Genomic DNA, 72,089 nt, shown 5'->3' with positions numbered 1-72,089 from the left:
TTTGAAATAAAAAATTATTATTGGGAGACTTGTTGGAGAATAATTACAATAAATAAAATTTTTCATTATCTAATGATTATATTAATTAACAGTATACCTTATTCCTCATCTTGACCATTGTTGCCGACCGCCTACATCACACAACCGCACTGGGCTGCTACTACTGACCGACCGCTCTGCATGACGACTACAGACTGAGTACTGCTCTCAACTAGACAGAGCTACAGACTCGCAACGACTGACTGACTGCTACTTTGCATAGCGACAACTAACTCGCAAAGACCACTACTGACTGAGAACCGCTCGCAACACTCGCGCGGTCAAGCGCATACTCTCTGGTCACAGATGCTACAATGCCTCGCCATCGCTGCTGCGTTACATACGTGTTTCATAACCCTCCACTCGGGGGGCAAAAATTTGGCAGCGATGGTGAGTCATTTGGACTTGCCAAGCGCGGCAAAATTTTTCTTTAATTAACAAAATCCTACAACTTACAGAATATTTAAATGTTGTGCACACGCACTAAGTACAAAATATATCAGACAAGGACAAAATGTGAATACTAAACATAGTAGCAAATCAGAAAAAAGTATATACAAACTTTTTGACAGATAAAGTGCACAGGCACTGAAAAAATTCTTTAGCATATGCAGAACAAATAAACAGACTGGCAAGAATAATTAGATGTAGTACATAAAGTAAATGTTGTGCACACGCACTAAGTACAAAATATATCAGACAAAGACAAAATGTGGGTACAAAACATAGTAGCAAATCAGAAAAGTATATACAAATTATTTGACAGATAACAAAGTGCACAGGCACTGAAAAAATTCTTTAGCATATTCAGAACAAATAAACAGACTGGCAAAAAATATTATGTTGACAAGTGTACATGCACTGAAAAATGTCTTTAGCATTTTCACAACAAATAAACATAATGGCAAAAAAAAAATTCATGTCCAAAGTGCACATGCACTGAAAAATGTCTTTAGTATTTTCACAACAAATAAACATAATGGCAAACATCATGTCGACCAGTGACATAAGTGTACTCACACTGGAGTTTAGCGAATCGAAAAATGTATAACCTATGAACATAAATGATGTTACCAAAAAAAAATTTTTTTTTTATGTGACAAGAATCAGGATAGGAAAGGGAAGGATTGCATCATGGTTGTAGCACTTTAGATTGCACACAGCTGCTCTGAAAGTCCATATCTTTCCACAGTAGTACAACACCAAGTGACACAACTTGAAGTTCTTTTCCCATCAGAATTTATCAGTGTAGCCAAGACACTGAACTGTCGTAGTAATGTTCCATGTTTTCATTTTGGCAGTACATTAGGTACACCAAACAGTGGGACCATAATAATGTCTTCATCGCTCATGGTGGTGGACAGCATGTCGTGTCAACACCACACTCTTACAAGGCACACCAACGTAGAATTAGTGCAAAACCAAATATAGTGCTCCATGATCACTGGGATAAACAGGACAAATGGACATTGCAGTAATTCAGGGTAGTCAGCTTATGAGGTGAAGGACATCAAGTCACATAATATTGACAATTACAGTCTTCATTGATAGTTCGTGGCATTCATAGCCCAGTTATTGAACATTTCTGTACCAAGTATGTAGTATTACAGAAAAATGTTCATTAATTGTTTTACATAGAATCAGTAATCTTCTTTTCCTAGTTACAAAATATTATGAAATAATCGCATTCTTTTCAGTTACAGAGTATAATCAAGAATCATTAACCTTCTCCTAATTACAGTTAATTAATCATTTGTCTTTAATTAATCATTTGTCTAATTACAGTTAATTAATCATTTGTATAATTACAGTTGATTAATCATTTGTCGTTAATTAATCATTTGTCTAATTACAGTTAATTAATTAATCATTTGTCATTTCAATATACTAAGAATTATTAGCCTTAATTAATTACAAAGCATTATTAAACAGTACCATAGTTAATTAATTATGTGTCATTCCAATCTATTAAGAATCATTAGTCTTTTCCTAATTACAAAGCATTATTAAACAATCACATTTATTTCCAATTACAAAGTATGAACATTGAAAACAAGAGTTAATTAATGGCATAATTAATAACAATTTCGTTGATTGACATTAATTATTGGCACTCAGTGGCCATCAAGTATTGAATAGAATAAAACATAGTTCATCATTCAGTATTATTCAGATCATTACAAAGTCATTATTAAAAATCAGTTAATTACAGTCAAATCATTAGTAATCACAGGCATTACAATAAACAGTGGCAGTTATTAGCTAGTGACAAAGCATTATTTTGAATATAGTCTCATTAAGAGGTCATTACTCGAGTGACATGCTATTCAGAGTTGATCAGTATTATTCAGAATTATCATAAACTAGTGACATTATGTGGGACTGGTAATACATTTTTTTGGTAGCAATGCATTGCGTTGGGATCGATAATTAATTGCTGAGGCATAATACTTTTTGCTTTTGACCTATTGCTGCAAATGAGGATAGGTAACGTCATTCGTCATGAGTCAGCTGTAGCAAGATTATGTAACAAGGCAGTACATGTGATCACATTTATAAATGATAAACACAAATGGGTAAAAAATATAAAAATGCAAGTACTAGAACAGGTATAATAAGTAACAGGTTTAGTAAGTGTCATGAAAAACTTCTCCTGGAAAAATACAAAAACGGATTATTGACCTGAAAGAAGAAACGCACACTATGCTGAAAAGTAGTGAACTTCGAATTAACAAGTAGTGAAATGTGTATAAAATGTGTTCCATAGCTGTCCTTTCCAAAACTTTCCGTCATCCTACTATGCAATGTAACACCTGCTGTCAAAGCAAACCGCAACAAATACTTAAATAACTACGTGGCATAAAGAAAAAAAAAACTTCATTATCCATATCATCATAACTTCACCATTATCATCACCTGTAGAGAAAAACTTCATTATTCATAATACCATTTCCTTCATCATTATTCATCAGTATTCACTATCATCTGCAAAAAATCACTTCATTACTCATTACATAACTATTCCTTATCTCTAGCATATTTCATCACTAAAACTAAGATGTGTAGTTCTCTCTGACAGCCTGCATCAATCACCTTGTATTCTGAAAGAAAAAATTAGTTAAGACTGCTATTCTGTGATGAGTATAGTATAGTCTTGTTAATGCTTGTTAATCCTGATCCCTTTACTCTTCCTCATAAAGTTATTGCATCTCCTTTCGTTTATTCCGTAGGTGAAATTCCCATTTATGTTAAATTTATTTCTTAGAATCATCATTCCTTTCTGAAATTGATGAACAGAGATTAATGTCTTGCATTTAAATCCTATACCCACTAAATAATGACTGGTTTATGGTGACACAATTAACCATACAGCATAACATGACAGAAAACGTAATATGTCCAAGACATTGACAGTATTCGGATGCGAAAAAATGTATACAGAATAATACAATGCAGTAGCAAAAAAAATGTGAAACAGTCACGATGTTGAGATGTCATAAGGCAAAAAAAATGTCAAAGTCGACTGGTGTGTGTTATATCTTAACTATTTTATAGTGCATACAAACAAAACTGGAGTACAGTCATATACACAAAAAAATGGAAAATGTGCACGGTCTGATGTGTAACGACAAGAAAAGCGACCTGCTAACCTTACCTTGCCGGGCACTTGCCAAGAAAAAAAATACGATAATCATCAATAATTAGTCAGGTGAATTAATTGCATTAGTAAATGGCATCATAGTGTGTTGAATCATACAGTGGTTTCACTCAATAAACGGTTTAATGTTTGAGATATGGTGATTGCCTTTCGATTTTCTGGTTCTCAAAGTTTCGACGTGTACAACATTGGGGTGAGGGATGCTGCGAATCCGATACGGACCTGCGTATAGAAGTTCAAATTTACTGCACTTACCTTTTAATTTGCTGGATAAATAGTGTGTACGTACTAATATCTTCTGTCCAACGTGAAAGTCGCGGCGTGTACAAACCTGTTTTTGCTGTCTTCTCCGGCGCTCTGCGGCACGTTTGATGTTGTTCAGCGCAATGTCAATTATTTCGTGGTGTCGTAGGCGACGATTTTTGGGGAATTCTATTAATTCTTTAATTTTGTTCGGTGGTTCAACGTTTTTCAGTATAACCGTCGGAGATAGCATAGTGGATTCATTTGGAATGGAATTAATTACATCTTGGAATGAGAGTATGTGTGTATCCCAATCAATATGTCTTTTGTGGCAGTATATTCTGCACAGCTTACCAATTTCCTTCATTAATCTTTCACAAGGGTTCGAAGAAGCGTGGTACTTGGATATATAGATCGGAGAAATGTTTCTAGCTCGTAACATGCGTGTCCATACACTACTACGAAATTGAGATCCATTATCAGAAATTACTTTCATTACATGCCCTACATGAAATAGAAAATGTTTTACAAATGCTTTCGAAACAGTTTTAGCAGTAGCTTTGCGTAACGGAGTGAAAGTAACAAATTTTGAAGTGAGCTCAACAGCGACAAAAATGTAGCAAAAACCTCTGTTAGTTCTCGGAATCGGACCAAAAATATCTACTGCGGCCATGTGTCTTAATTTCACAGGTATAATGGGATATAAAGGAGGAATATGTGAAGTGGTGTCTGATTTAGCTTTCTGGCAAATTTTACAAGACGCTAAAACTCGTCGTATACGTTTTTCCATGTTGGTAAAATAACAGTTCTGTCTCAGTATAAGAAAACATTTTCGTGCTCCGTAATGTGCGTAACTTAAATGAGTGTACCAAATTAGTTTGTTAACCAGTTCGTCAGGAATGCATAATAACCAAATGTTGCTGTCAGGATGAGAGCGGCGAAACAGAATGTCATTGCGTACAGTGTAGTGGTTTCTAATCGTAACATTATTCTTGTCTAGCCAAAGGTGTTTAATTTCTTTCCACACATTGTCTTTATTTTGTTCTTGCGCTATGTCCTGTAATGACGATGAAATAAAGTTTTCAAATGCAACTTGCTGAATGTACATGACACTGAAATTTGCTTTGCAGAAGTTGGTTGCTACGTCTTGCTGATTGTTGCCGAGAGAACGCGATAGTGCGTCTGCTATAACATTTTGTGTGCCGGAAATGTGAACAATCGTAAAATTAAATTCTTGCAAATATAGTTTCCATCTACTTAATCTATCGTGAGTGAATTTGGCTGAAAGTAAAAATTGTATCGCTCTGTGATCTGTGTAAACTGTGGTATGTCTGCCATAAAGAAAGTGCCTAAATCTCGTAAAAGCCCATACAACACATAATGTTTCAAGTTCTGTAACAGAATAATTTCGTTCAGCGGGTGACAAAATGCGGCTTGCAAATGCGATGTTTTTAATAACTGTTGAACCATCTTCTTCAATTTCCTGAAAAATGTGTACGCCTAAAGCGGTATTGGAACTGTCGGTGGCAATGGAAAAATTTCTAGTAAGATCTGGGTGCGATAAAAGTGGAGCATTCAACAAAGCATGTTTCAGGTTCATGAATTCAGAATGAGCTTGCTTATCCCAAGACCAAATACTGTTTTTACCTGTTAAATGGCATAATCTGGGTGTGTCTAAAGCAGAGTGATGAATAAATTTACGAAAAAAGTTAATTAAGCCCAAAAAACTGCGTAATTGCATCTTCGTCGTAGGAACACTAATGTCACGTAGAGCCTGAAGTTTTTCTGGATCAGGCGCAATGCCTTCTGCTGAAATTACGTGTCCAAGAAATTTTATGGAAGTTTTGCCAAAATGCGATTTACTGAGGTTAACTGTAAGTCCTTGTGCATGAAAAGTTTGCAGCAGTTGTTCAAGAATCAGATTGTGTTCATACCAGTTAGCTTCTGCGATAAGAATGTCGTCTACATACGTCGTAATTCTGTCTTTAAGTTCTGTCGGAAGTATTGTGTTCAAACCGCGAATAAAAGCTGCAGAAGAAATAGTTAAGCCGAACGGTAGTTTGCAAAATTGATAACAGTCGCCGAAACAGAGAAAAGCTGTATATTTTCTGCAGTTCGGATGAAGTTGAATTTGCCAAAATCCCGATTTCAAATCTAGTGTAGAATAAATAGCTGTACCATGAAATTTCTGTAAAAGTTCCTCTAGTGTCTGTGGTCGATCTGTTTCATTAATAATAATGTCATTAATGTGACGTGAATCAAGTACAAGCCGAAGTGAGCCATCTTTTTTCTTAACAATATGTAGCGGGTTTATGTACGGACTAACTGCTGGTTCTATAATTCCTTGGTCGAGCATATCCTGCAATTCTTTTTTAACCTGTTCTCTGTGAATATATGGAATGGGATAATGCTTTGCTTTAAATGTGTCGTGCGGTTTGACTTGAAATTCATACATAAAGCCGGACATAGTACCAGGAAAGTTGTCGAAAACTGGAGCTTGCTGTAAAAGAATTTTGTGTAATTGCGTTCGTTCGTCGTCTGTACTTGCACTGCTCTCTTTAACCTTATCAGAAATCAATTGCATTACGTCGTAGTCAGCTTCGTCTGGAGTATTATAGTTGTGTACGTACGTATCCGTGAACAATGTGGGATTACAGTTTATGTTACGTGTTGCGGAAATGACCTCTGTGCGGTTAATTGTTTGTTCTTCCGTAGATAAAGAGTGCTGAAATTCTAAAGCAAGTTGTACATTTTCATCCTTTAACATTAAATAAGAATTCTGAAAATCAATAACTGCGTCGTGTTGTACCAGAAAATTCGTACCTAAAATAATGTCTGTTGTCAATAAAGGCACAATCCAAAAATTAGAGTGAAAAGTATGACCTCCAATACAAAATGATAAATGCGTCTGTAATTTAACGTCTACACCTTTACTCGATACTGCTCCTTTCACTTTTGTTTTGCCTAAAGGTAACGTCGGATAAGTATTCTCTTTGTTGCACTCGTTGAAAGTCTCCTCATTAATTACTGATATAGGTGATCCGGAATCAATTACTGCTGAGAATTTCGATGAACCAATTTTAATTTCGATAACAGGATGTGAAATGGTTTTCTGAATAACTGGTCTTTCCTGTAAAAGAGTGTCTCTGATGTCGTCAAAAGTAATTACATTTTCGTGAACAACATTTTGCGTGTCTAAGGTAGTGCTTGTGTTATTAGAAGATGCGTCCTGTGCAGTATTTAGTCAGATTCTATCTGACGTGTTATTATTATTAGGAGGATTCTGTGGCATTTCGACTATTTGAACTGTCCTATTACTTCTTCCAGGCGTGTTACGCTCTGGATGGTACCTACTGTCGGGTTCATTCATGAGAATATGTTCTTGCGTATGATTTTGCTGTTGGTATGACCGACTGTTGTTAGATGTTCGCTGAAAATTGTCCTCATTATTTTTACGTCTGTCGTAATAGTCATTCCTATACGGTGCATTACGATAGGAATTGAAATACTGTCTTCTTTGTACGTAGTTGTTTCCTTGCTGACGTACGTTACTATTTATTGGACCAGGGGCTATACGTCCACGCGGCGAAACATTAAAGCCTGGTTGACCTTGTGTATTCCATTGTTGGTTAGGTATGTTAACCGGCTGGTTTTGATGTTGTTGTTGTGAAACACCTCTATTGTTACTAAAGTGTTGTTCCTGTTGCTGAAAATTTTGACGGTATTGATAATTAGAATTTTGCCTGTTATTAAAGTTTTGGTAGTTGTCGTTCCTAAAGCGTCTGTTATCTTTACGATTGAAATTACGTCCCTGATCATAATTGCAGTACTGTTGTTGACCTTGGTTGTTACTCGAAAAGTTTTTGTTTACAAAAGAATAATCGGATTGCTGTACCTCCAAGAGCTGTAAAAGATCTCTGAATGCTGAAATGTTTTCTTTTTGCTGGCCCGTTAGAAGTGACACTCGTAATGACCGTGGTAATTTAGAGATGCATAGTTGTATAAGTGCGGATTCACTGTACGGTTCACTTAGGTACTGGTTTTGTTGTACCATATGCTCAAAAAATTGCGTTACACTGCGAAAATTTGAATTTTCATAGTTTGGCAAACTAATTAGTTGGTCTTTAATTCCGCGCTGTGTCGTCTTCGACCAGTACGCTGACAGAAAAGCATTCTGAAATTCCTCTACCGAGTAACACTGTCTCGCGATCGGTCTCATACGAGTTGCCGGTTCGCCTTCCAAAAAACTGCAAATAAATTCAAGTTTATGTGTTACAGGCCAAGTCGGTGGAAGAGCAAAACTAAACTGTTGAATCCAATCCAGTGGGTGAATCTGCGTTCTATCGTTTTTAAATATTTTGAACTTTCTTACTGACAGAAAATGTTTATAGTCGAAGTTATCATCTCTGCATGATGGAACAGGTTCAGGATCGTAAGAGTATCTATTAAACTGTGGTTGTTCGGAATCTAAGTCCCGTACTCTCTGCAGATTACCCAAATTATACGCGCTGCGTGAGTCTGACACATGTTCATAAAGTGGCGTCTGTTGTGTATTATTAACAGAAGTGTTTTTCATTTCTGTTACTTCTTGTTGTAAATTTGATAACTTCCTACGTAACGTGTTGTTAGATGAATCGATCTCATTAATTGTCTGCTGTAAATTTTGAAATTCAGGCGTTTGGATAAATGAAACCGGTGCAGTATCGTCTGATTTATTGTCATTAGTATTTTCGATAACATCAATACGACTGGCCAATTCATCACATTTTTCAGTCAGTATTTTAACCTGATCATCGGTTTTAGAATCAGACGCATTAATCTGTTTTTGCAACTTGCGCGTAGTTTCGCTCAGTTTTTTAACATCAGCTTTGATGACATCGCAATCCTGTGTTAGATCTAGTTGTTCGAATCTATCTGTCACTGTTTGAATATTTACTGTGTGTGTATCTGTTTTTGCTTTAAGATCAGAAATTTCATCCCGTAATTCCGCGTTCAATTGTTCTATGGTATTAATTTTGTCGGACACTGTAGTAATATTATTGTCTACATACGTCTTCGCTTTCGCGAATAATTTACGTTTGTCCTCTTGTCTTTGTGCAGTGATTGTTTCCATGACGTGTCGTTTTACTTTGTTTTGATCCTGAATAAATCTGCGGAAACGCGTATCACTGTTCTGTATGTGCTGATTAAAGCGCTCGTTAATCTGAGTGTTCTGCTGTTTGAATTTCGCGTCTATCTTTGCGTCCATAGTGCGCGAAAGTTCTACCGTCATTGCTTTAAACTCGTCCCGTAATTGTGCAGCTTTTTCAGAGCATTGTTTAGCGACTCCGCTAATTTCGTCTCTGAGTGTATCTGTTGCGGCTGTTTGCATTTCCCTTAATTCTTGTGCAACAGACTTTATTTCTTCGCTATTTTTTCGTGAACAAGCCTCAATTTCCACGCGCAACTGTTCCTTAGTGTCATGGCACTGCGCGGCAACGGCTGTAATTTGTTCACTAAGTTGTTTGAAATTTTCGTCATTATTGTCAAGTTTTTCATTTAAGTGTTTGTTATCTTCCCTAAGTTGTTTGACCTGTTCATTAAGTTTGTCTTGTTTTTCGTCATTTTTATCAAATCTTTCATTAAACTGTTTGAAATTTTGCCGCAAAAATGCCATAATTGGATCCGATTCAAAATTAGCATTTCTATTCTCTGTGCTGTGTGGTGGTATATGTGCAATTGTCCCGTTCTGTGCGACCATTTGGTCATTCTGCATTTTAGAAAAAGGTTTACCAGTCAAATGTACATTATCAGTCATTGTTTCGGAATTAAATACATCTGTCCTACTTTGTGTGATCTGTTCATTTTCATTAGACAGATTTGACTGTACATTACTTGAATTTCCAAATCAGGTGTGTTAAGCTCTACAGCGCTCATTACCATAGAGCATTCTGCGTCATCAATTGTCGTCAAGTTAACAGACGAGACAATTGAGTTCGTTTGTTCATCATTAAGGTGAAAGTCATCATTAGTGGTTGGAATGCACTGATTGTTAGTGAACGCAGGATTGTCATCATTACGTTGCGTATCACAATTACTATCGGTCACGTTGTTTAAGTCGGTAATTTCATTCACAATACTTCGCGATACACTATTCACAGTCTTTCGCGGCATTTTTACAATAGTCAAAATTTTTCACAAAACAAATAAGCACAATGCAAAAGCAACACACAAATACAACAAAGCAGCAAATTGCCGTTGACCTGTAGAAAGAAAGTCACAATATTATTAAAAGCGTTGCGCCAAATCCTAATTATCTAAGCAAATAAGAGCAGATATCTGACTGTCGCTCAAAAGACTCTCAACGAAATACGATCCTGGACTGGGTGTCGCCAAGTGTAACCTCCCCACCGCAATTTAAAAGAAAAGACAATATTCAATAGAAATGGGAGCCAAGTGTAACCTCCCCACAAAAATTTTAAAAGAAAATAACGATACTAATTAGAAATGCTGATGGACATGGCTCTATGCGTAACCTGCCCACAATCAAATGTACTGACAATGGCCACAAATGTGAAATTCGCAATCTGACTCAATTATAAATCCTTCAAAAAATTAAAGTCCATTCAGTGACAAGAAAATTCAATTAAACCGAAATATCGGTCTTTGGCCCTGTGTAAAAACAATCAGAATTAAAGTCTTACCTCAGAATAAATGGATGTCACATATCTGCTCTTGTTGTTGCGCACCACTTGGAGGAACTACATTGCAAATAATAATATTCTCCTTTTTTTTGTAATTCTAGTGAAATTTTTCTTCAAAAAGAAGTGGAATGAAATGGGAAGTGCAACGAGATCTTTAGTCCAAAAAAAATTAAACTTTTGAAAAAATGCTTTTGAAATAAAAAATTATTATTGGGAGACTTGTTGGAGAATAATTACAATAAATAAAATTTTTCATTATCTAATGATTATATTAATTAACAGTATACCTTATTCCTCATCTTGACCATTGTTGCCGACCGCCTACATCACACAACCGCACTGGGCTGCTACTACTGACCGACCGCTCTGCATGACGACTACAGACTGAGTACTGCTCTCAACTAGACAGAGCTACAGACTCGCAACGACTGACTGACTGCTACTTTGCATAGCGACAACTAACTCGCAAAGACCACTACTGACTGAGAACCGCTCGCAACACTCGCGCGGTCAAGCGCATACTCTCTGGTCACAGATGCTACAATGCCTCGCCATCGCTGCTGCGTTACATACGTGTTTCAAACTGCTGAGGTCATTAGTCCCCTAGAACTTAGAACTAGTTAAACCTAACTAACCTAAGGACATCACAAACATCCATGCCCGAGGCAGGATTCGAACCTGCGACCGTAGCGGTCTTGCGGTTCCAGACTGCAGCGCCTTTAACCGCACGGCCACTTCGGATGGAAATTTGGAAATTTGTGGCAAGTTCCTATGAGACCAAACTGTTGAAGTCATCGGTCCCTAGGCTTACACACTACTTAATCTAACTTAAACTAACTTGCGCTAAAGACAACACACACACCCATGCCCGGGGGAGGTCTCGAATCTCCGACGGGGGGTGCCGCGCGAACTGTGGCAAGGTGCCCTATACCGCGTGGCTACCCTGTGCGGCTGTGTCGAAAGGCTTGCCTGTCTACAGGCGAGTAGGACTTTGTCGCAGGTTGTCTCCGTTTGGATACAGTTTTAAAGTACTGAACAACGGCGGGTGAGTGGCACTTAGGGTGCTGTTGAACTGGAGGGAGGGGGGAGAGGGGGCTTAGAACGACCATTTGTGTTTTTACTGTCACTTCACATCCTTCTGTGATCATACTACATGAGAGCTTTAAACAGGAGGACTGAAAAAGCATAAGCACCCTTTGCTGCTTCGGATCAATTTCGTCGAATGGTTTTGAAGGATCCCTAGTGGTTCCACTGTGTACACCAGAGAAAATATTGCGGTCGCAAGTGACTCCAAATGGATGCGCTCACATTCAGTGGGGATGCCGGCCCACGATGTCCTTAGAGAAGGGTTGAATCGTACAGGGGTTGACAGCAGTGTCAAGTATTGTAAAGAATGTCGCCCTGTTCCTCGTCGCACTGCGAATTGTCGTTTTTCACTGCAGAATTGTATGGAGATCAACGCCCCAAGTGAAGGGTGGTTTCATTGACAGGCTTTCCTCCACCTAAAGGTTGATTCTGAAGGGCGGTGTGCCTGCAATGTCTTTCTCTGCGGTCCGTAAGGAAACCGGTAAGGCTCTCCACAAACAAAGCTCCGCAGGCTTCATTTGAATGGGGAGCGTCGCGTTCCTGAGCTCCATAGCAGAGGCGTCAATGGAAGGGGTGAAATGTGGATCAGAGGCGGTGTGACTACCTTCTTATCTTGTGACGCGTCCACGATGGCATTGGGAATAATTTTGGTGGTATTTGTTGCCAATATGACAACATTAACCCACCTTACAATTCACATAAACTTCTGAGCTGTGGCCTTTTTCTCCGCATGTGTCGTCTCCTTGTTCTCTGAAGTGTCACCGAGCTCGTGGGTAACGTCGCAGGGCGCTACTCTTTTGCACCATTACACAGGAGGGCTGTTGGTACCTTGTAGCGAAGTATCATATTTATCGCAAGGGGAGAGTATTACGGGGTTTCGAAGAAGTGATGCTTTAATTGTGTTGCATACTATATAGTGTGTCCTGCATTTAGTCATGGCAGAGCAGGCAATAATCGATTGCTGAATATTTGATGTTATTCAGCCAATTGTTGGATTTTAAAGCATTGCTCTTTTATATTGTAATGTAAAATCTCCGCCATGCCACGAAATAAAAGTTTTAAAATTGTTATGGCTCTTTCAAATTCTGAAGGTGGTAGGGGTAAAATACATGGAGCGAAAGGTTATTTACAATTTGTACAGAAACCAGATGGCAGTTATAAGAGTCGAGGGGCACGAAAGGGAAGCAGTGGTTGGGAAGGGAGTGAGACAGGGTTGTAGCCTCTCCCCGATGTTACTCAATCTGTATATTGAGCAAGGAGTAAAGGGAAGAAAAAGAAAAATTCGGAGTAGGTATTGAAATCCATGGAGAAGAAATAAAAACTTTGAAGTTCGCTGATGACATTGTAATTCTGTCAGAGACAGAAAAGGACTTGGGAGAGCAGTTGAAAGGAATGGACAGCGTCTTGAAAGGAGGATATAAGGATATAAGATGAAGATCAACAAAAGCAAAACGTGGATAATGGAATATAGTCGAATTAAGTCGGGTAGTGCTGAGGGAATTACATTAGGAAATGAGACACTTAAAGTAGTAAAGGAGTTTTGCTATTTGGGGAGCAAAATAACTGATGATGGTCGAAATAGAGAAGATATAAAATGTAGACTGGCAATGGCAAGGAAAGCGTTTCTGAAGAAGAGAAATTTGTTAACATCGGGCATAGATTTAAGTGTCAGGAAGTCGTTTCTGAAAGTATTTGTATGGAGTGTAGCCATGTATGGAAGTGAAACGTGGACGATAAATAGTATGGACAAGAAGAGAATAGAAGCTTTTGAAATGTGGTGCTACAGAAGAATGCTGAAGATTAGATGGGTAGATCACATAACTAATGAGGAGGTATTGCATAGGATTGGGGAGAAGAGGAGTTTGTGGCACAACTTGACTAGAGGAAGGGATCGGTTGGTAGGACATGTTCTGAGGCATCAAGGGATAACAAATTTAGCATTGGAGGGCAGCGTGGAGGGTGAAAATCGTAGAGGGAGACCAAGAGATAAATACACTAAGCAGATTCGGAAGCATGTAGGTTGCAGTAGGTACTGGGAGATGAAGAAGCTTGCACAGGATAGGGTAGCATGGAGAGCTGCATCAAACCAGTCTCAGGACTGAAGACCAGAACAACAACAACGACAACAACAACATGGCTCACCACTGAAGGCAGCATACATCGTCGAGTTACGTCACAAAATGTATGAGAATTCTGCAACGAGTAAAAAATCTGTACCTCAAGATGAGATTCTTGGGGACGCCTATGCATCACTGTGCAGTGTTTCTGTCTGTTGTTCGTATTTCTCCGTATCCTTTTCTGTGAGGCTTCTGTTTAGCCAGATTGCCAATATTTGTTTCTGTTTGTATACTGGAATTTCTTCTAAAGTTTGAGTAATTTATTTTACTTATTGTATATGCGTATTCTCTGCTACTGTCCGCCGTGCGTGTCAGTGGGCAGTGCTAATCAGCGTGTGTATCGTTGTCGCTGCCGTATAATCAGTGCTGCCTAGCGCCTCGTGAGCGGAGAACAGAGCGTGCGCTTGTGCTGGTGCAGGGTGTACGGCAACGCGGGCGCCTCCTCGGGCCTGGTGGGCTGCGTGCGCGCGCTGCGCGTGGGCGGGCTGCGGGTGGCGCTGTCTGGCGCGGCGGCGCGCAGGGCCGCCGTGGCGGTGCGCCGCTGCCCGCCCTGCCCCGCGGGGGACCCGCGCTGCCTGCGGCCGCCCGGCTGCCTCCGCAACCTCACCACAGGTCAGCCAACCCAGCTCCAAGTCACTGTTCTCAAAGTGTCAGTCTTCAGGTGGATCTGATGTATGTGTATGTGATGCTTGATCCTGAAACCACTGTCAATTAACATACAAAGGATTTAAAGTGGGCATTAAATTTAAATCAATAAGGCAAGTTGAACATTTGTGCCAGACCGGGGTTCGAACTCAAGTCTCCTAAATACTAGGCAGCAATTCGAACTCATGTCTCCTTCTTAGTTGGCAGTTGCTGTACACAGTGGTCTTTGCTGCTGTACGGATTACCATAGCAAGTCTCTGGTCAGATCCAAATTCTCAATTTATCTATGTGCTATTAACGTTGCTATTAACATTATCTTCGCCGGACGGTGTGGCCGAGAGGTTCTAGGCGCTACAGTCTGGACCGCGCGACCGCTACGGTCGCAGGTTCGAATCCTGCCTCGGACGTGGATGTGTGTGATGTCCTTAGGTTAGTTACGTTTCAATAGTTCTAAGTTCTAGGGGACTGATGACCTCAGATGTTAAGTCCCATAGTGCTCAGAGCCATTAACATTACCTTCATTACTCATGGCATTTCGCCGATTTCCCTAAAAGTTCCAGCATGGTGTGCATGTCACATGTCTGAAGGAACAGTCACCACATATATAATTCAGAAGACAAGAGCCAGCGATCCCTTCAGTGCATAGTATTCAGTGACCTTGAGACGTGCATGCGTCTCTAAAGGACAGTGCATAGGACACCGAAAAACGCAGGCAATCCAAACAGAAAACGTTAAGCAAAGACATCAGCCTGCTGTGCAGAGCTGTTCACTGGGTTCCTTATCTACAGGTGTGAAGTAATTCGATGAAGCTAAATGGAGCGGATGATTCGTCTACATGTTCTGAAAGGGTTACCCCTACTTATCTCCTTTATAACTGTACCGCAGCGCGTATTCTGAATAGAAACTGAGAGATATTGTATCGACTGATATGTGTCATTATTTTGTATGTATTGTAGTTTTCGTAAATAAGTCTTTTGAAGCCCTGGTGGTATTTACGAATAAGCAGGGCTACTTTAAGGCCGAAGAGAGACAAGTCGATGCTTGGAGCGCCAAGCTAACAGGGGAGCCAAAGGAGCCATTACTGTAACATTTCTATACAGGACTTGTCACAATTAGTAGTGGCCACTGGGGCGTCAAGCAGAAAGGAGGTTCAAAATGGTTCAAATGGCTCTGACCACTATGGGACTTAACATCTATGGTCATCAGTCCCCTAGAACTTAGAACTACTTAAACCTAACTAACCTAAGGACATCACACAACACCCAGTCATCACGAGGCACAGAAAACCCCTGACCCCGCCGCGAATCGAACCCGGGAACCCGGGGAGTTTCCAAGTGTAAGATTTGTGTACAGTGTGTATTACAATTAGTAACAAGAACTGGCACAGGTGAAACTATACCATGGGACAAGAAGGAAGGGAAAAAGATAGAAAAGTGTTCCATAACCGGCCCTGGGAATAACTCTTTGTACTGTATTTCGTGAGATAAAATATTCTAGTGATCTTAGAGAAGTGCACATTCCAGACAGGAGTGTACAGTGTGGTGTAGCGTGCAGAAAGCCTCAGAGGTGGTTGCGGGTGCCCGCAGGTGGTTCCTGCTCGTCCAGCCGGTTCGACCCGTGCGCCTCTAGCCCCTGCGTGGGCGGCTCGACTTGTGAGCCGCTGGGTGGGGGTGGCTTCTTCTGCAACTGCAGCCGCGGAGCCGCCTGCGACACGGGTATGTACCGTGTGTGTGTGTGTGTGTGTGTGTGTGTGTGCGTGCGTGCGTGCCTTCTACAAAAGGCTGCCTGTCTGGCCAGTGGGGGCCTGAGGACTGACGCGTCCTTCCGTTCGTAGAGGGCAGCACGTTCGTGGCAGCGCTCGACGGCAGTTCTTCGCTGGAGCTGGCGTGGCCCGAGGGCGCTGGAGCGGCGCTGTCGCTGGATCTGTGGTTCCTGGCAGAGCAGCCGGACGGCGTGCTTCTGTCTGCTGGAGGGGGAGGACGAGCTGGAGGCGGAGACTTCCTGTGGTTGGCGCTGGTCGGCGGCCGCCTTCAGCTGCGCTTCAACCTGGGCAGCGGCGCCGCCACTGTCACGTGCGTTTCGCGCTATCTTTCAGTTTCTCTCAGTTTAACAGGAAAATCTGTAACAAGTTGATTTCTAGTTTGCTCCCCGCGTTCAAACTTGGTTATACGGTTTCTTTTCCTCAGTTCTAAATAAAATACGAAATTTGTCCAATGAAAATGAGATTATTTTTCGTAAGTACCGCAAAAGTGATCGATCTACCGTCGACTCCCTAATAACGTTACCGCTGCCAAGAGCAAAGCTTTCGTGATATCAGCCATTCCCCTTCAGCAGAAGTCTGAAAATAGCTTCAGACGATTCCGATAATTACGACGGTAAAAAAGGGAGAGTAACGCCGTGGAAACAAGCTTTGCACACTATTGAAGTAGAATACTTAATAAAATGTAATTTTCGTTGAGGGGAGTCTATGACGCACTGTGTCGGAGGTTTCCATTCATATAAAGACTTTAAACATGAAAGAGAGAAAGAATAATTTCCATTCCTGGGCCACTAGTACTTCCTAGTTCGATTTATCACGCTATTCTCAGTGCTGTACACACCATACACTATCGTGGTACAACCTTAGTGGCCTTCCTGATGCATCGCTTAGAAAAACACTGTGGTAGTTGCTCTGAAAAAGACAAAGACAGAATCCTTCCCCTCCCGAATCCGAGGTTGTTCTTCGTCCCTAATAACCTCATCATCTTTCTTGTATTAGTCAAGCAGATCCAGAACTCTCTGACCTTCTCTTACCTATACCCCGAGACCATTCCCACACGTTATCCGTTGATGAGCGTTCCATTTCCACATTTCTTCTAAAAGCACCGCAGCACCTAAGCCAAGCCGTCAACCTCCTCACTGTAGACGGAGGAAGTCCGACAGCCGATCGGTTACATCATTCCACCAGGAAGGAGTTACACAGCTAGTGTCGTCTGTAGTTCAACCATGCCTAGACGGACAATATCGCGGTTCGATCGCGTCCGCATTGTTGCTTCGTGCCAGGAAGGGCTCTCAACAATGGAAGTGTCAAGGCGTCTCGGAGTGAACCAAACCGATGTTGTTCGGATATGGGGGAGATACAGAGAGACAAGAACTGTCGATGACATGCCTCGGCCGGCTTCTGTGGCCATGCGGTTCTAGGCGCTTCAGTCTGGAAACGAGCTGCTGCTGCGGTCGCAGGTTCGAATCCTGCCTCGGGCATCGCTGTGTGTGATGTTCTTAGGTTAGTTAGGTTTAAGTAGTTCTAGGTCTAGGGGACTGATGACCTCAGATGTTAAGTGCCATAGTGCATAGAGCCATTTTTGACATGCCTCGCTCAGCCCGCCCAAGGGCTACTGCTGCAGTGGATGATCGCTACCTATGGATTATGGCTCGGAGGAACCCTGACAGCAACGCCACCATGTTGAATATTGCTTTTCGTGCAGCCACAGGACGTCATGTTGTGACTCAAATTGTGCGCAATAGGCTGCATGATGCGTAACTTCAGTTCCGACATCCATGGCGAGGTTCATCTTTGGAACCACGACACCATGGAACACGGTACAGATGGGCCCAACAACATGCCGGATGGATCGCTCGGGATTGGCATTACGTTCTCTTCACCGATGCACTGTCGCATATGTCTTCAATCAGACAATCATCGGAGACATGTTTGGAGACAACCCAGTCAGGCTGAACGCCTTAGACACACTGTACAGTGAATGTAGCAAGGTGGAGGTTCCCTGCTCTTTTGGGGTGGCATTATGTGTGGCCGACGTACGCCGCCCGCTGGTGGTCATGGAAGGCGCCGTAACGGCTGTATGATACGTGAATGCCATCCTCCGACCGATAGTGCAACCATATCGGCAACATATTGGCGAGGTATTCGTTTTCATGGACGACAATACGCGTCCCCATCGTGCACATTTTGTGAATGACTTCCTTCAGGATAACGACATCGCTCGACTAGAGCGGCCAACATATTCTCCAGACATGAACCCTAGCGACATGCCTGGGATAGATTGAAAAGGGCTGTTTATGGACGACGTGACCCACTAACAACTCTGAGGGATCTACACCGAATCGACGTTGAGGAGTGGGACAATCTGGACCAATAGTGCCTTGATGAACTCGTGGATAGTATGCCACGATGAATACATGCATACATCGATGCAAGAGGACGTGCTACTGGTTATTAGAGATACCGGTGTGTACAGTTATCTGGACCCCCACCTCCGAAGGTCGCGCAATATGTTGGCACAATATGCAGTGTGTGGTTTTCATGAGCAATAAAAAGGGCGGAAATAATGTTTATGTTGATCTCTATTCCAACTGTCTGTACTTTGTGCCAGGAAGGGTTCTCAACAAAGGAGCTCTGGGGACCGAGGTGACGCAAAACTTTTTTTATGTGTACATACATCAACTGTAATAAAATTTTGAATATAAAACTTTTACAAAATACTCGTAGTCTGCTGGTTTGCAAGCGGTTCGCACCAGGTGGTAGAGGTCGTGACACCCTAGAAGAACACGGCCAAGTAACACAAATTACCTGGTTCTAAAACATACACAAGACTTATTACAAACATAGAGGGTTGCCCAGAAAGTAATGCACTGTTTTTTTTTCTTCAACAATTATTTATTGAAAGTATGAGAATTACGCATACAGAAGACTGGTGTTTTATTTACACACACTATTTTTCCGCGTAATCTCCATCCTGTTCTATGGCCTTCCTGCAGTGCGAATGCCCTGTCGGTACCAATCCCTATCCTGGTGGCGGAGCCAGTGCTTCACTGTGTGAATCACCTCCTCATCGTCATCAGAATGTCTTCCACCAGTGGCTTCCTTTAATGGAAAAAACAAGTGGAAGTCGGAGGGAGTTAGGTCAAGTGGGTGAGGTGTGACGGGCGTGGATGGTCTCCCCGACCGCTGCAAATAGTGGAGCTCCTCCGAATCGCCTTCTGATGACCTCACCCTCCGTGCCCAGCGAGTAATTGTGCTTCTGCCGACAGCAGATGCTCCATAGACTTTGCACAAGGGTTTGTGAATCTTCCCCACAGTTTCTTTTTCTGCAGTGAGAAATTCAATGATGGCACGTTGCTTGTAACGTACATAACCTACAAACGCCATTTTGAAACTGTCCTGCAGCTACGCTTACTGTCGGAAGTAACGGAAACTTGGCACGGTTACTTAGGAGACTTCCAATAATACATACGTAATGTTTCACATTTGTAGCATTGTTTTTGGCTGAGAAAAAAAATGAGGTGCATTACTTTCTGGGCAACCCTCGTAACAAATTTAACACACGCAGTATAGCGTGAGAACAAATAGCTAAATATTATAATCTAAGAATTAGATTTACGTATTAGCTACTCGCCTTCCTACAGTACCACTCAGTTTTCAACGATATAAGAAGGGACAAGTAAAAATTCCTGGCACCTCGTAAAAGAACAGAGACCTACAATACGTTAACACAATATTGCTGCATTTGCAAGAAGTAGAAAATTTTTGGGCTTATAGCCAGCACTACCGAGTTCAATACACTGAAGAGCCAAAGAAACTGATACACCCGCCTAATATCGTGTAGGGCCCCCGCGAACACGCAGAAGTGTCGCAACAATAAGTGGCATGGGTTCGACTAATGTGTGAAGTAGTGCTGGAGGGAACTGAAATCATGAATCCTGCAGGACTGTCCATAAATCCGTAAGAGTACATGGGGGTGGAGATCTCTTCTGAACAGCACGTTGCAAGGCATCCCAGATGCGCTCTGAAATGTTCGTGTCTGGGGAGTTTGATGACCAGTGGAAGTGCTTAAAATCAGAAGTGTGCTCCTGGAGCCACTCTGTAGCAATTCTGGATGTATGGGGTGTCGCGTTGTACTGCTGGAATTGCCCAAGTCCGTCGTAATGCACAATGGACATGAATGCTTACGTACGTGTCAACTGTCAGAGTCATAGCTAGACGTATCAGAAGACCCATATCACTCCAGTTGCACACGCCCCACACCATTACAGAGCATCCACCAGCTTGAACCGTCCCTTGCTGACATGCAGGCTCCATGGATTTATGACGTTGTCTCCACGCCTGTACACGTCCATGCGCTCGATACAAATTGAAACAAGACTCGTTCGACCAGGCAACATGTTTCCAGTCATCAACAGTCCAATGTCGGTGTTGACGGGCCCAGGCGAGCCGTACGCGAGTGGGCCTTTGCTTCTGCAAGCCCATATCGATGACGTTCGCACGCTGGCACTTGTTGATAGCACAGCATTGAAATCTGCAACAATTTGCGGAAGGGTTGCACATTGAACGATTCTCTTCAGTCGTCGTTGGTCCCGTTTTCGCAGGATCTTCTACTGGCATTAGCGACTTCGGATATTTGATGTTTCACCGGAATCCCGTTATTCACGGTACATTCGTGAAATGGTCGTACAGGAAAATCCCCACTTCATCGCTACCTCAGAGATACTGTGTCTCACCACTTATGTGCCGACTATAGCACCACGTTCAAACTCACTTAAATCTTCATAACTTGTCGTTGTAGCAGCAGTAACAGATCTAACAACTGCGCCAGTCTTACATAGGCGTTGCCGACGGCAGGGCCATATCGCCTGATTACATATCTCTGTATCTGAAAATACTTGCCTATACCAGTTTCTTTGGCGCCTCAGTGTGAAGGTATCCCATTAATGGGTTAGGGAGTCCAGGCTGGGTCAACTCGATACGGGGCATCCCTCAGGTTGCAGGTGGAGTGTCAAAAGTCACACGAAAACTTTACACTGTCCACAACGGCAAAATTTACCGAATATGAGGAATGAAGGAAGGAAGGAAGGAAGATTGGGTTTAAAGTCTCATCGACGTCGAAGTCGTTAGAAACGGAGCACAAGTTCGGACTGTGGCGCGTGTGTGGAAGCAAATCGCCGTGTTCTTTCAAAGGAACCATCCCAGCGTTTGGGTAGAGTGATTTAAAGAAATCACGGATAATCTGAATCTGGATGCCCGAACGCGGGTTTGGACCGTCGTCCTCCCGAATGCGAGTTCAGTATACAAACCACTGGGCCATCTCGCTCGGTACTGAATATAAGGTCGTTATGTCCTTATTCACTTGTCACACCCAGGGACCAACACAGTAAACAGAATGCTTGTAATTAGGAGGAAGGTTTACCACTGGCAGCCGAATGTTGTCAGACAGATTAAGTTATTTAAACTGCTTGATGATAATAGCGGGTATAGAATTCTCTCAGCGGTCCGCCCATTTAACTAGCATTGCTGAAGTTATAACGAGTCGTAATTGCAGTTACAACAGTGCTGCTACATATAGGCAACCACTTTTAAAACTTCTCACCAGGTATTAATGGAGAGATGTAAAAATGCAGCTCGCGGTCTCATGGCCGCACGTAGAGTAGGTATGTGGCGCAGACGACGCGCTTGTGAAAGCCTAGAGCAATAGGTCGATTCGCGATACGGCTCAGCGACATTCACCTTTTTATCTGGTACTGTGAACGGTGAGGATTGCATGTGATAAACTGAGTTGGAATAGCCTAGGAAAGACTATATTTCAAACGATAAGAATTTGGAAGTTATTGGAAACAGGTTGAATGCATCGGGGCCAAACGATAAAGTGAAGAAAACGGCTAGAAGATAGCCTTGCTATCCTGTGTTAACAGTATCTTGGGAATAGAGAGTATTGGAGTGATACATATTTCCTGAACCCCTGCCGACTATCTTCAAAATACACCTTTTGAGCTGCAAAAAACTTAAAGCCGGGCTTCGTGAGACTGAAGTGTGTTGCGTTAGCTTTGGAAAAGATAGATCTTACATCGGACACTAGAAGCATCGAGTTTGCCAGGTGTCGTGGGGCGTATGTATTCACACAGAAAGCAATATGTGCACTATAGAGCATAGTTTAACGTAGATACGCGATATCGACTTTAAAGAACCGTCCGTTCCCTCTTCTGCTGCGGGACGGTATAATTGAAGAAGTGAGTTATGTATAATTTTGATGTCTTTAGGCGGGTCAAGAGGTTTCTCCCCAGCACAACTTAGAAAGTCTCTCGGGAAGCTAGCAGGTCGCGCGCTGCGTCAGACGCATCAGTTGTAGCTGTAGCGGCCCTGGACAGCCACCCACGCAAGCGGGGCACTGCCGCTGGCTGGGAACGCTGTCTGACGGACCCACCGTCGCATCGCAGGTGCTTACATAACGCAGCATGGTAAAAACGCCTCGGCCAGGCACAGAGATGACACTGGTAACAAAGAAATTTGGCTTTCGTTAAGTTTGTAAGCGTTGAAAAATGACTTAAATTAAGCGTCAGCTTGATCTAAAGAACGATTTTTATTTGTATAACTTATTAATGCAACCGTGTTGCGCGGGTTTCATTCAGATTGATGAATCAGAGCACCGTATTACAAAGTTCTTTGCTTTGCTGAGATTATCACCAACGGAAATTCGTACAGAGTAGCTGAACATTAGTGAGACAGCTTCTTTATTTTGAAAACTTTAGGAGTCGACCGTACTTCTCTTGAAGTAAATTCACATCGAGTACGTCGGAAACTGCAACCACAGAATAAAAGAGGTGAAATGTTCTTACTATAGTATTGGCTAATCGGTGATTATGGACACAGGAAATAACTGACTCCACAAGTATACGAGGGGAAAGCGTGCTGCGTGGAGTGGCCGCATGGCTAGAGGCGCCATGTCACGGACTGAGCGGCCCCTCCCGCCGGAGGTTCGAGTCCTCCCTCGGGCATCGGTGTGTGTGTTGTTCTTAGCATTAAGTTAGTTTACGTAATGTGTAAGTCGAGGGAACAATGACCTCAGCAGTTTGGTCCCTTAGAAATTCATGCACATTTGAACATTTTGGAAAGCGTGCGGTTCAATTTACATAAATAATTAATTATGCCAAATCTGTGTGCATAATGAGTACCATGTTTCTTGTATGTTGGCTGAATGCAAACGCGGAAATGAATTTCGATCTAGTGTTTGGTCAATTTTTAATAACAATGCAACAATTTTTATGCTTCAACCTGCTACCGTGTATCGCCATCAGAAAGCCAAGCAGTAGGTGTAAACCTGTGGTTCTGCTCTGAAAGAAAAAGTGAGTCTTCACATTAATTGCTTTGGCAATAACTGGCGAGTACTCCACCAGCCTTCTGAACGCTTGGAAGAAAGCTGCGTCAATTGCAAAGCCAAAATGAAGTAACCTTTTACGAGGAACTGCACATGTTCTGATACACCTTGTCATTGTTAGTAACTAAGAGAGACGACAAATGACTTGCTGGCAGATTTATCCTAAACATCAGATTTTGTGGCAACTTACGTGCAGTTATTCCCATATCTGAGCCTATCTCCAAAGTCGGACTTCGTAGCATCCTAGTGCAATTATTCCCACATATAAAACCATCTCCAACGAAGTTGTAAATACAATCTACTTCCTAGGAAAATGTCAAACCAAGTTCATTAAATTAAATGGAAAAATTGGTCTGGTTTAGCTAAAAACATAATCCTTTCCTATGAAGTCCTATAATTTCCTCTGCGTGCCGGAAGTGGATGCATCGGCATTTTAACAGAATAGTAGAAGGAAATTTCTTGACGAAACATCGCTACCCTCTTTCACGTGCTTATAAACCGAAAAAAAGGTTTTCTATCAGCCTTTTTTTTTTGTAATGTAGAGGAGATACTAGAGCGATCAGAGGCGATAAGCTTCTCTGTTAACAGTATTATGCGTACTTGAGCAGTTTACAATATTATTTCATACAATACTCTTTCATAGTTCTAGGTGTTAGCAAAGCGTTGTTGGACCCAGATGCAAACTCCTCAACAACCAGAAATATACTTATAAAGGGAAACGTGTGTAATCCATCTTACATGCGCCCTCAATGGCGTTGTTGGTTTCCATCTGCGACGGACGAGCTACAATTGGCTCTTCGTGATATAGGCGTGTGAGTATTCGTGTGTGGTGTTTGCAGGTCCCCGCAGAGGGCAGAGCTCGGCCGCTGGCAGCGCGCTCTGGTGAGCCGCGCAGGGCGCAAGGCGTGGCTGAGGATTGGCGAGGAGGAGGGGCTGCTGGCCGCGGGGGAGGCTCCGCCCCCACTCGCCAGGCTCGACCTGCGCAGCCCGCTGCTGCTGGGGTGAGTCCAGTACTCTGTTCCTCATCTCTTGTACCTACACCATATACAGGATGTTAGGCATATAGGTGGAGATATTGTAATCACTGTTATCTTAATATGTAGACACTTAGTTGTTGTTTTTCCACTGCAGACACTAAAGTTGCTTCTCAAAGTCATCTTGCGTAACATACTGTATATGGACCAGCTGGCCTGCTCATAACTGAAGACACTTTTCAATGCCGTTAGGCATACTGCTTACCAAATGGTCCAGATAACACTGTGGGACATCGTTTCGTTTCTCCACAAAGGTCTCTATTTGGTCTCTGGTGGGACAGGATGACTGTCAACTGTTCGTTTTAGCATGGCCCAAGCATTTTCAATGCAGCTGCGGTCTAAAGAATATGGGGGCCATTTCATCCGAGTGTTTGACGTTCCACTACGAAAGTGTTTACAAGATTGTGACGGTGAGGGCAGGTATTATCATCCATCAGCGTGAATCCCGCTCCAATATTTTCACCAAACGGAGTCACAATGCGTGCAAGTATGTCGTCCCGATACTGCACACTAGCTAGCTTCATATGTATTGCCATAAGCCGTGTCCTGTGCTCATATACGATTCCACTTAGAAACATGACTGAACCACCTTGATATGAGTGGCGATCCACGATACAGTTGGTCAGTTGAGGTGGTAACGTTGTCTTCGTTGCATCTACACACGAATTCGAGCATCGTCAGAGTGGAGACTGATACAGGTCTCATCAGAAAAGAGCGTTGTGTCCCACTGCTGCCTATTCCGCAAAGCCTGGTTTCATGTCCATGCGAGACGAGGCCCTCTCCGAACCTGATTTACAGGAGGAACCTTGAGAAGTCTTCTGGCATGTAATCCCTGCTCATGGTGCCTATTTCGTATCATTTGCGTTGACACCTGCACTCCCGTAGCAGTTTGGAACTGCTGCCGTAGACATACTCTTATACGCAGATATCGGTTCCGCACACCGCGGCCTGTACTGTGACGGTCCAAATTCTAGAGACCTTACTTTGATTCACAGCGACATTCACTGCGACATCCACCAGTCCCATTGGCTGCCCCATTGGAGTGACTATAAGGAGCCTCTGATCGTATGTTACTGTTGTCCAAACCATGGTTCAAATGGCTCTGAGCACTATGGGACTCAACTGCTGTGGTCATAAGTCCCCTAGAACTTAGAACTACTTAAACCTAACTAACCTAAGGACAGCACACAACACCCAGCCATCACGAGGAAGAGAAAATCCCTGACCCCGCCGGGAATCGAACCCGGGAACCCGGGCGTGGGAAGCGAGAACGCTACCGCACGACCACGAGATGCGGGCTGTCCAAACCATCCTGAAACGACACAACTCTCGTGATGACACACAGCAAAAGTACTGCAATGTTTACAGGAGACATGGTTACCATAGACTGCACATACTGCCCCCTCGTGGTAGAAACATGGACTGTTTCCTCTAGAATGATATTACAAACAAACCAATGTACTTATATCATAAAGTGTTTCTAGGCCACAATGCCGAAATTTAAAGTTTCGGCAATATGAAACATTTATTTTGACCACTGTATATGCAGTGATGCTGTAGCTATGCTTCAGTGCGGATGCAAAATAATGTCCGACCTCTCGCGGCAATACAGTAGGGCTGGAGCAAAGACTAATGATGGACAGGGAACACTGCAGAGTGCGGCATATGGAGATCTGGGTTGGAAGGGAGACGTGCTCGGATAGTTGAATTGACACAGTCTGCTCTTGCCACACGTTCTAAATATAGCGCACTCCTTCAGACAGGGCATGATCAAAATCACTCTTGTACAGGATCACGCCCGACCACGTGCATATGAGGTGGAACGATTCCTAAGAGACGATCTACGTCTGGATCTCTTGCACATTATGGACATCCATTTCTCGATTACAGTCAAGATGATAAATGCCAAGATGTGCCCGACTGGGGTGAACAAATTCGTGAACTTACTTAAATCCAAACACCCCGATGGTCCCATCGAGGTCGTTACAGTGGATCCCAGAGCCTGGACTTGCACGCCCTTACTGTCTTGGAATTCCGGTTTGAGGTACATGCTGATGTCGTAACTGCGGGCTTCCGACCGTATGGAAACGTGGTCTGAGAAATCGCGGACATTTGAGACCTATAACGTGTACAGTGGTGTCCGGCAAATAAAGATCGAACTCATAAAACACGTAACGTCCTACATGGTCATCGGCGGTTGCTGTGCGATAGTGATGTACGATAGCCAACCACGCACGTGTTCTGGTTGTGGTCAGGAAGGGCACGCCAGGTCAGGGTGTATTCAACGCCGACTGACACAGACACCTATCAGATCGGCCCCATCGGCGGCGGCGACTATCATTACCCTCACTTACGTGAAAACGACGAAGTGATGAAGAAATAACCGATCAAATACGGGTGCTGATGTCCTGCGAATCCAATAAGGACACGACCAAGGTCTCACGCCACCCCAGGCGACGACAACCCTGGAACATCCCAAACCGCTGTGACCAGGGGACCCTCAAGAAAAGATGGACTTTGATAACCGACATCAGCCTTCCTTACTGAGGGAGCGATGGCGAACGATCACCACGCACACTCTGACACGGAAACTCGTGTCTACAAGTAATGATTTCCTCGTAAACATAAACAGCGTCGGCGCGCATCTTCAGACGATTGCCTCCTCCGCACGACGTAACAGGACAGCGACGGCGTTGCAGAGGGCTAATGGACGTGTCGCTACTTGGGCAGGCCGACCTGATCTTCCACACTCTAGATATGGTCTCGTCTCTTTCCGACCTGCTGGCTAGAACGCCAGGGGAAGATGACCCTGCATCAGTTGCCCGTTGGGAAGAGGTACGTGATCTGACCTTTGGAAATTCTACCACAACAGCAGCCAGCAACTTACGGCTCGCGGGCAGACGAAGTTCGTGACGCTCTGACAGAAGAGGGAGGGAGGGAGAGAGAGAGAGAGAGAGAGAGAGAGAGAGAGGGAGAGAGAGAGCGAGGAAAGTAAGGGCGATATCCAATGTACTCTTACCGCTCCGGTGACCAAGTAAGTGGCAGTGAGTCAGCGGCGTTTAGTCGACGATATACCATTCCTTCGTCGTCCTTGACGACACCGCCTGAGATGGAGACAAAATAACAAACTTTTCGGCTGTCAACAATCAGACTTAACACTATCAGAACCATCCATAAATTTTCAATGCTGCAAGACATGCTTAATGCTGAGGATATCAACATCGCTCTCCTGCAAGAGGTATGCGTAGCCAGCTTTCCCGGCGTTTTCGATTACACAGCTGAAGTCTGCCACGCTTCACCCACCGGCAGCGGCATCGCCCTCCTACTTAGAGAGGGCTTGGTAGAAGGTGACGTTCAGTATCTCCCCAATGCACGGGGCATGGCCGTCACAGTGAATGGAATCTGACTCATCAATGTTTATGCCCCTTCCGGTACAGCTCGACAGTGGGAACGCCTCAGCATTTTTGCAGCGGACATTGCGCTGCTCTGCCAGGGTCGTTTAGAAGGTCTGGTGATTGGTGTGGACTAACTGTACACAAGCGCCTCCGGACCATCTCCCATGCCATTCTACGTACGCTGAGATTGACATACTCAGCCCTAGGATGATGAACTGACTGCACAAAACCGGCTCTCAGGCGAACCTTCATTAAGTATGGTAGAGAAAGTGCTGCATGGTGCAGACACACAATGGACTTTCATTTTACTACCTTCAGAGAATGTTCGCTTTGGACTTTTCTCGGGCCTTCAATCAGCTGTTGTTGCCGTGTTTGACAGAGATATACCAAGAACTGGTGTCTCCAGTCGTACTAATCCCTGCAACCTTTTCAGAAGGACTGATAGTCGCTATTCATAAACCGAATGGTGGGTCCCGTATCCATGATTACCGTCCCTTGACGCTGCTGAATAGTGACACAAAAATTTTCACCAGATTGATGGCTACCCTTTTCAGGAGTACAATACAGTATCAAATTTCGCTGCACCAAGCATCTGTGGGGGATCCCCACAACATACATGCAGCACTATGCCAATGTAGGGACTTGATAATACTGGCGAAAGTTTGGAACATACAAGGTGCGCTGACATCCATCGACTTTAGTCAAGCATTTGACCAAGTTGACTGCAGTTCGCTGGAGCACGTGATATCTGGACAGCTTTATCAAAGGGAAGTGGTGATGCACCTACTTTGCGATGTGTCGTTTGGGTGTTCGTTAACGGTCGTTTGACGACAGCCGTCCAAATACGCCATTCTGTGCGCCAAGGCTGCCCGTTATCAACGATATTATACGAATTGGCCTTAGTACCCTTGTTAGGTCGTTACGCCGTAGACTGACTGGAATGATGCTCAGTACTGCCATCTTCCGATGCACCACCTACGCAGACGACTTGATGCTGGTCCTCCGTGGCGGTGATGATATGAGAATTGCCATGGAATGGATCAATATCTATGGGGCAGCGGCCGGTAGCTGCATTAACGTCGAAAAGTCAGTCTCCATGCATACAGGGATGGGACTGCTACCTAACAGTGTCACCCCAATTGGGAACCGCGCGACCGCTACGGTCGGAGGTTCGAATCGTGTCTCGGGCATGGATGTGTGTGATGTCCTTAGGTTAGTTAGGTTTAAGTAGTTCTAAGTTCCAGGGGACTGATGACATCAGAATTTAAGTCCCATAGTGCTCAGAGCCATTTTTGAACCCCACTTGGGTCAGCGACCAGACGCGATGCATGGGTTTACACTGCGTGAACGATATATGCTGCAAGACGACGTGTATTAACAGGAACCTCTTGCACAAAATAAGGGATAGCAGATCGGCGCCTGCACACTTTGAAGATTCTCCATAGGACACACTATGTCAATGTCGCGCATCCAACACGTCGCATAGGTTCTTACAATAACGAATTCAATGGCCTGCAGCATTATGGCGACTCTCGGTTACTTCGTAAGCACAGGAATGTTGTTCAAAGTTGATATGAATCCCTAATCCTGCCCAGGGTCACCGAGGACCAGGACTAGTAAATGTTTACGATAGAGTGGTGGCCTTGATTGTTAGTCAACGTTTACGTTTATGGCATCGTCGCCCCACGAGAGTTGCCTCACGAGCTTGCTTCTGAAAGCACTAGCGCCAGTCTGCCCCGAGCCCGGGTGTCGTTGCAAAACATCCTGGCACCATTCTTCTACCCTGAGGCATTTCTGTTTGTAACTCAGTTATAAATGCGACGCTCTCCAGGCTCCACCGTTGGCGACGGCGAAGGAGATCTACAGCGCCATGCAACAGAGACGACAACTGAGTGTAGTGAAAAAAAAAAAAGAAAAAGAAAAGAAACTCCAGCACACAACGTCGTGCCGTGTGGTGAACAGTTCACATAGCCATGCTCATGTGTCTAGTGCACCTGGTATGTGACAGTCAATGTAAAACACATCATACAGGAATGTCTACACAAATTCTGCATGGCTGGATTCCCCAACTACGTGCAATGTAATGTGACTGACACAGACTAACATGGCCTTAGCTGCAGAGAGGCCACAGCGGTATGACACTTCGACAAACAAATGTTAACTTTTCTACTGCTGGTAACACAAACACACATCACCACTCGAACTCTTCTTCTTCCGGACGAGAGGTACTATCCAAGCACCAAGACCAACGATTTCACGTGGATGCGTGGCCATGTGGTCCATTATTTATTCAGCGAAGGCCAAAAGGATGTAGGCCTACTTTATTTTTGGAACTACATGCAGGAACGGCCTTATGCAACGCTTAAGAACCCCAAATACAGACAATTTTTTTCCAACTTACTTCTGTATTGTACTACACAACCCGCCACGCAGCTGGATCGTATCCATGGCGAGAGATGATGAACATATTATAACGCAGATGACTTTAGAACGACCCACGGTGATCCAACAAAAGATACGAGCAGATACGCTAGGACGGTCTGGCAACTAGTAATGCAGTAAATGTTTGTTTTGTTTCTGTCAGAGGACGATCCTCCCTTTTCTTTTCTTTCTTCTTGGCACGACGTGATGACGTATATATAGATTGAAAAAAATTAATAAAAAAATTTGCTTCTGGATAGCGTTTAGTTTGTTCTTTTATCCTGTTCCCCTTGCGCTTTCTTTCTCCCTTAACGAAGGGGACGCCATGGCCAGGACTCGAGAGACTTTAACCGCCCACTCTGTCCCCCCCCCCCCACACCCCCACACCCTCCTCCAACCGCCGACACCATCCCCCCCCTTTTGTTTTAAAAAAAGGTTGGTATCGTGGTAAAAAAAAATCGGTTGAAGCGACCGCTCGCGTAAAGCAGTAAATCCGGGTTCGAATTGCAAGCCGGAACAAATTTTCATCTGTCACCACTGATTTATTTCAATGCCTCAAAGCAGCGAAAAGTCGTAAGTATCTTTCAAGTATCTTTGACTTGCTTGAACCATGCATAGTTGGAGGTATTAACCAACCTAAAACATACTACTGGTAATGGCTTCAATTATTAGCCTGCAAATTGAGTAAAATACTGTTGTAATGCTGTTCAGTAGACTGTCCTCAGTCGTCGATAAATATATCTGCAATTGTACCCGTGACACAGCCTATATTAATTATGAGAGAACATGTGGAACATCTATGTAGAAGACGCATTTCTGGTTGATATAGAGGAAACTGTGAAACAAATGACAGAATAAACTCGTCATCATTCGATTAAATAGGAAAACAGTTCCGATGCATACTGTTCTCTATACCTTCGCCTGTACTTTGACAGACAGCCTCTTAAGATGGTTCAAATGGCTCTGAGCACTATGAGACTTAACATCAAAGGTCATCAGTTTCCTAGAACTTAGAACTACTTAAACCTAACTAACCTAAAGACATCACAAACATCCATGCCCGAAGCAGGATTCGAACCTGCGACCGTAGCGGTAGCCTCTTAAGACATAATGATAAACTGTTCATTTCACATGACCGTGGCGGAAGGAAGATCAGAAACCACTGTTACTTATATGTTGTCACATTTGGTCCAGGCCACCTTTTGACCATAGTTCGGGATGGGACCTAGATCTTATTTCTGTGAGTGTAAAGCAGCAGTCACTAAAGTACTTATCCCATCTTGGCTGAACTTTTTGGATGCCTACGAGTGGCCAGCTATTGCTCTCTTGCTGTGTGAGGAACAGGAGGACACGTCTGTTTGAGTTTGACCAGCCTTTCATCTGCCAGTGGCCCTTCATTGCATTTTGTCCCCTATTGACACTTCGCCAACTTTTGATCGCACTCTCTTTCCTTCTTTCTTTACTAGCGTTTAACCCCTCTTAAGGGCTCAGCTGTTTTCGAGACCTGGCAAATGTCTTTTTTCTTTTTGTTTAAACTGTGGCGCAGGCTCTTGCTCTTTGCACAGTCATCACTATGTTACTGAAGTCATGTGCGTCATCTGTAGGTGGATCATATAAAGTTTGTTCTGTGTGTTATCCCATTTTGTATATCGTATTTTTTGAGGGAGATATTGTGAAACAATAAAGTACGTGGGTCATGAGAGTCGAAAACTGCTCAAAAGCCTCTGGATGGTACACCAGACCAACGGTCGTAAATCGGTCATGTGGGTTCGATATGGGTCTCTCTTGCAAATTAACGACCTACGCGTTTAGCTACAAGAGCAGGTCCGTTCTCTCAGTTCGCATTCATGTAATAATCCCAGAGACCCACAGCAAGAAATTCCGTCGTACCATCAAATACTGAGTTTGTCTGAAATGTGCATCTGGCGCAAGCGTTTCTGTGCCGCTGGTATCTATGTGACTGTTTCTTTTAGGTTCTAGCGTGTTAACAAATAACTTGTCAGTTATTTATTCGCCCAGGATTATTTAAGTTTTTGTGATTGTCCATTAACTTATGGGACGCTGTGTATATTTATACACTCTCTGATCGAAAGTACTTGGACACCCCTGTGTAACACGTAGGTAACCACTACACGCCACGACAGATGGGTCTAACAGAATAAATGAAGTGGCGAGTGTTGTCAGTAGCGAAGCAGTAATGGCAGAACGAGGTGCTGAAGGGAGTTCAGTGACTTTGTATGTGGGCAAGTCATTAGATGTCACCTCAATGACAGATCCGTCAGGGACGTTTCAACCATTATAAAGCTACTCAAGTTTCCTGTTAGTCCATCTGATACGTATGAAAACTGTCGTGATATGAACCATCAACACTTACACAATTCACAAAGGTGTGTGTTACCTCAACAGTGTGTGAATTCCTAAGGATCAAACTGCTGAAGTCGTCGGTTCATTGACTTACACACTACTTAAACTAACTTAAACTAACTTATGCTAAGAACAACACACACATCCATGACCGAGAGAGGAATCGAACCTCCGGCGGGAGGGGCTGCGCAATCCGACAATCAGACAGCGCGGCCACGCTACACGGCTTGTGTGTTGCTTCACTTCAATTACGTCCACTCACATAAAGCATCACTGATGAGGCAGCATCAGTAATGGGGTTAGGCAGTTTCTGGCAAAACTTGCATTGTTGCCACATTTATCCAAGATGGCTGATTCGAGATGGCAGCCATAGATGTGGCATTTCGCACTGACATCATGATAGGAAATTCAGATTTTGGCAACAAATGAGGTACATTAACTAACCTAACTCCTCCCACCCCTCCCACCACTCCTACGACGTACCCACACCCCACCACCACCCGACCCCTGGAAATGGCGGGAAACAGTCAGTCTCTGTCCAGCTGCTGGAGAGAAAGTTTAGGTTAATGTACTTCATTTTTTTGTGGGAAACTGAAATAAAAATAACTTCTCATTACACATCTATATACATAGTGTTACACAATGAGTGCCTAAAATCGCAATACGGCTCAAAATTGACGATATCACACAACTGCTGTTAACCTGGCTGGAAAAAAATTCACAGTACCAGTCGAAACTAGTAGCAGCCGGACCCAAAATAAATAGTAACTCTACATAGGATGCTCCCTTCACCTACAATCGAAATGATCTCTATGCTCCACTTGTAAATTGGTGCCAAAAGACTCAGTCCAAAGTGATAACTGAAACAGCCCCTAAACTGGTACACACATAGAAATTATGCAATGTTAAAAAGCGATAACTGCGATGATATTGAATAATCGGACTAACATACCTGCTACTGATAATAACACCATGCTAAAAACTAACTGCACAAAGAGTAACACCACATCGTCTGTAGATTAAAGCCGTATACTGCAAGATATAAAAACAATACCACAAAGCTTCGTAAATTACCAGGTGTACAGAGGAGTTTAAAAACTACTACACACGGCGGCCGTAATTACGTATCTAATGCGCAGCATGGCACAGCATGGGATCCTCGGCTGCCTGTGGGACTATAGTTTTAGCTCACTCAGTGGTCTGCCGACGACTGCGGCTTGTAGAGGAGCCGCCGCATGCGCCATCGAATTAGCAGTAACCGACCTAACAACTGCGCCAGACACTTGTTGTTTTACATAGGTACTGCCAACCGCTGCGCCATATTATGCCTGTTTACATACTTCTGTATTTGAATACGCTTGCCTACACTAGTTTCTTTGGCGCTTCAGTGTGTGTAATAAATCACAAACAGTGGTAAAGTGCATAGTGGACACGTCACATACTACTTAGGGCTGTTTTCCAGCCACAAATGTTTATGCGGCAGCCAGTTTACAAACCCGAGGATCATACATATTGCTGATCAAGACCTCTCATCGTCTGAAATATTCCTTTTTGGCTATTGGTTCGCCATTGTAAGGCACTTATTTTAGGATCATTTACCGTCTGTCGCAGACCGGTAGTGTCAAAATGGTACTGGCGGTAGAGGATTCTAAAATTATTTAGAAATAATGAACTAAAGGTCTCATTGCTTCGAAGTCAATAACGAGAGATCTGTAGCCGCCCATCTACTTTCAGAAAAATATGAGATCCAGTCACGAAATTAGAATACGCACACTGCTAACAATTCATACACTACTCTCCAAACTAGGACCAGAGAGTTCCACTGTTAATGTCTACAACAAACAAATAGGAATACTGCGGGAAGTAAATGGGTAAAAAATCACATAAAACGCACCACATTCAAATTTGCACGGGAACAAATGTAATTTATTGCCTTCGATGAAATATCGCCATAAAATCCCCTTCGTTCAGTGAAACGCCACGTGCAGTTAGTTAATGGCTCCACACTTTAATATAAGATCTGTTTTTCTAACGATCATTTGCACGCTCACTAAAAGCAAGACTCACACAGAAAACCAGAAAAGGACTAATTAGAATTCCTCATCCGAGAAGGGAATGCACTTTCGAATTTTGCAGTCTTTCTCGATATGAAAAGTAATTCTGTTCCTCGCCAAGGATCACTAATTCCCGACGTCAGTATAACACTTTACAACGCCATCCCCACCCTATAGGTCCTCACGATCGCTACAGGCAAACACACACAATTTCGCAAGCTCCAAACCGCTCCACGAAATTATTTTAAAAATCAAGCCTTTCAGTCACTGAGTCTCCAGAGCAAAACGTAGGAAGGAGGTTCTGGCGGAAGTAAATCTGAGAGGAAGGGTCGTGGATCGTGCTTGTATAGCGCAGTCGCTACAGTACTTGCCTATGGAAAAGATTCCAGTTTCGATTCCCAGTCCGGCATACAGTTTTAATGTTCAGGGATGTTTCAAGCCAGCGCACTGTCCGCTGCTGAGCGATAGCGGCGGCAAGAATTGTCCAGTTAAAGTACCTACAATCTACAATGAATATTCATTGTAAAATGTAGATACTTACGGACAATTATGAAGATGATGAAGTCCCAAGCTCCTTGACAGAGCATAGGGGGCGATGCGGGAGACCCGCACCGCTGTACTAGGAAAGGTCCTAGCGGAGGTGGTTTGCCATTGCCTTCCTCCGACCGTAATGGGGATGAACGATGATGATGAAGACGACACAACACCCAGTTATCTCGAGGCAGGTGGAAAACCCTGACCTCGCCGGGAATCGAACCCGGGACCCCGTGCTCGGCAAGCGAGAACGTTACCACGAGATCACGAGCTGCGGACCTATGGACAATTATGGCCGCCGTAATTAGAAACTCCTTATAAGGCAATGCGTCCTGCCAAGACCTTCAGAAGTTTATTTCCACAAAATGCTGATCATTATGAGAAAATTATCAACTTTTGAAATCAGCCACATAAGCCCAGTACACTACCCATTCAGGAGGATTAGAAAAAAAGCAGCCATCCTCCCCAGGCCGAACAAAGTCTCTGTGCCCACGCACCGGAAACTGGTTCTTATGTTTACAATAGCGAACAGGACAGCAATCACGCGCAGCAGGAAACGATACGTTACAACTTGCTGCTGGTCTGTGTACAGCGCTAAAAGGGTTGGACACGACAATTGGAATACGCTGAGGCCCCGTTGGGTAGTGGTGGCTCATCTGGTTTCTTGCACGTAACGTTAAGGCGGTATTACACGACGCGCATAACGCGTCCAAGTTACATGCAGACGACCTGCTACCTATCATCGGAACGGATGAAGCTGCGATTTTAGCACACGGTTTATCCAGCGGGAAGAAATAGGATCCGTTCTATTCAGTCGTAGATTCACGCATGCGCAGTAGGTGTATTGGCGCATGCGCAGAACGCGTTTTCAGCGGGCTTTCTGTTTGTACACACGTGAGCTCTTGAAGCCGCGTAGGCCTATTGCTTAACATATTGTAGACATTTTCTCAATGAGTAATTTTTTTTTAAATGGAGTAATAAAACAAATGAAAATTCTTTCTTTTTGTATTTCCTTTGTGAAAAGTTGTACATCTCGTGATAGCTTCTTAGTGTAGAAATGGAATGAAACAAAGACAGTATAAGTGTGCTTATTGAGGCAAACAGCAACGGAAGGTGTCTCTATGATCCTCTAGATACGCTGTACAATAAAAAGGTACGACTAAAAATGTTTTCTTTTGAGTTTGTAAGTTTTATGTAAATGTGATATATTGATTTTAGTTTCGATACGTAAATGTGGTATATTAATTTAACTTTCGACGTGTATCTATCATCTTAATTGGTGAAAGTACCGCACGTGTTTGACTCGGTTGCATGTTTTATATTATTTCAGCATTCCAGCAAGTATAGTGTTAGAATAGTCTCAAGAGTCAGAGCAGTTGTGCCAACCACGACCAGTGACGACAGTAAAAGTCGTTTTGCAGCTTTGCGGTTACACGATTGTGAAATAGCTTCCCTCAGTCGGACACTGTCACTGCATATACTGAAGGAATAATTGTGTCCTCCACGTTTAAAATTCCGTGAAACGTTAACACCGATAATCATTTGCTTATATATGCATGACATAAAAAGAACACTTTAGTCTATAATTCCACATAAACATAACGGATTTTCATTCTAGCTGCACAAAATAACGATAACTGCTTAATAAATACGAACTTCGACCTCTCAGAAGTTTCAATATGAGTAAATTAGAGCTTTACAAGACTATCAACTTCCACATTCAACGACGTGAAGAAGCCCGCAGTTCTCCACATGCACGCTTGGGGCGCTAGTGCAGATTTACACGTTAGGTGCATCGTGTAGTAGGGCTAACGAAAAAGTTGGCAGTTCCAGACTCGTACGCTTGGAACGCTGTTGAAGACTTGTATTCAATAAGGCACCAATTTATGGGCCGACCGACAAACGGACCAATTTCGTGGTAGCCCACACACGTCCCAAGCGACTGCATTCAGCGAATGCAATGCCGTTCTGTTGTGATTTGTCACTGTGTTTATGCTCTACGACGTCCCGCTTGGTTTTACACGGAAACCAAAACGGGGATTTGCCTTGGCTGTTTTAAAGATAACAAGGCCAAAAAAAACCAGAGAGAAAGCTGTGGTAAGAGAAGTCGTTAAAGTACGGAAAGAAATTCGCCAGTGGCCGAGTGGTTCTTGGCGCTTCAGTCCGGAACCGCGGTGCTGCTACGGTAGCAGGGCCGAATCCTGCCTTGGGCATGGATGCGTGTGATGTCATAGGCTAGTTAGGTTTAAGTAGTTCTAAGTCTAGGGGACTGATGACCTCCGATGTTAAGTCCATAGTGCTTAGAGCCATTTGAACCATTTTTTTGAATTTCACCAAAGCTCTGTTACTTAAGCAGCTAGGATCCAACGATTTTCGCAGTTATCTAAGAATAGATGAATCATGCACTTCGGAGCGGCTGAACATCATCAAACCACCGTGAAAGAAAGAGAGTACAGCCATGAGAGAGGCTGTAAGATGCGAGGAGATGTTGTTAGTTGTTAGCTACATTACGATTTCTAACCACTGGCAGACGTTAAGAGGACCTAAAATTAAGTGCTGTTGTATCCTCACACTTATTAAATAAAATGATTCCTGACACCTGCAACGTGCTGACTGAAGTAATACGTCATGGTAGAGAAAAATAAATAAACAAAAGAAGTCTGTATAAACGTTATTAATTTATCTACATAGCACAAAAATTGACCGGGAAATTTAAGAAACTAATTTCAGATTCGAGGGTCGTGGCGCAGATCATCAAATAAATACACCACCACACTTTCCCCTTGGTTAGATGTAGGCTGGCCTTTGTTTTAACACTTATAACGCTGAAGCAAGTATATTTTATGAATTAACGTCCATTGAAGGTCGATATTTCGATTTTTAGATTAAAAAAAATATGGTTCAAATGACTCTGAGCACTATGGGACCTGACATCGGAGGTCACCAGTCCCCTAGAACTTAGAACTACTTAAACCTAAGTAACCTAAGGACATCACACACATCCATGCCAAAGGCAGGATTCGAACCTGCGACCGTAGCAGCAGCGCGGTTCTGGACTGAAGCGCCTAGAACCGCTCGGCCACCACGGCCGGCTATAGATTTCATTTCCCATGAAATCCTAAAAAGAGTAATACAAAGGACGACTGTCTTTTATTCTCTCTATGTGCCACACGAAACAATTATGGATTCCTTAAAAAGAAGTGCTTTATTTCTTGCATCTGTATTGCTATACCCCTCCAACGACGTGTCCCACGAACATCTGCAGTCTTTAAATTCCTCCAAAAACTCTATCTTTAAGGCTTAGTTCGCCTCGTACCCTGTCACGCATGTTCGAACAGCATTTAACCCGGCGCTCAGTGTTTTTTTCCTTTATTTTGATTTCATTCCCCTGCCCCATATGGGCAGGGGAGGGCTGTCAGCAGCACAATCCGCCGCTCTTCAGCCGAGTGACATGACAACTAAAACAAGAATAAAATGTTACATACATAAGGAGATAAAAAAAGGGGAACATAAAACAGAGTAAGGGGAGAAAATGGAGGTAAAAATACATTGACATGGAGACATTCATGGGGGACAGTTAAAAAAGTCACCAGAAAGTTAAAACACACAGTTGGCGATTCTTAAAATACAGAGAAGGCACTGGATGCACATGCACTGGTTAAAAGTTGGCCACAGTATTTAGAACACTCCAGAGCAACACACTTAAAACCCACTTGGAGCACACATGACGAAGAATAAAACTGCCAGGTGGGACCTGCCGAGGGAAAGGTCAGAGAGGATGGAAAAGGAGGGGAGAGCAAGGGGCAACAGGGGAAGCGGCGGGATGAAGAGAGTAGGAGCGTCAGCGGGTACACTAAGAGGCAGGAGACACAGGGGGCAGGAGATGAAGAGGGAAGACAAGGCAGGATGGAGTGCAGAGACACTGAAAGGGGACACAAGAGAGGGAGGGGGAGTAGGAGGGGGAAGCCGCTCAGGAGGAGGGAGGGGGAGGAGAGGGAGCCCTGAGGAGGAGGCAGAAAGATGGGGTTAGAGTTGGTAGGAAGGGTAGATATCAGGGCGAAGCTGATCATTCGGGAGGGTAGATGGGGGGAGTTGCATTGGGAAGCGAGATGGAAGGTGTGGAGATGGAGAGAGGGTGGGACACAAAAGGCGCGGCAACTGGTTGGGGGTGGAGAGGAAGGGAGACAGCAGGGGTGAGGCGGATCAAGGCGGCGGACAATATATAGTTTGAGGATGTGTTCAAGGAAAAGGAGAAGTTGGGGGAAGGGGAGGAGGTCGTAGAGGATGCACGTGGGGGACAGAAGGTGGATGGGGAAGGTGAGGCAGAGCTCATGGCGCTCGAGGATTTGGAGGGCTTTATAGAACCAGGGAGAGGCGGAAATCCAAGCTACGCTGGCATAATGGAGGATGGGGTGGATCAAGGATTTGTAGGTGTGAAGGATGATGGAAGGATGCAGACCCCACATCCAGCCGGACAGGAGTTTCAGGAGGCAGAAGCAGTTGTGGGTTTTGTTTTGGATGGTAAGGAGGAGTCCAGGTGAGGCCAAAGTATTTGAGGGTAGGAGTGAAGTGGATAGGATGGCCATAAATGGTAAGGTAGAAATCATGGAGGCGGAAGGAGCAGGTGGTGTGGCCTATGATGATCGCCTGGGTCTTGGAGAGATTGATACGGAGGAACCACTTGTTGCACCAAGTGATGAAATGGTCAAGGTGGGTTTGGACGGTACGTTGGGACCATGTAAGGGTAGGATAAAGGGCTAGGAAGGTGGTGTCATCAGCAAACTGGACAAGATGAACACGTTGGGGAGGTTTGGCCATATCAGCAGTGTATAGGAGATAGAGGAGAGGGTAAAGGACAGAACCTTAGGGTATACTGGCAGAGGGATAGAAAGTACGGGAGTTCGAATTGTGGATAGTCACATAGGAGGGACGATAGGAGAGGAAGGAAGCAGTGAGACAGACGAAGTTGACGGGGAGAGCATAGGTCTGGAGTTTGAAGAGGAGCCTGGGATGCCAGACACGGTCATAGGCGTTCTGGAGATCAAGGGAAACAAAGATAGCGGAGTGACAGGAGTTAAGTTGGAGGGAAAGAAGATTGGTAAGGTTGAGGAGCTGGTCGTAGGTGGAGAAGGAAGGCCGGAAGCCACATTGGGTAAGGGGAAGGAGGTGGTGCTGGTTAAGGTGGCGGTGAATACGGTGAGAGAGGATGGCCTCGAAGACCTTACTGAACACGGAGGTGAGGCAGATGGGACGATAGTAAGAGGTATCAGAGGGGGGTTTGCTAGGTTTAGGGAACAGCAGGACACGGGAAGTCTTCCACAGGTTGGGGTAAAATCCAGTGGAGAGGAGGACATTGTACAGGGTAGCAAGGACAGACAGGAAGGATGGGGGGGATTCCTTGAGGTGGCGGTAGGTGACGCCATCATGACAAGGGGCGCTGTTGCGTTTGGCGCGCTCAATGACGAAAGGCGAACTTTTGTCTGGCGGTTGGCACGACAGCGCTACACAGTGCACATATTGGGTGGTGTGGTCGCCTGTCGGTTGGTCCTACCAGCCTGACATCCCGACGAGGAAAGTTGGTCGATCGGTCAAGTGGCCTGCACACGTCCGATGTGTCGGTCTGTCGATCGGTCGGTTGGTGCGTGTGTAGAGGCCTGTAGGTGTGTCGTGTAGTGCCGGCTTGAGTTGCAGCCAGCGCGTGCTTGCAGAGCCCCCCGCGGCGAGGGCGTCCCGGCGGCGGCGGGCCTGCGCGGCGCCGTGCAGCGGCTGTCCGTCAACGGCCGCCTGCTGGAGCTGGGGACGGCCGCGGCGCAGGCGTCGCCCTCCGTGCCGCCATGGCGAGGGCCGCTCTGCGCGCACCCACACTGCCTGCCGCGCTGTCAGCTCGGCGGCCGCTGCAGCCAAGGTGAGGCCGGCACGCGCTCGCTGCAGACATGCTGAGGCCACAGCTCTTAATTTCGGAAAATGGCTGGCGTAACATCTCTTAATCGCTATGCACGCGACAGCATGCGTACCTATTACAGTAATGGCAATCAGTATAAAGGCATGGTTATTTGAAGGAAAATGAACGTTGCCGGCGGAATAGTTGTGCACAGTATGTACGCAGTAGTAAGAGATCCAGTATAGTGACAAATGCAGTCAGATCGTATCGAATTGGATGTCGGTAGTACATAATACAAGGGGCGTTTGGAAAGTCCGTGCAAAAATAAAAGCTACTTACGTGTTTGGGGTAAACCTTTCTTATTTTTCAACGTAGTCTCCTTTTAGACTTGTACACTTCGTCCAACGCTGTTCTAATTTGTTGATCCCTTCCGAATAATGGGAATTGTCCAAGTCTGCAAAATAGCTATAAGTTGCTGCAGTCAGCTCCTCGTTTGAATGAAATCTTTGTACCGTCAGCCATTTCTTCAGATTAGGGAACAAATATTAGTCTGAGGGAGCCAAGTCTGGAGAATAGGGGGGATGCGAAACGTGTTGGAATCCCATTTCCATTAATTTTGCGACCACAACTGCTGAGGTGTGTGCTGGTGCATTGTCGTGATGGAAAAGGACTTTTTTGCGGTCCAATCGCCGGCGTTTTTCTTGCAGCTCGGTTTTCAAACGGTCCATTAACTATGAATAATATGCACCTGTAATAATTTTACCCTTTTCCAGACAGTCGATGAGGATTATCTCTTGCGAATCCCAAAAGATTGTCGCCATAACCTTTCCTGCCGAAGGAATGGTCTTCTCCTTTTTTGGTGCAGATTCCGTCTTGGTAACTCATTGTTTAGATTCATGTTTGATCTCAGGTGTATAGTAATGTATCCATGTTTCATCCACAGTGACGAAACGACGCTTAAAAGTCCTGCGGATTCTTCCCGAACAGCTGCAAACAATCCTTGCAACACTTCACACGATTACATTTTTGGTCAAGCGTGAGCAATCGCGGAACCCATCTTGCGGATAGCTTTCTCATGTCCAAATATTTATGCAAAATATTATGTACCCGTTCATTCGAGATGCCCACAGCACTAGTAATTCACGCACCTTAACTCTTCTGTCATCCATCACCATATCATGGATTTTATAAGTGATTTATGGAGTCGTAACCTCCACAGGGCGTCCAGAACGTTCAGCATCACTTGTGCCCATATGGCCACTCCGAAAATTTTGAAACCAATTACAAGGGAACGTCCCCATCGCACCCCCCTCAGATTTAGTTATAAGTTGGCACAGTGGATAGGCCTTGATAAACTGAACACAGATCAATTGAGAAAACAGGAAGAAGTTGTGTGGAACTGTGAAAAAATAAGCAAAATATACAAACTGAGTAGTCCATGGGCGACATAAGCAACATAATGGACAATGCGAGCTTAGGAGCGCTGTGGTCCCGTGGTAGCGTTAGCAGCTGCAGAAGGAGAGGTCCTAGGTTCAAGTCTTCCTACGACTGAAAATTTTACTTTCTTTATTTTTGCGTAGTTATTATCTGTCCGTTCGTTCATTGACATCTCTGTTCACTGTAATAAGTTTAGTGTCTGTGTTTTGCGACCGCATCGCAAAACCGTGCGATTAGTAGACGAAAGGACGTGCCTCTCCAATGGGAACAGAAAACATTTGATCGCAAGGTCATAGGCCAACCGATTCCTCCACAGGAAAACACATCTGATATATTCTATACGACACTGGTGACGGCATGTGCGTCACATGACAGGAATATGTTGTCGATCCACCTAACTTGTACACTTGGCGAATGGGTAAAAAGATTCTTCTACCTTGCCCGATTTAGGTTTTCTTGTGGATGTGATAATCACTCCCAAAAAAGTGATGAAAACATAAGAGTTTGTCACATAAACTGAAAATAAAAAATTAAACTTTTCACTCGATGGAAGATTTGAACCAAGGACCTTTGGTTCCGCAGCTGCTCACGTTACCACGAGACCACGGCGCTCCTGCGTTCCCATTGTCCTTAATGTTGCCTATCTTCCCTTGAACTACTCAGTTTGTATATTTTGCTTATTTTTTCACAGTTCCACACAACTTCTTCCTGTTTTCTCAATTGATCTGTGTTCAGTTTTTCAAGGCCTATCCACTGTGCCAACTTATAACTAAATCTGAGGGGGGTGCGATGGGGGAGGTTCCCTTGTTAGAAACTATTCTATTTGAAGGTGCAGACTCACCGTAATGTTTATTAAGCTTCTCTTTAGTCTCATGAGGCGTTTTGCCTTTCATAAAGCAATGTTTAATCACCCCACGAAATTCTTTTTCCTCCATTTTTTGATAATCACTCGACTTCCTTGATTCACACGAATGGCAAACACAAAGAAATAGACCAATATGGTTGAAAGTTGGTATGAGTTCTTTTCAAAGAGGCTACTAACTAAACATCACCTCCATACGCGACGGTGGTGCCATCTCTTGGGCTCTGCACGGACTTTTCAAACGTCCCTCGTATAACAAAACATCCATGATTGAAGTGGTGCAGGGTGGAACTCAATACAAAAGTAATCGGCTCTTTCTGGTGTTTGTGTGTGCCTTTGGTGCAGACACTAGACAGACACCATTAGTGACGATGCATGTTGTATACGTAAACCACGAATGTAAGAATGCCACGCGGAAAACAGTTATCGTGAGATGACAATCAGAAACCGATGAGTACAAGGAAATGCGACTCTCTAATCGTCAAATTGCCAAGATGTTGAACTGTGCAAGTACAGAGATTGATAGTTTCATTAGACTGGGCGCACAGTAGGGACAGAACGGAAATATATGAAGGTGACCGTGCAGCTTCTCGAACCCGAGATCTCCTCCTCACATGGCACACGCTCTATCCAACAATTTTTTTTTTTTTAATCTCATTTTGTTCGCTTTTGTCCGTTGCATCTGCTCGGGGCGGACGTCGTAAGACTTCCATTTTAAGTTCGTTGTTGATCGATTAACTCAGTTTTTTTATTACAGAGGGCAGCTAACCCTATGACCAAACACGCTGAGCTACCGTGCCGGCATCCATCTGAGCCACCGAGGGCACAGAGGATCCCTTGCACGCTCCCCGTGAGTCCCACATTCCCAACATGTCCACACCACTACATTCACAGTGCGCCTAATAGATGTTTGCCCATCACACACATTACTCGTGGCAGATTAATCTACCAAGTCCCGTACAAGTTGGGGCATAGCGTGTACGTTCGCACAAGAAGGTCAATGGCCGGCTAGCCATATTTTAACTATATATGAAGGTAGTATCTGTTCACGAAAGAACAGATGCCATTGAAGACCGTGCAGCTTCTCTAGAATGAAATGATAATAAAATCGACACCCTAGCAGCAGATACTACCTACATATATAGTTACAATATGGCTACCCGGCCATTGACCTTCTTGTGCGAACGCACACGCTATACCCTAACTTGTACGGGACTTGGTAGATTAATCTGCCACGATTAATGAGTGTGATGCGCAAAGATCTATTAGGGGCACTACGAATGTAGTGGTGTAGATATGTTGGGAATATGGGACCCACGGGGAGCGTGCAAGGGACAACTCCCAGCAGGCGCACTATCCTCTGTGCCCTCGGTGGCTCAGAGGGCTGCTCGCCCTCCGTAATAAAAACTGAGTTAAGGAATCAACGATCAGCTTGAACGGATGTCTTGTGACGTCCGCCCAGACCAAACGCAACGAACAATGCCGAAAAAAAAAGATGAATAGAGCGTTTGCCATGTAAGTAGGAGATACCGGGTTCGAGTCCCAGTCGGGGCACACGGTTTCAACATGTCCCCAATGATGCAGATCAACGGCTCTTTGCAGCTAGTATGTCGATTTAATTATCATTTCACATAACGGGAACTATGGGCTAAGTAGAAAATCATTTGACACATCGAAACAGTTCCTTTTCCGCAAAGCAAGGGACGTAAACCGTTATTCTCAATTTGATGCTGATTTACAGTTGTCAGTAACTGCCAAACATGCACGACAAATTTTGACAAATGATAGACATCTTGCATTCAAGAAACGACTGCACAAACCTGCTCTAACACCCAAACTTAAACAGTCTAGATTGGAGTTTGCTCAAAAACATATGTGGTGGACTTTAGAATGAGCTAAAGTGATCTTGAGTAAGAAGAAGAAATTTAATTTAGATAGGTTGGATGGATTTCAATGTTTTTGGCGTTATCTGACAACAGTGCAGCGGGGAAAAAATGAACAGAAATTTTGGTGGTGGAAGTGTGATTTGTGCAGAGTTCTGCGCTAAATGTAAATAACGCATTGCTTGGCTGAACACTGGAATCAACTCTAACATGTCCACTGAGAAGCTAGGGACAGAGCTCATTATAATGTAGGTGGACCTAAGGAACGAAAGTCTAATGTTTCAACAGGACAACACATCTCTACATGTTTCTGTTGCAGCCAAAAAGTGCTTTTAAGATAAAGATACTGATGTCTTGCCCTGGTTTGCACGTAGCCCGGATATAAACCGCTCGAAAAAACTTCGGGAAATACTTGGAAGGCGTATTTATCGCAATGAAAGGCAATATGAGGCCGTATCTGAGCTGAAAACTGCGTAAGGGGAAGAGTATGTGGCAATTTCACTGCAAGAACCACAAACCCTAACAAAATCAATGCCAAAGAGAAGTTTTTAGATAATTAGGAATAAAGAAGATTGGACAAACAACTAACAGTTGTAAGGAGGCTCTTTAAGTTTCTTATGTTGGTAACGCCACGTAGCGCTCTGTATGAAAATCGCTGCCTGCGCTGTGTGCAGTCTGTGGCTGGTTGGACTCACTGTTGGAATATTCGCTTGTGTAGTGTTGGGCAGTTGGATGTGAACAGCCAGCAGTGGTGGATGTGGGGAGAGAGATGCCAGAGTTTTGAGACGTTGCTATAAGCGGACGATCTGGACACACGTCCAGATCGTCCGCTTATAGCAACGTCTCAAAACTCTGGCATCAACTTTTGAACACTATTAATGTAAATACATTGTTTGTTCTCTATCAGAATCTTTCATTTGCTAACTATGCCCATCCTTCTGTTCAGTGAACATTTCGAGCAGCGTTTCTCGAACTGTTGTGCTAATTGAGTGACTTCTTTATTTCAAAGCAGAACTGTTTCAACGATGGCTAGCCTTTATCAACTCACGGTAGCAATTTTTTCGGATGCCAGTGGCGCGTCGAACACTGCAGTTACCTTCACGGTTATTCAGTCTGATACTGTGAGTCCACACACACTATAGCCTTTCACCATAGTAACACACAAACAATTCACCAACTACGTCGATACTATCTTTTGGCACAAAAGCCGAATATAATCAGTTGTTGCATCTTGGATAAATAGTTTCTTTCGTCGGTGACTAACCTGTCATCAACGGTGCTTGGCCTGGCACATTGACGACCAAGGGTTTAGACCGTTTCCCACACTCGTCTACACGAACTACCATCACATTTTCATCTTAACCTCATAAATACGATACACAGAATATAAGGACATACATAGCAGTGTTGTGCACTATTCGCAGACTGATTAATTGCCTTAGATTTAAATCCCAGTAAAAGTCCATGCGCGGAACCGAAAAAAATTATGTTCCTGTTTAGAATTAAAGCCTGAATAAATTTTGCTTTCTTTTGTAATATTGAGTTTGTAAACGTAATTTTTAAATGGTCATTTAAATTAGATTGTAACGAAACTTGTTATTGGTTTTGATTTATTCCAATAATTTAGTTTAAGAGCATCGTCAGTGAAATTGTGTGCCAGAAGGTTTCACGTTATGAGGGAGATTAATGAAGTTTCGGTTATACGGTAACATATGCCACAATTACCATTGTTGGTTTAAAGTTCAGTTGTCATTGGCGTGAGTGTCGTAACTTTCAGTTTTGTTTTCCAGGTGATCGTAACGACTCAATCAGTGAAAGACCAGTCAAATTTACGGGATCTTCATTTTTCCGCCTTCCAAATAAAGTAATAAAAAGGTAAGTATTCTCAAGCGCTGTGGTCTTTAAAGAAGAGTAAACAAAACTAAAATACTTGTAATCTGTTTCTTTTTTTCAAAACAAATATTTTTCGTCTATGCCTAGGACAGAAGTCGCACTCCCTCCTCACAGTTTTTTTTACGATAAAGGAAATCAGTTGATTTTCTTACATTTATTGCAGACTACCAAATTAATGACGCCATACACGACGATATTATGTAGTACAATATGACACTGAAGTAACAAAAAATTTTCAAGTGAAACCCCCATCCAGTCGGTCTTATTCCAACCATTGTTTACAAACCAGCAAAAAAGTTATTGGCAAAAGGTGGGGCAGCCTCTAAAACAATGTTGGGCGAAGTGACTCATTGCTGCACTACGTAGACGTAAATTGCACACCATAATGGTTAATCTACATCTACATCTACATTGATACTCCGCAAGCCACCCAACGGTGTGTGGCGGAGGGCACTTTACGTGCCACTGTCATTACCTCCCTTTCCTGTTCCAGTCGCGTATGGTTCGCGGGAAGAACGACTGTCTGAAAGCCTCCGTGCGCGCTCTAATCTCTCTAATTTTACATTCGTGATCTCCTCGGGAGGCATAAGTAGGGGGAAGCAATATATTCGATACCTCATCCAGAAACGCACCCTCTCGAAACCTGGCGAGCAAGCTGCACCGCGATGCAGAGCGCCTCTCTTGCAGAGTCTGCCACTTGAGTTTATTAAACATCTCCGTAACGCTATCACGGTTACCAAATAACCCTGTGACGAAACGCGCCGCTCTTCTTTGGATCTTCTCTATCTCCTCTGTCAGACCGATCTGGTACGGATCCCACACTGATGAGCAATACTCAAGTATAGGTCGAACGAGTGTTTTGTAAGCCACCTCCTTTGTTGATGGACTACATTTTCTAAGCACTCTCCCAATGAATCTCAACCTGGTACCCGCCTTACCAACAATTAATTTTATATGATCATTCCACTTCAAATCGTTCCGCACGCATACTCCCAGATATTTTACAGAAGTAACTGCTTTTATAGAATGGGGAAACTTGGCTTGTCTTTGTTCATATGTTGAGAATGTGCTGAACGAGTGGAAGAGGTAACACAACACAATATAATTTCAGCATCATTTTCTTATGTTTTTTGGCTACGTAATTAAAACAATGCAGACAGCCTGCACCGTAAGACAATACTCGACTGCTGACTGACCAGAATTCTTATCAAAATATCCTGGCAGTCACTCATCTTGTGTTATATTTTCTGTAGTGTTGGCAGAAGAGCCAACACCGTGTTACGAGAGGAGGCCGAAACGCACGCGTTTCAGCTCACGCAGGCTGGCGTGAGGAGGGAAGAACTATACTGACGTGAGGTCTGGAACATGGCAAAGAATTAGAATTCAGAAAGCGGACGTAGCTACTAGTTTGATACTTAACTTTAATCCATTAATGATCAACGTCGCTCTTGACGGCAGACGATTCACAATATTATCTGTTCAGAATAGTAACTGAATATGGCGCCTTGCTAGGTCGTAGCAAATGACGTAGCTGAAGGCTATGCTAACTATCGTCTCGGCAATTGAGAGCGTATTTGTCAGTGAACCTTTCCTAGCAAAGTCGGCTGTACAACTGGGGCGAGTGCCAGGACGTCTCTCTAGACCTGCCGTGTGGTGGCGCTCGGTCTGCAATCACTGACAGTGGCGACACGCGGGTCCGACGTATACTAACGGACCGCGGCCGATTTAAGGGCTACCACCTAGCAAGTGTGGTGTCTGGCGGTGACACCACATTTTTTTCTAACAACAATATAAGTGGATCATCCGGCAAACTAGACGAAATGATATTTACTGTCAGAGTGTCTAAAAACGCAGGAATGTGGAATACGTGTTTACATAAATGAATACTACCCAGTCACAATTGCGGCTAAAAATTCTCTTTCATCGACGACGAACACATGAGAGAATTTTACACTACATTTATGTTGTTATCTTAAACAGCTGTTACCGTGAGCCTATGATTTTAAAATAGTTCTGTGGGACATCCCTTAGTCTCCTTTATGACTGATTTATGTTATATGGTCACATCTGAAAAATGACAAACAGAAAATCGATTATTATTGTTCGACTGTAAGAAACGTTTTTCAAATTTTTGAAACACATTTCGTAATTTTTTATATTTTCTGAAGATTGAAAACTATGACAGACAGTCTCACGTAAAGGTTGTAGATATTTTATTATGTGTTTCATTCCCATGAAATTCACGGCAGTGATGATCGAGATACACTTAATTATTCATAAATTGAAAGTAAGTATGTTTGTCTGCAAGGTTTTACTATTAAAACGAAGAAAAAACCTGCCAAGTCTTAAGAATCAGAGTGAATTCATGTTGAAGTTAAAGCTGTATTTTTTGTGCCCGTGTTTGGTTATTAGCAAATATCTTGCTCATAAATCTGTACTGTAGACTGATACATGAACGACAATGTGTGCTGTTAATGTATAGAGTTTGTTAAATGTTATGAATGTGAATCTAGTGACTACAACCCCAAAATTACATTTATCATCAGGCAACTTTTTACCTGTCATTCGGCATGAAAATAAAGGGAGCCCAATGTAGTTGGTGAAACTTCACTGAAACATATATGGGTACTAAAAGAAGAAAACTGTTTGTTTGCTCAAGGCAGTATCCTTTTCCAAAACGTACACCGTCGGAACAAAAAATCACAACGTCAAGAAGAAGTTGTGCGACAAAACGAAAGTTGGTAAGCGTGTTTATATACTGTGCGATCAAAAGTATCCGGACACACTCCCAAAACATGCGTTTTTCATATTACGTGCATTGTGCTGCCAGGTACTCTCTATGAGCGACCTCAGCAGTCATTAGACATCGTGAGAGAGCAGAATGAGGCGTTCCGCGGAATTCACAGACTTTGAAAGTGGTGAGGTGATTGGGAGCCACTTGTGTTACACGTCTAAACGCGAGATTTCCACACTCCTAAACATCCCTAGGTCCACTGTTTCCGATGTGATAGTGAAGTGGAAACGTGAAGGGACACGTACAGCATAAAAGCGTACAGGCGAACCTCGTCTGTTGACTGACAGAGAGCGCCGACAGTTGAAGAGGGTCGTAATGTGTAATAGGCAGACATCTATCCAGACCATCACACAGGAACTGCAAACTGCATCAGCATCCACTGCAAGTACTTTGACAGATAGGCGAGAAGTGAGAAAACTTGGATTTCATGGTCGAACGGCTGCTCATAAGCCACACATCACGCCGGTAAATGCCAAACGACGCCTCGCTTGGTGTAAGGAGCGTAAACATTGGACGATTGAACAGTGGAAAAACGTTGTGTGCAGTGACGAATCACGGTACACAATATGGTGAATGCCCGGTGAACGTCATTTGCCAGCGTGTGTAGTGCCAACAGTAAAATTCGGAGGCGGTGGTGTTATAATGTGGTCGTGTTTTTCATGGAGGGGGCCTACACCCCTTGTTGTTTCGCGTGGCACTATTACAGCACAGGCCTACATTGATGTTTTAAGCTCCTTCTTCCTTCCCACTCTTGAAGAGCAGTCGGGGATGGCGACTGCATCTTTCAACGCGATCGAGCATCTATTCATAATGCACGGCCTGTAGCGGAGTGGTAACACGACAATAACATCGCTGTAATGGACTGGCCTGCCCAGAGTCTTGACTTGAGTCCTATAAAACACCTTTGGGATGTTTTGGAACGCTGACTTCATGCCAGGCCTGACCGACCGACATCGATAACTCTCCTCAGTGTAGCACTCCGTGAAGAATGGGCTGGCATTCCCCAAGAAACCTTCCACCGCCTGACTGAACGTGTGCCTCCGAGAGTCGAAGCTGTCATCAAGGCTAAGGGTGGGCCAACACCATACTGAATTCCAGCATTACCGGTGGAGGGCGCCACGAACTTGTAAGTCATTTTCAGCCAGGTGTCCGGATACTTTTGATTGCATAGTGTAAATCTGAAAGGTGATGTCTTCTCAGATTTCACACCACTCGCGCAACTATGAGGATGCAATTCATGTTTGTTTTAAATACAGGCCGTAACGGCCGTCAGCGTTAGTTACCTTCGAGACTGGGCGTGGTGAGCTAATGTTTGTCAAGACTGCCTTTAGGGCGAGAAAGATGCCATTATCAACACTTCACTGAGTTTGAACGAGATCGTGTAAGAGGACTACGTGTAGCTGTGTGTTCCTTCTGCAGTATCGCATAAGGACTTGGCAGTAATGTAGCCACTGTACGTGATTGCTGGCAGCGGTGGTTACGAGAATGTACGGTGGCAAGAAGACCGGGCCCCGAACGGCCACGTGGCACTACCAAAAGTGAAGACCATCTTGTTCGGCGTATGGCTCTCGCCCATCGTACTGCAATTTCAACAGAAATTGGCATCAGAGTGACACAACGAACTATTACATATCGGTTACTTTGAGGACAGCTCCGAGCCAGACTCCCTGTAGCGTGCATTCCACTGATTCTAAAAAATGGTTCAAATGGCTCTGAGCGCTATGGGACTTAACAGCTGAGGTCATCAGTCCCCTAGAACTTAGAACTACTTAAACCTAACTAACCTGAGGATATCACACACATCCATGCCCGAGGCAGGATTCGAACCTGCGACCGTAGTGGTCGCGCAGGTCCAGACTGAAGCGCCTAGAACCGCTCGGCCACTCCGGCCGGCTGATTCTAAACCACCTACATTTGCGAATTCAGTGGTGTCAAGCAAGAGCTCATCGGAGGACAGGTTGGAGGTCAGCTGAGTTTTCTGATGCAAGCTGGTTCATACTCGGTGCCAGTGATGGCCATGTGTTGATTAGGAGGTAGCCAATTGAGAGGGCCTGCAACCAACGTATCTGTGTGTTAGAAACCGTGGACCTACACCTTTGTTTTGGTCTGAGATGTGATTTCGTGTGACAGCAGGAGGAGTCTCGTGGTTATTCCACGCACGCTGACAGCTAATTTGTACGTCAGTCTGGTGATTCGAACTGTTGTGCTTCCGTTCACGAACAGCATTGCAGGGTGTTTTTTTCCAGCTCGATAACGGTTACCCACATACCTGTTGTAACTCAACATGCTCTACAGAGTGTCGACATGTCGACTTGGTCTGCTTGATCAGCATATATGTCTCCAATCGTGGGCATATGTGAAGTGACCTCCAGTGTCTTAGATAAAGAGCGTCAACCGTCCCTTTATTGACCTGTACTACACAATGCACGCACGTTTACATACTTTCCTCCAATATTCTGGTGGTTAGGCCGGTTATTAACGCACCAGCATTTCATAATTGGGCCAACGGCCTTGCCGCAGTGGTAACACCGGTTCCCGTCAGATCACCGACGTTAAGCGCTGTCGACTTGGATGGGTGACCATCTGCCGAGCGCTGTTGGCTAGCGGGGTGCACTCAGCCCTTGTGAGGCAAACTGAGGAGCTACTTGATTGAGAAGTAGCGGCTCCGGTCTCGGAAAGTTACGGCCAGGAGAGCGGTGTGTTGACCACATGCCCCTCCGTATCCCCATCCAATAACGCCTGTTGTGGGCTGAGGATGACACGGCGGCCATTCGGTTCGGTTGGGAGTTCATGGCCTGTGCGGGAGGAGTTAAGTTTAAGTTTTTTAGAATTGGAATGGCGTGATCTTGAAATATTAATGACTTAAATATGTTACCTAATCACATGTATCCCGAAATTTTATTACCCTGTATTAATTATTTTCTTTGTTGCGACTTTTTCCGTCGTTGTGTTTATGTGACTTAAAATACAGTCGGGTCCAGGCAGATTTAAACCTGCGGTAGCTAACCATTTACCACTTTTATCGCTGGAACCGTGGTATTGCACGGAGACATTGACAGCTCCATATGTTAGACAGAATTCAGTACGTTAGTGCATTTTTGAGAAACAAATAATTGTCCATTTCAGGAAGAAGACGGAGCAAGCCAACCGGTACGAGATCGTATTCAGGACGATGGAGTTAAACGGGCTGTTGCTGTGGCTGAGTAAAGGCAGAACGGCTACGAACCACTTCTCTCTGGCGGTCGTCAATGGACAAGTGGAGATGAGCTTCGGCCTGGGACGGAGGCACAAGCCGCTCCTCATCAGGTCGCAGGTAAGCTGCGAGGTAGTGGGGTTGCGTGTAGCGTGTAGCGTGTAGCGTAGCGGCAGGGCTTACCACAGCGTGTGTGTGTGTGTGCGTGGGCAGGTGTGGGTGAGCGACGGCGCGTGGCACCGCGTGGTGGCGCTGCGGCACCGCTGGAGGGCGGCGCTCAGGGTCGACACCGGGGCTCCGGGGCGAGGGGCGGCGGCCGGCGGCGCCGCGGCCACGCTGCGCTCCAACGGCTGGCTCTGCATAGGTAGGCCATAGGCCACCTGGCCCTGCACAGCTGCGGCGTTACTGTTATCACCAGAAGCGTCAGATTATAAGGGGGGGGGGGGGCGAGTGCCAGTAGGAGTCACGCTCTCAGGGTTTCGTACAAACTTAATTATGTGGTTCAAATGGCTCTGAGCACTATGGGACTTAACATCTGTGGTCATCAGTCCCCTAGAACTTAGAACTACTTAAACCTAACTAACCTAAGGACATCACACACACCCAGTCATCACGAGGCAGAGAAAATCCCTGACCCCGCCGGGAATCGAACCCGGGAACCCGGGAACCCGGGCGTGGGAAGCGAGAACGCTACCGCACGACCACGAGCTGCGGACCTTAATTATGTATACAGGGTGTTACAAAAAGGTACGGCCAAACTTTCAGGAAACATTCCTCACACACAAATAAAGAAAAGATGTTATGTGGACATGTGTCCGGAAACGCTTACTTTCCATGTTAGAGCTCGTTTTAGTTTCGTCAGTATGTACTGTACTTCCTCGATTCACCGCCATGATTTCATACGGGATACTCTACCTGTGCTGCTAGAACGTGTGCCTTTACAAGTACGGCACAACATGTGGTTCATGCGCGATGGAGCTCCTGCACATTTCAGTCGAAGTGTTCGTACGCTTCTCAACAACAGATTCGGTGGCCGTGAATTGGTAGAGGCGGACCAATTCCACGCTCTCCTGACCTCAACCCTCTTGTCTTTTATTTATGGGGGCATTTGAAAGCTCTTGTCTACGCAACCCCGGTACCAAATGTCGTGCTCGTATTGTGGACGGCTGTCATACAATACGCAATTCTGCAGGGCTGCATCAGCGCATCAGGGATTCCATGCGACGAAGGGTGGATGTATGTATCCTCGCTAACGGAGGACTAACAAAATGTTTGAAGTCACGCTGGTACATTCTGTTGCTGTGTATTTCCATTCCATGATTAATGTGATTTGAAGAGAGGTAATAAAATGAGCTCTAACATGGAAAGTAAGCGTTTCCGGACACATGTCCACATAACATATTTTCTTTCTTTGTGTGTGAGGAATGTTTCCTGAAAGTTTGGCCGTACGTTTTTGTAACACCCTGTATAAATACTCGTTGAAATGCCTGGGCTAGCAGGACAGAGCGGACTAGGTTGTGGAAAGGGGCCAAAGTAAATTGCTGTCAGTTGCACTCAACATACAAACTTTATTTATCAACACACAACGTTACAACAAGGATGCAAAACGCTCAAAACTTTAATCGACCTCCTTTGATTAACTTTAGACCGGCTAAAGGCCACACTCAAAATCCAGGGCATAACACCTAAGCAAGAAATTGAAATACAAGGTTCTTCTGGAGGTTTCACCCAAGAATATTTTCTAAATCATGAATCTAAACAGGCTGAAGGCCTTAGCAATTTAATTTTAATGGAACTTGGCTGGAGGCCGTATATTAAGCAATAACAAGAGTTTCAGTCAAAAGGCAGATGACGTTATCTTAAAGCATTTCATGCAAAATTCGGCTGAAGGACCCATACAAAAGCATAATAATCTTATGCCTTAGGGGCAAGACCACAACATTAATGTAAGAGATATTAATGCTCGGCTGAAGACCACATATCAACAAAATATGTTTAACGGCTTAAGGCCTAGAAAACAGTTTCAATTTAAAAGGCAGAAGGCCTTATCTTAAAACATCTCATGTAAAATTCAGCTCAAGGCCCCATAAAAAAGAATAACAATCTCATGCTTTAAGAGCAAGATTGCTTCAAAATGGTTCAAATGGCTGTGAGCACTATGGGACTTAACTTCTGAGGTCATCAGTCCCCTAGAACGTAGAACTACTTAAACCTAACTAACCTGAGGACATCACACACATCCATGCCCGACGCATGATGCGAACCTGCGACCGTAGCGGTCGCGCGGTTCCAGACTGTAGCGCCTAGAACCGCTCGGCCACTCTGGCCGGCTAAGAGCAAGACAAGAACATTAATTTAACAGATATTGATACTCATCTGAAGGCCATACATCAACCAAATAACTAAAACCTAAACAGGGAAATTACTATGTAACACACAAGGAACGGCGCTCAGAAGTTTCCAAGGGTCGGCCTCGGATTATAACACTAGCGCCTGTGTAGGTGAGAAGGGCAGCCTGTCCAACGACTTCTTAATCTGAAGCCAACCCAATCGACAGACAGCCGACCGACCAATCAACAAAATCAGTTCCGCTCCATGCAACTAGCAAAGCAACCACAAGATTTCAATACAATGACACAACGACCAACAACACATCAGCTGCCGCACTGCACGCCACGCTGGACAGCAACAACACGACGAGGAAAATACATTGGTTAAAATTACGTCAGCGACCAGGGCAGGTAATCGGAATGTCAACGGCCACAAGGCAGAAGATACTTCTGGTCAGCTTCAATAATAGGGAATAAATTAAGTTAAACTCCGCAGGAAGACGACTGGAATCTTAGCCCACTTGAATACACACACGTTGTTGTTCGCGGGAATGTCTCAAAAGCGACAACGAGGATCAAACGAAGAAATGTAAACACTTGAGGCTCGAAGGTAGGTTAATTGAGGACTCAACTTTCATGTCCAAGATCGGTGGGCGACGAACTTCGTAGCACTCGCAAGCAGCACCTCACACTCCAACCGCGCGTGCACACCGCCAGCGTCCTCGGTCAGAGTACGCGAGATTGAGACTTCCTTGCTGCTCCAAGCCAACCGACCGACTCCCCAGGCCCGGAAACGGCGAAAGGACCAAATATACGTCGGCCGATGAGACGACCAACCGAACGAGCAACCAACGGTCGTCCCGCTCCAATCTCACTCCGTCGGACAGTTGATGTGTGTCGCCAGCGGTCGGCGAGCACTGGCTGTCGGCGCCTCACCGGCGCTCCGTCCCCGACATCACTGCTGCTGCGTCCCGACTGCACTACTGGTCTATCTCCAACTGACTGCCAGACACACGACTCCCCAGAAATACTGCCGGTCGCTCCAGAGATGGTACGACAGTGCACTTATCGATACGCGCTGCTGCTGCCGCTCATGGGCGAGTAAGGCAGGAAGTTAGTGGCGCCAGTAAATGGAATAAGAAAATGAGGCGGCAGTACCGTAATAGAAGACGACAAACAGTAAATGGCATGATCACGAGCAGTGCACGGCTCACTCGTAGTTCACCTACAGGTTTTGATGAGTGTCAGGTTTGTTTGAGTAGCCATCATCCGCAGCAAGCACAGAAATTTTCGTTTTGCAAGTAAAAATCTCCTTTACTTGCTGCAGTGTATTTTATTTCTTCCACACACGTTTCGCCTTCTACTTTAAGACATCTTCAGTGAATTAATTATTCGCCTTTTTGGGTGGCAGTTGTTTTTCCTCTCATCAGCTCACGTGCAGGAGGTCGCACTTTATCTTCACTTACGAAACATAAGCATGATTTCATGTTACGAAATCTTTTTCTCACAATTTTCATATTGTTTGCGTTAATTGTTGTGGAGCACTATTAGCCGTCTGTCACTAGTTGTAGATATTTCCTCCGAAAACTGTGTTCATTTTGTCTCTTCCTACTTGGTTTGTAAAAAAAAAAAAAAAAAAAAAAAAAAAAAAAAAAAAAAAAAAAAAAAAAAAAAAATGCAAATTCTGAAGAAACGAGTTCGTAACGTGAAAACGTGCTCATGTATAGTATGTGAACCTATATCTCGGCCTCCAGCATGTGACCTGACGAGGTAAAACGCAAATGCCAATCAAAAGGCGAATAACTATTCCACTGAAGATGTCTGAAAGTAAAAGGCGAACCACGTGTGGAAGAAATAAAATATTCTGCAGCAACAAAAGGCGGTTTTTATTTACAACTTGTATACAAACCACGTGGTAGGAAGAAAACTTTGGATTTTACTTCTCGTCGACTACCGGAGGGCATTTCGTGTTACGGAGCGGCGGGGAAAGAAACTGGCCGTGTGCTTTCCAAAGGAACTATCGAGGCATTTGTATCAAGAAAGCTAGCCAATTTACGGAATGGCTGCACAGGGATTTGAACCACTGCTGTCCCGAATTGTATTTGGGAGTCTCACCAATGCGCCACTTCTCTCGGTCAAACCACATAGACAGCGACTGTTCACGTCGATAAACAAACCTTTTTTGATTCCACGTCACAACGTTTACAGATTCCGAGGATTCATTATGTCAAGAGGTACTTAACGTGCTACAATCTGAGTCAGAGGTCACGTTACATTTCTGTAACCCTAATCATTTGGCCGAGCGGTTCTAGACGCTACATTCTGGAACCGCGCGACCGCTACGGTCGCAGGCTCGAATTCTGCCTCGGGCATGGATGTGTGTGATGTCCTTAGGTTCGTTAGGTTAAAGTAGTTCTAAGTTCTAGGGGACTAATGACCTCAGACGTTAAGTCCTATAGTGCTCAGAGCCATTTTGAACCCTAATCATTTGTGATTTGCCGTATTATACGTAATCTGAGGCATATGCTCATTCCAATCGTATGCATCCTTCGTGGTGTTGCAATTTTCATAGACGTTAAGAGTATTTCCAGAAGTGGCAATGAGAGGGTGAGACGGCATCTCAAAACCGATGCTGCAGCTTGATGACAGTGAGGGCTCGACTTACAAGAGACTAAATACCGTGGCGACGCAGCTGCTTCGATACCGCTCTCTTTTTAAAATCCCGGTACGGAAATTCCTATAGTGGTTCAGGTTGATTCCAGGATGATTTTTTGACCGGGATACGACGCGACAGTCTGCAGTTTCGATGGTACCAGACTGTTAGTTATGTGTTCTCCTAGTCCGCTGTGATAGACTGGAGAGGAGTCGATGCTAGGTGGCGACAGAGAGTCACTGCCGCAGCTGCTTCGTTTCAAGCGGTAAACATACCGAACAAGAAAATTTGAGGTATGGCCGACAATAGTGACAGGTGGCCGTTGTGTTTCGTTACCACTTGTGGTACGTCCGTGGAGCACAGGCAAATATTCGTCGGGAGGCACAGGTACAAACAACGGTTTCCAGGCCTAGTCTTGAATATCTATTGGAGCATGAGCTGCGGTATAACGCGGTGGGACAATGGGTTGTGGAATCAGCCAGTAAAGGGATCACGAGTCCCAGTCGAGGGCATCTTTCACGGGAGGAAAGGGTATTAATATACGAGAAGAAGCCGCAGTCTAATGACCACGATTGCAATGGACCTCCGATTCCGCGATGGCTTTCTGAAATAAATCTAGTCATCCCGCCCAAACTCGGGACGCAAGGCTAATAAACAAGCAGAACACGGAATGTTCGTGATATCTGTAGCTAAAATTACAAACTTTCGGCGAGTGCCTGCCTGCATCATCGTCGTCACGGTCTGTCTGACTGTCGTGAAACTGTCGAAGTTCTCGCTTTTATGGCCAGAGGACGGCATCTGATCGGCAAAATTGTGTCATGGACATGAGGTATGCTGAGGTGGTGTGCTTGCACAGATTACTTATGCGTCTGCTGTCCAATGTCGCTTGCAGCTCCACCACTTATATCAGGCAGTAAAATGAGAAGTTTTCCTCTGCGGGTGGAAAATTAAAGAAATTCTTCAAACTGTACTGGTTCGAGAGGGATTTATAATATTTCAAGGAAGTGTAATGGCGGTTACGTGGAGCAGTCTATACGGACTACCGGCGATCTCTGTGTTGAGCATCAGCACCACATCAAACACAGTAATTCTGAAAACACTGCGGCGGACAAATACAGACTGTTAAATAAACGCAAGACTATGTTTGAACAAACAAGAATTCTGCCTCTGGCATCGAACCATTCAGATTGGTGATCCATGGTGATTAGACTATGTGGTAACAACTTAACGGAGTTACCGGGCAGTGCTCCTCACAATGCGTGGAAGCATGTCCTTGATGAAGAAAGAGCACAGAGAAAGACTTACCAAATGGCTCTGAGCTGTGGTCATCAGTCCCCTGGAACTTAGAAATACTTAAACCTAACTAACCTAAGGACATCACACACATCCATGCCCGAGGCAGGATTCGAACCTGCGACCGTAGCGGTCACGCGGTTCCAGACTGAAGCGCCTAGAACCGCACGGCCACCCCGGCCGGCAAAGACTTATCACAGTTTTCCGTTTGGTGTACGTGGTTGCATGGCAAGCGACTGTGGACAGAGAGCGCGAACGTAACATGTGAACGTACAGGGCGCCACCTCTGCAAGCGCGATCTCTGCGACGTAATTCATCCAATCAGATGCCGTCCTTTGGGCAAGGCAGTTGTCCAACGCTGGGGAATGTATTCGAGTTTGACGCGGCAAGTTAATCGACAACCTTGTATGCAAATTTGTTACCATACCGCTAAAGACGATCGAAAAATGCATTACATTTCCACTACATAAAGAATGGAGAAACTTTTCTCCTGTAATGACGCCCATTTCTTTAAGTACACACCTGATTTATTCAAAATTTATTCAACATAGCTATTCACTGTGTGTTGTTTTGTAGCCAGAAGACGGATGCAGTCAGTTACTCACCCTGCTTGCACTAGTCAACTTTTATGATTGATGCAATGTGTCGCAAATATTATAATTAAAGTATTCCACTCATTGGTGCAAGTAGCAATGTCTGTTTGTTGCTTACTGGACAGATTATAATATCCACATCTCGACTGGTGAGAAGGATAAAATAGACGGCAGGCCGTTGGAACCCACCTGTAAAAGAGCTCGTGGCTGGACACATCGACAGCTGAGCCGCACCGCACGAGAATCTCTGACATCGAGTTGGGATTCCCAGACGCAGCGCAGCTCTGTACAACTGGGATTGCCTTGGCATTTCAAGACTTTGCGAACTGGCGCAACACAAGTAGTTGCGCCTACGTATACCCTGCGATGTGTACCTGGGAAGAATCTATATCAATGCAGTCCAGTGGATTGAACGACGCTTGTTTCTGGGCTAAAACTGTATAGTGTTTGAAATTGTGGTCATTTATTACTCCGCCCCTCGTGGTCTCGCGGTAGCGTTCTCGATTCCCGGGGAGTTGAGGGATTTTTCCTGCCTCGAGATGACTGGGTGTTGTTGTGTCGTCTTCATCATCATCATTCATCCCCATTACGCTCGGAGGAAGGCAACGGCAAACCACCTCCTTTAGGACCTTGCCTAGTAAGGCGGTGCGGGTCTCCCGCATCGTTCCCCCACGCTCTGTAAAGAAGCATGGGACTTCATTTCCATTTTCCATTACTTTTTAGCAAATATATATTATAATGAATGCGATGCTTCTGATTCGAAAAATAATAGTAATAAGTATGTCATATTGTAATGATGTTTCAAGTAATGACAAAGGTTCTTCAGTTTCCGTCTACAGTAAGTCTGTACTACACCTTAGTTACAATAGTATAATTAGTTGTCTATATCTTTATCTGATTCAGAACAGAGGAATAATTTGTCAACTCAGTGCAACATAAAATTTATGACTTTCTTTGGGTTCGTACAGCAGTGAATGTATGCGTAGTCTTTGCTTAGAGGCCGTAATGAACACGTCCAACTGTTGTGACAGAGCCACTTTTTCGGTTGCAGGCGGGTCCCGCTCCTTGCCGCCTGGTTTGCCAATGTCCTACTACGTCGGGTTCAAAGGCTGCATCAAGGAACTTCTGGTGTCCAGAAAACAACTCAGCGTCCTGGAGAGAGTTGATGAACACAAAAACTTCATTGAATACTGCCACGAAAACGAAGTGTGATTGACCATCGTGCAAACGGACATTTGTTATACAGTTCCTGCGTATCGTGAATTCAGATGGTTTTCAATAATACTCTAACCGCGTGCAGTTTTTATATGTGGTGCGCTTTCATTCTGATTTTTGAATGAAAAGGATGCTTTAACAAGGAGAAACTTGTTACCTGCAGAAGACTACTGACTTTTATTTAAATAGCCGAAATAACCATTACGTAAATACTCAAAACATTTCTTCTATTTCAACGTTTCTTTTCTTCGTTTCCTGTTTACTTTACGTGCATTAACATTGCGGCGGTCAGTGTAAGGAGTGGCAGATAGTAATGTGAAATGTGATAACATTCTAGTCCATATAACGTGACTGTATGATTTTGTGTCAAATTGTGTGACGTATAGTGTATGCGGAGCAGTAACTCTGGCCGAATGCCTTCTTGGAACACTAAAGACATCTGACAGCTGCGTAATTTTTACGTTGTAAAAAAATTGTAAAAACAGCTGTTCTCGTCCCAACTACCGTTAAGTCCGGTAGTTGGGCGTTTGCAGTAGCCTCATTGTTGAACTGGATTAGAACAGTAGTACCTGGTTGTGTCTACGGACTTCTAAGCTTTAAGATATGTGCTCCGAATTTCTTTTTTTAAGTATTTGTCTCATACTAGTAACTCCTTTAGTTTCATGTGTACAAAATGTAAGTTGGTTCGAGACATGTGTAAACAAAATATTTTTGTATATCGAGAAATAGCAATAATTAATAACGTAATTTTAAAATCAGTGACAATAAGGTACAAATAATACGTGAGCTGCCAGTGGGTTGTGGATTGCTTCTAATGATAGAAAAACTGCCACTGATCACTTTTCCATTTTTAAGACTTGTGTTCAAATTTTAAGACCTAGTACATACATAACAGTATGAATAAAATTCGATTATCTATTCTTAAATTAAAGTATTATGCATCCAACATTTTACAGCTCCCTCAGAAATTAACACCCTACCATCTACTGATCTTCATTTGCCATAAAATAGTAACCCATTTTCAGGCTCTCCTGCAGTCAGGAAAAGCAGCTCACCAGGAGGAAACATTCTAACTACAGCTAAAGCGAGAGACTTTTCACAGGCTTTATGCAGTAATACACGATCTGAGTGACTAGAGCAAGTCATTATACCTGCATTGGCAATGGCAAGGCGCTGTATTCAAATTCACACCAATATCATCTAGCTTTGGTCTTTCATTGGTTTGAGTAAGTCATATAAAACGAATGCTTGAATCGTTCCTTCACCTATACCATTGACGAGTCCTCTCACTTTTTCTCTCCTACACACCTTATTTTCTCTGCGTAATTCACATTCCCAATACCGACGGAGCGAATGAATAGCTTTAGTGATTCAGAATTGACTCCTACCCGGAAGACGCAGTGTTCTAATCGCTAATAGTTCACAGTGTTTAGGATTTGCGCTGCTACTTCCTCTGATGGACAGTGGGGCAGTTGCTTAAACATGCCATGCTCCTTTCCTCCCTCAATACGTTGCCAAGTACGCTAGGTTTCCTCTTCAAGTGACATCGCCGTAGATGAGAATTAAAATGTAAACTCCTTTATTTTCCTTATTTTTCTTACGTTTACACGTAACGAAAAATGTCGAAGATTTGGATATCGTACAAGAAATTTCCAGCGCTGAGATGAAAGTTGCGCAAAGGTGACGAATATGCCGGTCGTCTTCTCTTTTACGACTACTCGGCGCAATCGCAAAGCATGTCCGTGCTGAGGTCCACAAACTCCAAGGAGACTGTTGGCCTTTAAAATTGCAGCACCGTGAAGACAGCATGCAAAAACTGTCAAATTGGCGTGAAGAATACTACTGGATGCTTATAATTAAAGTGCAGCTGCTCACGGATGTGCAGTGTGAACTGCAATTATCTATGACAGCGAAACGTGCTAGATATGCTAATGCATTAATGCGGAACCGATTTACGCTTAAAAATATAGTTCTAATTTTGGCCATCAGGCGCAAATCTGGCGCAGTGAATACAAGAAATACCCACGGATATGTTTCCGTAATTAATGGATTAGGAACGGAACGTGGGCAGAAGAGGTCAAACAAATGTGAAAGGCATAATCTTGACTTTATTTTCAACTACCGCTTACGCAATTTGTTCAATGTTAGCACCTGAAAGTCTACGAGGCTCTGCATCCGTAAAACGAAGTGATCAGTAGTCTTTCACCATCCTCTTGAATTAAAGCCACGTCACCATATCGGAAGTCGATACATCTAGGAGACGTGTCCCTAACTTCACGAAAGAGACGTGTCCCTAGCTTCACGAAAGCTCCTGCTAGCTTCTGACGCAAATTTGAACTCTTTCATCTGACCGTGTGTGACAGTAGGTTCGCGACAGTGGGCACATTCAGTAGCCCTTTAACGGCCAGAATGTGGGCCGGTGTCAGAAGTTCTACGTCACCTCCAGGAGAGAAAGGCCCAGGTGGTGTAGATTTGTTTTGCATTTAATTTTGATCGTCCCATTACTTTCCGTAAGAATCACTTGACGGTGCCCACCATCCTCTCCCGCCGTTCTCCCCACCAAGACCTCTGTGGGACAATGAACTTACAAGTGAGTCTGTTTCTGGCAAGAAAGCAATGGGTCCCTGAATTGATCAGTGAATTACATAGTTCAGAAAATTCTGCGTTGGCGGCGCAGAAGGCCTTTGCGTTGTCGGTGTAGGTGGTGTCCGGCAATCCACGTTTACTAGCAAATCTCTGTAGGGCCATCCAGAATGTGTCGATGTTCATATTGCAGCAGAGTTCTAAATGCAATGCGCGTGTTGCTGCTCATGCGAAGACTGTTATATAGGCTTTTTCCAAAGTCATGTCTATCTTGATGTAAAGACGACCTGCAAAGCCTGTGCAGTTGTCGAATTGCTATCTTCTTCGACTCTTCATGATCTCGCATGCTAAACATGCATCAAGGACCTTTTCAATGATTTGACGACCTTTAAGTATACAAAATTCTTTCCGAAGTTCGGATGACACTACTCGGGCACAAGATGATGAAGATCAATATGTGTTTGAAAGATGAGGAGTCTCACACAGTTATGTGACCCATCAGAGAACGCTGGATATCGTTGTTCACCGCTGAGGTCTGAAAACTGCGACTACCTAACAGAACAAGGGGTTGTCTTCAATCAACGGATGAAAGTGACCAATTTTAGAGTCTGTGGGATCGGTTTGCCGTTCTGAAGTGATTGGATTTCCCGCGTGAAACATTGTTGTTTGACTATTGTGACCCAGTGACTACATGGGCTTGAGAGCTCGTCTGGTGCCAATTCTCCAGCAAGTTTATTTTGTGACGAATATTATGTGCGAAGCGAAGGATCCAGTCGGTTGTACGAATCGCTCTCCAATAGCAAGTGGATTTGGAAGTTTCTGTGAGAATGGGATGTATAGTAACTGCCGTCACATGCATTATTCTACTTTTCTCTTCTGGGAGGTCATGACTCAGTTTATATTAGTGGATTGTCAGTATCCTTCTGGGCGTGCGAGCCAAGGCAGGCCTTTCCACCAAACATGCACAGATTGTATTTGATTGTCAAGAAGTCTCCATGTTAGGTTGTCCACTGGGTTATCATATCCAAGACAATGTCTCCATTCGCTAGGAAACGTATATGCATGGACTTCTGTCATTCTGTTTATCTAGTCTGAGACCACTGTAGCGTTAGTCCACAACACTGCATGAATAATGTTTAACTCTGTAGCTGCGCAGAAGTATCTTAATAATTGTGCTCCCATCACTGCACCTAGAAGATCGAGAGGTGCAGGTCTACTCTTGGTACAGTCTGTGGATCATTGTGTTGCAGTGTAAATCACTGCGGATGTATAGAGCTGACCCATACGCTCGTTCCGAAGCACCACAAAATACACGAAAATGGGCATCGTGAATTTTAGTATATCCATCGCGGGATAAGAAAGCAAGACAATGAAGATAAAATGGACACTCAGGTATTTCGTCGTGTTGACTGATCATTGGGTAGCAGTTCTTTCCAATCATTCCCCTACTCACCATTTCTTGGCATAATGGTTTATTCGGTACTGACATAGGAGAAAATAGTTCTAGTGAGTCATAAAGTTTATCTAGGGACTGTAACAGTTTCTTTTTGGTAGCAGGTACATTAGGTAATTCTTCTTTAACATCAACTGCGTTGAAGTAGAAGCTGCCCATTGCTTTATTCCAATATATGCCAAAAACTTGAGACTTTGCATTAATATCTCGCCGTTCGACCCTCTATATACGTCGCAACTGGTCTGAAGTAGAGACCCATTTCGCTAATCGAAAGTTCAATAATTTCTTAAGGGCTATTACTTCATAATACATAACAATAGCTTCATTGTCATTATCTGCGCCAAACGCGAAGTCACCTATGAAAACATTATTGGCCAGTATATGTCGGGTGATGGTAAATGCGGTCTCATGCCTAGAAGCGCGTCTCTCCAAAGTTGCCGAAAGCAAGAATGATCTGCTGGAGGGGCCAAAGTCTAATGAAACGGGTAAGTTTCTCTGACTATTTTGGTAAAATTTGTGCCGTAGAAATCTTATCAAATCCACGTCGTCTTCGTGCATGCCGAGTTGCAGAAATGCTTGCGCAGTATCGCTAATAATCACCACGGGATATAATCGGAAACATTACAGAACAGCAAATGTTTCTGGCAGAAGATTTAGTTCCGCCTCTAACACGTTGTTGAAAGCACAGGCTTTGGTTTCGAGAGAAAACGAGTTTCTCCTTCTTAGGTGCTTGATGCGGAAGGAAAAACATTGTGTTACTTGGGTCTTCAGGAGGGACTTCTACAGGGTGTTTCAAAAATGACCGGTATATTTGAAACGCCAATAAAAACTAAACGAGCAGCGATAGAAATACACCGTTTGTTGCAATATGCTTGGGACAACAGTACATTTTCAGGCAGACACACTTTCGAAATTACAGTAGTTACAATTTTCAACAACAGATGGCGCTGCGGTCTGGGAAACTCTATAGTACGATATTTTCCACACATCCACCATGCGTAGCAATAATATGGCGTAGTATCTGAATGAAATTGCCCGAAACCTTTGACAACGTGTCTGGCGGAATGGCTTCACATGCAGATGAGATGTACTGCTTCAGCTGTTCAATTGTTTCTGGATTCTGGCGGTACACCTGGTCTTTCAAGTGTCCCCACAGAAAGAAGTCACAGGGTTTCATGTCTGGCGAACAGGGAGGCCAATCCACGCCGCCTCCTGTATGTTTCGGATAGACCAAAGCAATCACACGATCATCGAAATATTCATTCAGGAAATTAAAGACGTCGGCCGTGCGATGTGGCCGGGCACCATCTTGCATAAACCACGAGGTGTTCGCAGTGTCGTTCAAATGGCTCTGAGCACTATGGGACTTAACATCTTAGGTCATCAGTCCCCTAGAACTTAGATCTACTTAAACCTAACTAACCTAAGGACATCACACAACACCCAGCCATCACGAGGCAGAGAAAATCCCTGACCCCGCCGGGAATCGAACCCGGGAACCCGGGCGTGGGAGCGAGAACGCTACCGCACGACCACGAGATGCGGGCGCAGTGTCGTCTAAGGCAGTTTGTACCGACACAAATTCACGACGAATGTCCAGATAGCGTGATGCAGTAATCGTTTCGGATCTGAAAAATGGGCCAATGATTCCTTTGGAAGAAATGGCGGCCCAGACCAGTACTTTTTGAGGATGCAGGGACGATGAGACTGCAACATGGGGCTTTTCTGTTCCCCATATGCGCCAGTTCTGTTTATTGACGAAGCCGTCCAGGTAAAAATAAGCTTTGTCAGTAAACCAAATGCTGCCCACATGCATATCGCCGTCATCAATCCTGTGCACTATATCGTTAGCGAATGTCTCTCGTGCAGCAATGGTAGCGGCGCTGATGGGTTGCCGCGTTTGAATTTTGTATGGATAGTGGTGTAAACTCTGGCGCATGAGACGATACGTGGACGTTGGCGTCATTTGGACCGCAGCTGCAACACGGCGAACGGAAACCCGAGGCCGCTGTTGGATCACCTGCTGCACTAGCTGCGCGTTGCCCTCTGTGGTTGCCATACGCGGTCGCCCTACCATTCCAGCACGTTCATCCGTCACGTTCCCAGTCCGTTGAAATTTTTCAAACAGATCCTTTATTGTATCGCTTTTCGGTCCTTTGGTTACATTAAACCTCCGTTGAAAACTTCGTCTTGTTGCAACAACACTGTGTTCTAGGCGGTGGAATTCCAACACCAGAAAAATCCTCTGTTCTAAGGAATAAACCATGTTGTCTACAGCACACTTGCACGTTGTGAACAGCACACGCTGTAAGTAGGCTGTTTATGTTTTCTTATTGGCAACGTTACATAGCGCTCTGTGTGAGAATCACTGGCTGTGCTGTGTGCAGTCTGTGGCTGGTTTGCATTGTTGTCTGCCATTGTAGTGTTGGGCAGCGGCAGCCGGATGTGAACAGCGCGTAGCGTTGCGCAGTTGGAGGTGAGCCGCCAGCAGTGGTGGATGTGGGGAGAGAGATGGCAGAGTTTTGTAATTTGTCATGAACTGCTATATATATTATGACTATTAAGGTAAATACATTGTTTGTTCTCTATTAAAATCTTTCATTTGCTAACTATGCCTATCAGTAGTTAGTGCCTTCCGTAGTTTGAATCTTTTATTTAGCTGGCAGTAGTGGCGCTCGCTGTATTGCAGTAGTTCGAGTAACCAAGATTTTTGTGAGGTAAGCGATTTGTGAAATGCATAGGTTAATGTCAGTCAGGGCCATTCTTTTGTAGGGATTTCTGAAAGTCAGATTGCGTTGCGCTAAAAATATTGTGTGTCAGTTAAAGCACAGTCCTGTATAATTCTTCAAAAAGGGGACGTTTCATAACGCTTACAGCAGAAAGACGACGTACAGAATGGCGCACCCACAGACTGCGTTGTCTTCTGTATCTTTCACATCACTTGCAGCGCCATCTGTTGTTGAAAATTGTAACTACTGTAATTTCGAAAGTTTGTCCGCCTGAAAATGTACTGTTGTCCCAAGCGTATTGCAACAAACGGTGTATTTCTATCGCTGCTCGTTTAGTTTTTATTGCCGTTTCAAATATACCGGTCATTTTTGAAACACCCTGTACATGGTTCTTTGTAACACAGTGTAACAAGAGACGTTGGCAAACGTTCTTTAAGGAGCAGTTCCTAACAAGTCATTTATGTTAATTACGGAATCTACTTTCCGCGTCAGTCGGTGAGTAGAATGTGGAACAATATTTTGTTGCTTAGGAAGACGAACGACTGTTCTATGATTATACACCAGACAGGGCGCCTGAAATTTTTGGATTATAATGAGCAGTTAACCCAACTGTCTCTAGATTCCAAAATAGCCTCAATTCGTCGTCTGTGGGCATTTGAGTGTGGAATATAAGGAGCGATACAAATGTTCCCTTCCAGGGCACTGCTGCAGAGTATATGCGATCCAGAGGGACTCCTACGCGGGCGTATAAGCACCGACACGCAGGCAAGGCGTTAGCGTTGCATTCTAACCGAAACTTTTTGATCACCCTTTATACAAAGTTAACAACAGCTAAATTCGCACAAATGGCAGGCTGGCTCCTACTGGCGATCCAACTGAATATTGTGGGAAACATCTACCAATAATGGTCACTGCCAATTAGAAGCACGATGGGCATGTCTTCTTTCGAATCTGTCCGCTGATCAGCTAACCGCAGTGTGCGTGCATTTGCTATATTGTTAATATCTTGTGAGACTCTAGTATGAGGCCTGGGGAAGTGGTCACTTTCATAGGTGTTGATGGAAGTGGAAGAACTGCCCCACACCCCTCTAATATCAAAACTAACAAGGCTGAGACATCGATAGGAGCGAGTATAGGATTAGAACGTGCAAACACTAAGTTGCCGGCGATCGGAGGGAGGCAGTTTCAAAATCTATGTTAATGACTTTCCTACGATGGATGCTTGACTTCCGTTGTCTAGCACACATCGTGTTAACTTATTTAGTCCTCTTGGTCCTACGATGATCACCTGAGGTGTTTGCCAGAGTATGAAACTTATGCTCTAGCCTTCTTCCCCCGATTTGAAATTCTATGTTTTTTGTGTAGGCGTAGGAAACATCGATTAGTACTTCACATTTTCTATTTTCTTTTAGTGCCATCAGTAATTTTATTACATTCTTGGACCCAAAAGCCACATTATTTGCAAAAGATTCAAAATGGACCGTAATTTTTATTACCTTTGGGTAATTTTTTTTCTGCATAGCGCTGACATGAGAACCTTCTGCTGTAGAAGTTTAAGTCGACGTTTTGTTGTCACAACGGATCTTCTGCGAAGTAAGTGCTGCATCTATTCCTTCCCCTGTTAATTCGATCAATGGTAGTGCGAACCCTTTACAATACGCCGGCGTCGGCAGATACCGTCAGGAAAAGTTATGTGAACACGACCACAAGAATTTATGTACTCACCGAGCGCGCTCAATGCTTGGATGCAGCGATCACAATCGACAAATATAGAATTAAGTGAGTCTGGATTGGGGAAGAATGTGAGATTAAATATTCCAAGTAATCCAGGAGAACTAGTATAATTCTATATTTATCGGCATAGCGTGCGGTGAGAGTTCTCATGCTTTCTTCATATGTGTCAGAGACCACAGCGATTCCGTCAGCTTCGGTTTCTCTTCTAAGCAGTCACACAAAAAATATGTGGGATCCTGAATAACCGACTACTGGAACTGTTCCCAAAAACGAGCCCAGATCAGAGTACCTCCTCAAGTTTTATTGTCACGCCTCTGATCCTAGCCAGTGGAATAACAGAAGTAACGGTCGTAGCAGGTTGTTTATCGTAAATGGTAGTGTGAACCACGGAGTTCATCAGCGTACATGGTTGCGTCAATATTTTCGTCACATTAGGACGCGTCAGCTGTGTAATCAGTGTCATCGAGGAGATTGCGCATTTTCTCATCAGTGTCAGTTGAAGTACGTATTAATTACTTTAGTTGAAAGTCTGACATTGCGGTTGCTAATGGAAGCAAGACTAATGAAAAATCAAGACTCGTTCTTAGGATTTCTCGACCTGGAAAAAGCGTTCGACAATGACAAATGGTGCAACATGTTCGAAATTCTGAGGAAATTGGGGGTAAACTATAGAGAGAGACACAGGTAATATACAACATGTACAAGAACCAAGGGGGAATGATAAGACTGGTAGACCAAGAAGGAAGTGCTCGGATTAAAAAGAGCTTAAGCCAGGGATGTATTTTGTCGCATCTACTGTTCAATCTATAAATCGAAGAAGGAATGATGTAAATAAAAGACAGTTCAAAAGAAGAATTAAAATTCAGGTGAAAGGATAGCAATGATAAGATTCGCTGATGGCATTGCTATCCTGAGTGAAAGTGAAGGAGAATTACATGGTCTGCTGAATCGAATGAACAGTGTAATGAGTACAGAATATGAATTTGAGAGTAAATCGAAGAAATACAAAAGTATTGATGAGTAGCAGAAATAATAACAACGAGAAACTTAACATCAAAATTGACGGTCACGAAGTAGATGAAGTTCAGGAATACTCCTACCTAGGCAGAAAAATAACCAATGACGAACGGGGAAAAGCCGGCCGGGGTGGCTGAGCGGTTCTAGGCGCTACAGTCTGGAACCGCGCGACCGCTACGGTCGCAGGTTTGAATCCTCCCTCGGGCATGAATGTGTGTGATGTCCTTAGGTTAGTTAGTTTTAAGTAGTTCTAAGTTCTAGGGGACTGATGACCTCAGAAGTTAAGTCCCATAATGCTCAGAGCCATTTGAACCATTTTTGAACGGGGAAAAGGCATCAAAAGCAGTCCAGCACTGGCAAGAAGGGCGTTTCAGGCCAAGAGAAGTCTACTAGTATCAATTAATTTGAGAACCAAATTTCTAAGAGCACATCATTGTATGGTAGTGAAACATGGACTGTGGGAAAACCGGAACAAAAGAGAATCGAAGCATTTGAGATGTGATACTACAGACGAATGTTGAAGATTAAATGGATTGATAAGGTAAGGAATGAGGAGGTTCTGCGCAGAATCGGTGAGGACATCTGTTAAGACATCGGGGAATAACTTCCATGGTACTAGAAGGGGCTGCAGAGGGTAAAAACTATAGAGGAAGAAAGAGATTGGAATACTTCAGCAAATAGTTGAGGACATAGGTTACAAGTGCTACTCTGAGATGAAGAGGTTTACACAGGAGAGGAATTCGTGGTGAGCCGCATCAAAACAGCCAGAAGACTGATGACTGAGAAAAAAAAAAAAGTTGAACTTCAGAATATTCGTAATCGTCAACGGGCTTTGTATCAACAATGCCGTGTACCTCGTTCAAAATACGAGTAATATTAGCTTTTGCTTTTATCCGTTTTGTTTTCAGGTGCAGTAACTGATTGATACTATCGGCGTTTTCTGTCTCAGATATCATGAGGCAATTTCCAATTGTGTGGGTGGACCCAGAGAGTATGAATATTGTTAAAGAGCTAAGAGATGGAAGCACCAGTAATAAACAGGCGAAACGCATGGTGTTTTCTGATGCTGATAATCCATTAAAGCACCGAGAGAACAGTCACAATAGCAGTATAGCACAATTATGACATCA

At 44.1% G+C, this 72,089-nt stretch overlaps 1 protein-coding gene across 1 annotated transcript; it reads left to right on the top strand.

Moving 5' to 3' along the window:
• Positions 1-13,932: 13,932 nt before the first annotated feature.
• LOC124594155 (agrin-like) lies at positions 13,933-61,440 on the top strand. Its single transcript, XM_047132510.1, has 10 exons — positions 13,933-14,009; positions 14,245-14,438; positions 16,058-16,186; positions 16,306-16,543; positions 24,454-24,615; positions 41,125-41,321; positions 47,270-47,354; positions 53,293-53,479; positions 53,573-53,723; positions 61,280-61,440. Exons 1-10 carry the CDS (start codon positions 13,933-13,935, stop codon positions 61,438-61,440), a joined length of 1,581 nt encoding a protein of 526 aa, XP_046988466.1.
• Positions 61,441-72,089: the final 10,649 nt, after the last annotated feature.

Source organism: Schistocerca americana, chromosome 2, assembly GCF_021461395.2.
Source record: "Schistocerca americana isolate TAMUIC-IGC-003095 chromosome 2, iqSchAmer2.1, whole genome shotgun sequence".
In the NCBI taxonomy this organism is placed as follows: Eukaryota; Metazoa; Arthropoda; class Insecta; order Orthoptera; family Acrididae; genus Schistocerca; species Schistocerca americana.
This window is presented reverse-complemented; position numbering and strand designations above follow the sequence as displayed.

Excerpts from the sequence above, each read along its gene's own strand:
- LOC124594155 (XM_047132510.1), top strand. The coding sequence starts at position 13,933 with ATGAGATTCTTGGGGACGCCTATGCATCACTGTGCAGTGTTTCTGTCT. Across the intron at positions 14,010-14,244 it reads ATTTCTCCGTATCCTTTTCT|GGTGTACGGCAACGCGGGCG; the intron begins GTGAGGCTTCTG and ends GTGCTGGTGCAG. Across the intron at positions 53,724-61,279 it reads CAACGGCTGGCTCTGCATAG|GCGGGTCCCGCTCCTTGCCG; the intron begins GTAGGCCATAGG and ends TTTCGGTTGCAG.